Raw genomic sequence first — 72,089 nt, forward strand, 5'->3', positions numbered from 1 at the left:
ACTAATGTTGGGGTTGTGAGGGCCAGCGGATACAAGGGAAGAGGAGAAAGAAGGAAAAAAATACTCTTAGAATTCTGTTTCTTTCTTGCTTCTCTTCCAGTAGGTGGAGTTGTCAATTTTAAGCTGGAGTCTGTCCTCAGGGTGGGGTAGGTAACCAGGGTGAGAAGACTTGAGGCCCCTCTCCTGCACAGAGTTTCCCCGGATCGATTCTGGCCTCTCTGTTTTGCCCCAAGTTTTAGACTCCTCCCCTCTCTTGCTTATCAGGTCCCAACTGCAGGACCTGTCACCCTCAGGCTCCCACCAGATGTGAAGTGCCCTGGTCACACTGGGCTCCTGTTCAGCTGAGAGAGGTTTTGTGCTGAATAGTCACTGTGCTGGGGAGTGGGGAAGGGGGAGGAAGTTGGAAACCAGGTACCTGTTCAAATGGAGATCTGCGCTGATAGCCATGCCCACCAAAAAAATGGCAAGAAAGGTTTTCCAATATGGAGTCGGTCTACTTCCAGCACTAGGGTGTCTGGTGAGGTGAGGAAAGCTGGATGGCTTTGTGCTGTGGCTAGATTGCAGCCATGTGACCTGCATGGGAGTGGAGCGCAGTGATTATGCTATGCTGATTGAGAGTCCCATGTGCACTAAAACTGAGGCCTTTGGGTCCAGAGTCCGAAGTCTTACTGGAACACAGAGGCTCTGATTTCTGTGCAGGTGGTCGCAGCTCTGGTGGATTCTGTGAAAGTCCGCTGTATAGGGGTCCTGTTGCATGCTCTGAGATGTTGTATTCAGTCTAGGTGAGACCTTGTGGAGACACCACCTGACTGCTTCCTTCTTGATGTTTATTTAGCAAACAATCCCACAGAAACATCAGTTCAGAACTCCTCTGGTTCCAAGAACAGACACAAGCCTGTGGAGGAAAAATAAGGGTAACAGAGGCAGATTTGTTTATTTTATCCTCCTAAGTAATGATTTTTCTATTTAAACTGGAAAATTGGCATAAAAATATTTTATGTCAAATTAGCATCAGTTTTGTCAATATTTAGAAATCAATAATAAGTTGAAATTTTAGAAGCCCATGTGGTATATATGTAAATTGTGATAACTTTCCTCTGCTGATTCAGTAGAATTTTCCATGTGGCAGCCAAGATAGTGAGTATAAAATGACCTTATACTACGAATAGCATTTTCCAAGGTGTAAGCTGACATCTATACACAGGGTGCAATCAACATCTTGTTAGGATCCCCCCCTCCCGCCATGGAAGTGTATACTATTTAAATTCTGTACATGGGAGCTACTCTTGGATTTCATATGCTTCTGTTGGCCTGAAAGTTTTGATTCATTGACACATCCATAACCAATAAAGCAACATTTCACATTCTAAGAAGAAATACCTCATTCCATTATTTTGTTTGCAGAAAACTATTTAAGATAGTTCCACTACCCCAGCATTTCTATATCGTGAAAAATGTTCTTTGTGTTATTTATAAATCTAACCATTAGAATGCCATGAAAACCTCATTTCTTATTTTTTCCATTTCTGTTACTGTTGTGTCTGATACAATTGTATCTTACTATTTTGTAAAATATTCTTTATTTTGGAGGACTGTGGGAAAAATTTTATAAAAAGGAAGTTCTATACAAAGGATAACTTGGAATAGAATCACCATTTAACCCACTTATTCCATTCCTCAGTTTATACCCAAAGGATTCAAAATAAGCATACTATAATGACACAGGCACATCAATGTACGAGCAGCTCAATGAACAACGGCTAAACTATGGAACAGTTGCCCTTCAACAGATGAATGGATAAAGAAAACATGGTATATATACACAATGGAATATCAAATGCTGAATGTTTTCTCTGATATAAGAAGGCTGATTCATAATGGGGTAGGGAGGGGGAGCAAGGGAGGAATAGAAGAACTCTAGATAGAGCAGAGGGGTGGGAGGGAAAGGGAGAGGAGATGGGGTTAGAAATGATGGTGGAATGTGATGGACATTATTATCCAAAGTACATGCATGAAGACGTGAACTGATGTGAATATACTTTGTATACAGCCAGAGATATGAAAAATTGTGCTCTATATGTGTAATAAGAATTGTAATGCATTCTGCTGTCATATATGAATAAAAAATTAATTAAAAAATAAAAGTAAATATAAATTAAAAATAAAACCACAAAAAAGAAAGGTATATTCCAATTTTTGATTAGGGAAGTCTAGTGCTATATATTACACATTATAATCAAATCAGCTTCCTTTTTCAAAATGCAATGATTTGGTCTTTTTGGAAAGACAAAAAGAAAGTATATTAAAGCTCTAATCGAACACTTGTTTTTAAAAGATTATGGATTATTTTATATTTCCTGGGAATATAATATAAGTAGACATTGGTATGGGTTCAAGATTATGATAACACTAATTTTTAAAATTATAATGCTATGCAAAAATACTTTTTTCATATATTATGTTATTTGAACCTCACAACCATCTTCTGCAATTTATCAGACATTTATTGATAGTTTTATTTCACAGGTAAGAACCTAAGGTATAGAGAGACTCTACTTTGAGAAAGTCAGTTTAGTTAGTATAATTTAAGCCTTGACCAATATTCTATTTCTGATTGATAAAAATTTGATTCTGTAAATAATTTCTGCAGACTTAATGAACAGATAATTAATTACTTGTTACCATTTCACAGAAGAGAATATCAACTTATCATTCATAGTTTGATATGTTGTTAGAATAAAAAATTGTTGTTCCTCATTTTCCTTTAGCCCACTCCTTCATTATACAATGTGGAAAACATGAAGTTTCCAACCACAATGTGGAATGGTGAGTGAGATTTTTTTTTTTTTGGAAGATCCAATAGATGTTAAATCTTTAGAATCTAACACTCCCACTCTCATTTACTATAAGAAGATTACTTCCTATAATCACTATGATTTGGTAATAGGTTTAGATGCTTATTATCAGTCTTACATGGAAATCCTCAGAATAGTTAATGAAACTCTATGAGGTGGGGGTTCTCCTTGGTTTCTCACCTAGTTTCTTACCTTTATGTCAGTCCCTGGCTTTTCTAGGTCTCTTGCTTTTCTAGGTGCAGAACCTGTTTGGCTTGTCTTTTTTCCTTTTGATGGTCTTTGATTTTTAAGCCACAATTATTTTGCTAAATCATTTTGCATTTTTTCAAAGAAGTATGAAACTAATAAAATATTTCATGCAAATTCTTCCAAACTCATGGGAGATTTTTATATTTCTGAGAAGAAATATAAAGTTAGGCATACTTTTTATATGCAATAAAATAATCCTCAAATATTGATGCCAGAATAAGCCAGGTATATGATATGTTTTTGCAGCATGTGGTGTCTGGACAAGAGACTGTAAAAATGTTTCTCATACATTTTGGCAAGGAAGCCAAATGGGCTTTGTCAGTTAATCCTTTTTTCCTGGAAACAAGTCTTTATTCACTGGACTCAGCACAGGACTCCCCTGTGTCACTATCTATATATGCCAGAAACTATTCTAAAGAAACTACTTATATCAATATTCTCTAGCATGGAGAAAAGAAAAAAAAATGATTTTAGAATCATTTTTCTATTCTTCTTCTTAGGATTAGTAGTCCCAGGGAGTTTTCTAATACATAATTAACTTAGTATAACTTGGCAGAATTATAAGACATTATTTGTTGACTACCAGGTCCCATTTGTTTTTAATTTATGCCTTGATCTAAAAGGATCTGAGCCATTAACCTATGATGGCTAGGATTACTCCATATATATTGAAAGCCCAAGAATAATAACTTTGACCTCTTTTATCAGTCCCAATGTGCTATCTATTAAGGTAGCCACTAGCCCCATGTGATTATTTAAATTAGAACTAGAATTAATTCAATTAAGTTTAAATTTCAATTTCTCAGTCTCACCAGTCACATGTCAAGTGCTTAACAGCCTTCTGTGGCTAGTGGTTACTGTATTGGAAAGCAATAATATGCAACATTTGTCAATGCAGAAAGTTCTACTGGGTCTTACAAAAATAATCTCAAATGAATTAAGGACTTAAATGCTAGAACCCAAAGTATGAAACTTCTAGGAGATAACATAGAAAAAATGCTTCAAAACATTGGAATGAATAAGGAAACAAAATCAAACATAGACAAATGGGATTATCTTAAACCAAGTAGCTTCTATACAACAAATGAAACAATAAAGAGTAAACAGAAACCAGTAGAATGGGAGAAAATATTTGCCAACTACATACCTGACAAAGAGTTAATGTCCAGGAAATATAAGGAACTTGAAAAACTCAATAGCAGAAAAACAAATAATCCAATTAAATATTGGGCAATAAAAATTTCTTAAAAGAATATAAATGTCCAAAGGGTATATAAAAATTGTTCAACATAATTAGGGAAGTGTAAATCAAAACCACAAATGAGCTGGGTTCAGTGGCTCCCACCTGTCATCCCAAAGGCTAGGGATGCTGTGATAAGAGGATCCCGAGTTCAAAGCCAGCCTCAGCAAAAGAGAGGCACTAATGCAACTCAGTGAGATCCTATCCCTAAATAAAATACAAAATAGGGCTGGGATGTGGCTCAGTGGTTGAGTGCCCCTGAGTTCAATCTCCGGTCCATTATGGAAAAGAGTAAGGTGTTTCCTCAGAAAACTAAAACTGGAACTACCACATGATCCAGCAATCCCAGTACTGGGTATGTATCCAAAGGAAACGAAATCAGTATTTCAAAGAAACATCTGGACTCCCATGTTCATTGAAGCACTGTTCATAATAGCCAAGAAATAGAAACAACCTAGCAGCTGGCAACTGATACACAATGCAATGCAACATATATATAATGTTATACTATTCAGCCTGTAAAAGGGATGAAATCCTGTCATTTGTGAAAATATGAATGGAAGTTAAGATCATTATGTTAAATGAGATAAAGCCAGGCACAGAAAGACAAATGCCACATCATCTCACTCATGTGGAATCTAAAAAAAATTGATCTTACAGAAATGAAGTGTAGAATAGTGGTTACCAGAGGCTGGGGAAAGGAAGGGGGGGAGAGGGATGGTGAAAGGTTGATTAATACATACTACGTGTTACAGTTAGGAGAATAATATCTGGTATTGTATTGCACAGTAGGATGATCATAAGTAAAAGTAATGTACTGTATATTCCAAAAGGCTAGAAGAAACAATTTTGAACGTTTTTACTATAAATAAATAATAAATGAGGCAATAGATGTATACCCTGATTTGAACCTTACAAAATGCACACACATATTAAATCATCACATGGTACTCCATAATAAGTACAATTTCATGTGTCAGTTAAAAAATGGTGGTAGAAACACATTAGATAGATATACTTATGTTATCTGTAGCCTCTTTCTATACATGTTGTAAATTATTATCTGGTAGCACTTTTCTCCAATGCTTACAGTAAAGCCAAGTTAAAAGTTGGCACTTACACTTTGTAATCATTTTGGAAATTATAGGAAATAATTTGATCTTATCCCAGAGATAAATCAGTCCTTGGAGAGAAAACAGAGCTGGAACCAATGTGGTAGGGCCATTGATAGCCAGAGAGGATCACTGGGGAACACTTAACGACTGGTGCTTTAGATCAGCAGTCAATAAACTTTTCCTGTAAAGGGTCATAATAAAAATTTTAGATTTTACTGGCCATAGTCACTGTTGGAACTACTGAACTTCTACTGTAGCCATAATGCAGCTGTACATAAACAAATAGGAGGGGCATGCTCCATTAGAACTTTCTTTACTGAAATTTAAATTTCATATAGTTTTTTCATGATATGAGATATGATTTCTTAAAATTCTTTTTAAGCACTTAAAAATGCAAAAGCCATTCTTAACTCCAAATGCAGGCAGACTGACCTATAGGTTAGTTTTCCAAAACCTTATATAGATCAAAATTACTGATTAAAGTGAAAAATGAGCTATTATTAATTTATAAAGTATATGTATTCCTTAAGGAGTCCCCAAGTCCTTCTTTGCATAGGGTTCTCTAGGTATCACTACCTCCTGAACCTGTGCACATGTGCTCATAGAGAGGAGATAGGAGAAGGAAGAGAAGAAAGAAACAGGCCTATGGAAAATAAAGAAAGAATAAATGCAGTGAAATTGAGAATTGCTTAGAAAAAGAATCTGAGTGCAGGTTTTGCACCTCTTGGAAAACTGTATTTGTATTTTGTTTCTCCTTTGCAGAAATTCCTTCAGGATATTGAGAATTTCCAAATGTTTATTAGGAGTATCAGATAATACTATACTAAACTTTATTTAGTATTAAAAAGCACACAGGGAACAAAAGATATTAAAATCTCTGCCTATTTAACAAGTTCAAATAAGAAGTCTTTTATTTTACTCTATGTGCCTTTCTTCTTAAACCAGCAAGTAAATTCTAGTTATTTTCAAAGATAAAATTCTCCATCCAAAATTATCTTATCTTAATCCTCCAGTCAATAGCCCTCAGAGGTACATGTTGATTTTTTTTTTGTTTCATGCTTGAGTGAAAGTCCAAGGTTATATTAATGGTACCAAGTGGGCATTGTCCATATTGTACACTTTGATTACTTTTTAACCAAATGCATTCCAACCATTGTTTATTTTTTTTTCTTTCAGTAATTTTTGGATACCCTTATTTGAACCTTACAAAATGCATACACATATTAAATCATCACATGGTACTCCATAATAAGTATAATTTCATGTGTCTGTTAAAAAATGGTGGTACAAACACATTAGATAGATATGTTATCTGTGGCCTCTTTCTATACATGTTATAAATTATTATCTGGAAGCAGTATCAGGCGAGAGCTTCATAATGTTTTATTTTTGGTGATGCTCTAGTCATCTGTACCATGAGACTTTTAAAATTACTGGTGTGCACATTTTGGACAAATCATCTCATTTCTCGAAGACTTCACTTTACCCTTGAAATAAAAGGTTTGGGATACATGATTTCTAAAGGTAACTTAATTTCTTCCCTCAAGTATTTTTGATAAGTCAAAACCATCAAAATTATACCTTATTTTTAGGGTGATATTGCTAAATGAAAAAACTTACAGGGAGGTCCTATTTTTCTTGTTTTGAGAAAGTTTCATTTTAAGGGCATGTGTAGTAGGTGTTCCTTGCACATAGCAAAATAAAGCAGAAAAGAAAGTTGAGATACGGAAAACAAATTCTCTTGGTCTTAGAGATTCATTCATTATCTAGTAGTCATTATGAGTTTATTTTTTAATTTTAAATATTGTAGTAAGTAATTTTAAATATTGCAATAAGGAGTTTCAGGTAATAGAGGGTGGTATAAAGAGAAAGAGCTAAAAGAAAGAAAATTAAAATAGATATTTTACAACTTAATCTGTATGGCAAATGTTTATACACTATGATCTACTCCACTCTTCAGAATATTACTTGTATATATTGTATTTCCTATTTCCTATTCTCTTCAAATGACAAGAAGAAAGATAATTTTTTTTTTTTTTTTGGATCTTGGGACCCAAGGGACTTGGGACAGGGTGGACTATCACTCTCATTTGTACAGCTTGTTCTGCGAGACTAATTAGACTGGAATGTGGTTGTGTGAGAGAATTTATCCTCATGGAAGCCTCAAATACCTCATACTTTACACTTACAGAGCTAGGAAGTAAAAAAAGAGATTATCCTGCATGTCTGATCTAAGGCTGTAATGAAAGTGACCAAGATCATCAAAGCTATGGATTGATTTTCTGTAGCTAAGTCAGTGCCATGATGTTAAGTAGCCTAGGGTTAATCATTACATCACTCATCAAATATCCAACTCTCAATTAGGAGACAAGAAAATTTATGTCCAAAGAGATAAAAGCCTCAAGAGTTTGATTATTAGTTCAGTATTTTTAATCTTGAATTCCATCCATCATCATTCTGTGATCAAAACCTTGTCTATATAGTCATTTCATAATGATTAGTTGTTACCTTTCTATATTCATCTCTCCAGGGCACCAATCTTTGTGAAAGGCACATCAGCACCTATGCTTCATGGTTATGTTAAAATCAAATCTCTCAGTGGATGAGTTTGACATTTTATTTGGTCGGCAATATAAGGTTGATGGTAATAAATGTAATAGTCTTGACAAATAGTTCTGCATAATTTTCACAAATAATTCTACTTAAGTATTTGTGAAGGAACCCTGAGACCGACAAAAAAGATTTGTAGGCTTATTTTTATTGTTTCATGTTTTATGTTGTCATCCTTTTTCATCTTTTAAAAGTCAAGTGACTGAAGAATTAGTATAGGTTCTCTTTTCACTTTAAATTTCATTAAGTATTGCAATTATTCTACGGCTTTGGGTGCTATTTTTATGTTAATGGCTCCAAAATTTATTTCTCCTGCCCAAACCTCATTCCCTAGTGCCAGGTCTATAGCTCTATTGCCTCTTCAACGGCTTAAATTGATGACTCACGTGCATGCCAAACTACACACATCACATGCAAAATCTACCATCTTACCTTTCTATATTCATCTCTCCAGGGCACCAATCTTTGTGAAAGGCACATCAGCACCAATCTACTCAAACCAGAATCTGCATTATTCCTCATTTCCAAATCATTAGTTCTGTTGATTTGTCTGCTAATTGTCTTCCAAATCTGCCATCTTTCTTCAAGCCATTATCCTTTTCTAATACTATCATATTCTACCTGGAATTCCTGGAAAAGCCTCCTGTCTAGGTCCCCCATATGCAGTCTTGCCTCTCTGATTCATTCTCCACACCACCACCAGAGTGAGACTTGTAAAAAGCAAATACAATCCTGACAATTCCCTCTCTACTTAATATAATCCAATAGCTTCTTTTGTTCTTAGGACAAAACACTCCAAATCTTAAATTAATCCATAAGGTCCTCTGTGATCTAATTTGTCAGTCTAACGAGTCTCATCTTGGCATTCTGTCTTAAAAAAAAGTGGGACTTTATCCACATAACTCTTCTTTCAGTACTTGCAATTATCATTTTCATCCCACTACAGGGCCTTCATACTACATCATTTTCTCTGCCTAGGATTTACAGCCCCATCAAACTAACAGTGTCAAAAATTTTCTGAGATGTGTCATATATTTCTTATTCATCCTGCTCATCCAATGTGAATTTTTTCTGCTCAAAGTCAGCATGTCCTCAATTTCCAAACTATGTACCATTATAATATTATCTTATAATACCACACTTTTCTCTGTAATACCATGTCAGAGACATGCTGAATAAATATAGGTGTTTGCAGTCATAATTTTAATTTTGATACATATTTTTTATCAAACTTTTTTATTCTTGACTAGAATACCATGAGTGTAGAATTTTAGAGCGGGATTGTAAGGAGGACGAGTAGTGCCAAGGGGCTGGGGTGGTGGCTCACTGGTAGAGTGCTCGCCTAGCATGCATGAGGAACTGGGTTCAATACTCGGCACCACATAAAAACAAACTAATGTATCCACCTAAAAAACTAAAAGATACATAAATAAATAAATATTTTTTAAAAAAGAGTAGAGCCAATTACTTCTGGAGAGAAAGAAAGATAAGGAGAAATAAATAGGTAACTCCTATTGAAGGAGGTGGAATGTTTATGGGAAAAAAAGTGATATGCTTAAAAGAGGAATTTTAAGCTTGGCACAGTAGCACATGCTTATAATCATAGCTACTTAGGAGGGTGAGGCAGGAGGATTGCAAGTTTGAGGTCAGCCTTGGCAACTGAGCAAGACTCTGTCTTAAAATAAAAATTAAAAAAGGGTTGGAAATGTAGTTCAGTGGTAGAGAACTCCTGGACTCAATCTCCAGTACTGCAACACAAACAAACAAAAAATAACAATAAAATAATAATAAAAAACAGAGGAGTTTTAAAACTTTCTGATTGCTGTAATGTAAATGTCCTTCTCAGTCTCCTCAGAAGTTCAAGTAAAATTGATATTACTGCCTTCAATAAAAACAGTACTTTAGAAGGCTGTTTGTTTTATAAGAAGGTTACAGAGACTTGCAAGAATGCCTATCCATATTGATTATATTTGACTATTGATCAGCATTTTGACCCAACAGAACAAACGGCATCTCATATAAATTTTGCACACCATTACTGAGTCAAGAGTGAATGCTTACTAAGATATAAGAGACATACATAGACTGGAAACTGAATTTGTATAACCCATTAGGGGTTCTACTATACCACTTTAGAGTCAGAGAAAAATATGTAAATTTCTGTAGTATGGGAGTCATAACATTTTGAAAAAATTTACTAACTAAAAGGAAATATTTTCCTATGTAGAACCAGATATAAGCAGAATGGTATGAGGAAACTAAATTGAAATATTTCAGACCTTTTAAATATTAGGCTGGAAATTCATGTTAAATTCACTCTATAAATTTAATTCATAATTTATTATGAAATTTAATCTTTTCTGAAAATGATGGGGGTGGCTTCACTTAAGTCATGTTTTTCTCTTCTTGATTTATCCCCTCATGAAGGAGTCTAAAGAAATATTCCCATTCTGTGGCAAACCATAAAGCAACTTTGGAATCAATGGTAGAAAATGCGTGACACCAGTAACTAGGCCCATAAGAGAGGAGATGAGTTCCATAGACAGAATTTGAGGCATGGGTAAAATGGAAACATCATGGATAGAGCAAGCCTCAGATGTGAAAATTAGAAGAAAGGTTTAATCTTAGGAATCATCTGTGAAATCAAAACTGCAAAAATCCCCATGTCTGTTTTGAAATGCTTAGTTGTACTAGAAAGAGCATGTGCTGAGGTGGAGAGTTGCCAGGACTCATCTAGCAAGTTTGTAATTTCATATTACTGGTAAGTAGAGACATATTCTTGCAGATTCAGGATTTTTTTTTTCCTGGCACCATAGAATAAAATGACCATTAGGCACAAATTCTGGATCCAAAATGTGAGGAATAAATTTAGTGTGGATATGATATATAACAAAGCATTGGAGAGAGAATTGGGCCTCCAAAGAAACCAAAGTGGTCACATAAATCTTCGTTGTTAGTAGAGCCAATTTAGGAGGTGGGACATAAGGAAGAAACTGGTTGTGCTCAAAGAACAAGACCAAAATGGGCGTCAGTGGCTAAGCCAGAGTAGATTTAGGGCCCTGGAAGTAAAGCATATCTGACTCATTTTCTTCAGGTAAATCCCTCACAAGAAAAGTCCCAGGATCAGGAATGGATAAGTTTATGATCCCTATTCAAAAGCCCCCCTCATGTTCAGTCCCACATTGAAGCTGGACTTTGATTAACTTTCAATGAATAATTATCTGTTATGAACGAGATCTCTATAGTTACTTAGGCATTAATATCCAGATCCCATTAAGCATCAAATATTTTTAAATAATTCCAAGTATCCCATGAAAAGGCTCATTATAGAAATCACATACAGTGAGTTTAATGATTCTTCCTTTGTTTCTGCAATGTCAACTGACTTTTTTCTATGTCTACCTTTCTGTGAGGGGTCCAGTCAATAAAGCACCTCATAAGGTATTTCTTCTTATATCAAAGTCTACAGGAGTTTTGAGGAAAAGACATGCAAACCAATAATTTCAACACAGTATGATGTTTATGTAAACAGTGGAATGCATGTCTTCATGCAATAAGAAAACCTTAATAATGCTCAAAATATCTACTATCATTGAGTGTTTACTGTATGCCAGGTGTTTTTCATATACTGCCTCACTGAATTTGCTTGTACTATGAAATAGGTACTAACAATTCTACTTCAGATTTGAAGAAAGTCGAATTTATAGCAATTAAATAAGTTGCCAAGGTTCTTATGGATAATAGATAATGGAACCAGAAAATTAGATTCCATGCAGACATTTGGATGTGGTAATGGAGTTTAGGAGAAAAATTTGTTAGATATATGGAAGTCATTTATGCATGCATAAAATGGGCAATTCAAAGAAAGGATAAGAGCCAGAAGAGCTCCAGGATGATGACAGGATAATATAGCCCTGAACTTGAATAGACATATAATACATATTTTATATGTATATATGCCTAAAATACAGTATACTGTTTATTTGCTCTTTAAATAAGAGAGCTTTTTGCTTTTGCGAAGTATATGGAGAATATCAGAGAGGGGCTTGCTTATATTTATAGTCCTGACCTTTCTATTAACACTTGTGAGTAACATTTAGCATTCTTTGTTACAGAGCTCCTTCCTTTTCTATTGGCTTAACATCTGTAATTCTTTATTTGAAAATAGCAAAAATCTTGTTTGTTTTTTTTCTTCTTTATTAGAGCTTTATAGCTATACATGGTATTTGGACTCATCCCCCAAAACTCAAAAAAATGCATGGAATTCAATTTCAGTTCGTTTCCCCCTTTTCCCTTCCATCCTCCCTCTCCTTTCCTGTTCTCCTTTCTCTATTAGATTTCCTTTGTCTCATCTATTTATTAATTTTTGATCGATTACTTTTATTTATACATAAAGGTGACATTCAATGTGATGAATTTATATATGCACATAACATTTTTTTTTTAAATTCTTTCTACGTTGCTTCTCCTTTCCTATCTCTTCATTCTGCCTCTTGATCTCTTCTTATACACTATGGATATTCACTTTATCTTTTTAAAATTTTAGTTGTTATTTTTAGCTATACATGACAGTATGGTGTATTTGGACATATTATACATACATGGAATGCAACCCATTGCAATTTTGATCCCATTCTTGTGGTTGAACATGATGGAGTCACTAGTCATGCATGCATATATGAGCATAGGAAAGTTATATCCAATTCATCCTACCGTCTTTCCTATTTCTTTCATTCCTCTTTGTCTAATCCAAAGTACTTCTATTATTCCCCTCCGTCCCCTCCCTTGTTATGGGTTAGCATCCACATATCAGAGAGAACTCTTTATCTTTATGATATTCTATCCTTCCCTCCTCCTTTCCTTTATTTTACTCTAGATTCCACATATGAGAGAAAACATTTAACCTTTGAGTTTCTGAGTTTGGTTTATTTCATTTATCATGATGTTCTCCATTTCCATCCATTAACTGGCAAAGACCATAATTTCATTCTTCTTTATGGCTCAGTAGAAGTGTGTGTGTGTGTGTGTGTGTGTGTGTGTGTGTGTGAGAGAGAGAGAGAGAGAGAGAGAGAGAATCACAATCTCTTAATCCATTTATCTATCGATGGGCAACTGGGTTGATTCCATAATTTAGTTAGTTATTGTGAATTGTGCTGCTGTAAACACTGAAGTGGCTGTATTACTACAGTCTGCTAATTTTAGTACTTTTGGGGAAATATCAAGGAATGGGATAACTGGGTCATAAGATCATTCCATTACTAGTGTTTTTGAGAAATCTCCATACTGGTTTCCAGAGTGGTTGTACTAGTCTGCAGTCCTATCAACAAGTGTACCTTTTCTTCCACAATCTCACCAGCTTTTATTATGGTTTGTGTTCTTGATCATTGTCATTCTGACTGGAGTGAGATGAAATCTTAGTGGAGTTTTGATTTGCATTTCCTGATTGCTAAAGATGTTTAAAATTTTTTCATTCATTTGTTGGTCATTTATGTTTCTTCTTTTGAGAAGTTTCTGTTTAATTCTTTTTCCCATTTATTGATTGGAGCATTTGTGGTTTTGGTGTTAAGTTTTTTGAGTTCTTTTATATTCTGGATATTAATCCCACAATAATTGAGCTCTATATATCAGAATATTTTCTAGGATATAGAAGCCACTCTAAGTATTCCAAGCAGAAATGTCCTTATATGTAGAATTAGATGCGTACACAATTGATGCAATGTCTCAAGCAATGAAGATCACGGAAGTCATTGCTAGAAGTGAATGATTTATAGAAGCTCACCTGGGAACTGTTGCAAATAGAAACACAGTGGGGAAACTTGGAAACAGCTGCAGAACTCAGCTGTTTTGCTGTATGATGATTTCCAGGAGTTCACCTAAAAGCCACTGTAAACTTCTGCCTGTGTACCTGTTCACAACTGCCCTAGAAAATGTAAGCCCTCTTTGTGAGACAAAAGCAGAAAAGCATTCCAGAAATTCCAAGATTCTCTCCTTTCAAGTAGAGGAGAATGTAGAAAGGGTTAAACATAAATGCCAAATGGATACCAGACAATCCTATACCCAAACTGATCAGTTTTGTATTATAATCTAGGTAACTATATATGAATCAAATCTTTTTTACCCAGCAAATGTTAAAACATGGACACAGTCATGGAGGCAGAGTAGACCAGTTATACTAATTTTGTGATATACACACTGAATCTTTAATTGGTATTGGAGATTTATAATAAATAAAGTATCAATAAAATATTTTTACAATAGTGCAAAGACATTTCTATTCTGTCATCAGTGTGTAGTGGAGTTTTTCCATGTGATACTGCAATTAACTGAATATAGACAAAAATATGAAAATCCAACTGTTTTCTCTTAAGCAAGGTATTAAGGAGACTTGTAAACTATAAAGCATTGTCACTTGTCAGTGACAAGCTTTTTCAATATATTTCAAATTATTCAGAATTTTTCTATCTGGATAGACAGAACTCACAAAAGCTTTTGAAGGTCTTAGTAATTTTAAGAATGTGAAGGTTCTCAATCATTCTTTTCAATGAATGTAGACAAGAAAGAATTCTCCCGTTGTGGACAAAATAATTTCTGAATTTTGTGCTTTAATTAGTTTAATGTCATTTCATTATAATGGCAGAGAGAGAATTTAATTCTTGAATTTTAGAAGAATAATTCTTTCATCTTTTCCTTTAAAAATATTAGGTAATAATACTCTAATAATCACAAGATGCTTATAGTATAGAACTAAAGGAATAGTACACTAAATATTAAACTCTATGATCAAGAAATAAAAACAAGAATTGTTTAATAAGAAGTGAATTAAGTGTCCCTTTGAATTCTACGACAACCAAGAGTTTCCTCTCCTCAAAATTGTTTCCCATGATACTCTTCCAACAGCTCTTTATTTCTTAGAGCATCTTTAATGCCTTTCTTTGATTCTCCACTTGCCATTCTTGTGTCAGGGAATCCATCAAACTTTTCTTAGGTGTGTGGTGGTATGGGCTGGGGTGGAAGGCAGATCTCAGCAGTACTTGTTGACTGTAAATGCTGGATCGACTTTCCTTTCCCTAAACCCCAGGAGTCAATTCAGGACACTGGTTATACTGGGAGAAGAGCCAGCTACTAAGACTGGTCTTTGTCTAGAAATTCTAACGAAAACTTATCTTTCTTTCTTCAAAAAGTCAACATAGCAGATCCGGTTTAATTTTCAATAATCTATTTTACTGCTTCCTTAAAGATTAGGAATAAAAATATCATCTTTCTTCTAATCTCAAAGTGCATGAAAAAAGGCAAATACCTTTCCAAGTATGGCTGTGTTACTCTGGTATGGATCTTTTACATTGTACTAACATTCAAGTAGTCTTTCTTCTAGAAGCCATACATTTTAAAGCCAACTCACTTTCACTAAGAATAATAACATAAATAAATTACTACATTCTTTTGTAGTAACCGTAGTTTTACAAAGACTTAATGTTTCTTTGAAGTGTGATTGTAAAACTTCTTTCTTTATATTTATTTAAACTAATCCTCCACAATCTGTGGTTAGAGAAAGTTCCAGCTGTACTAGGGGTGAGAAATAGTCTTACTATCTAACCCTTATTTTAAGGGCATTTTGCCAACAATTACTCTCTCAGATCCCTGACCTCATTTGCTTCTGTCTCTGCTTTCCTACAACGAATTGGACTGGATCTAACAACATGCTGTATTTCAGAACATCTATTGGGAAATCATCGAAACAATAAAAAACACCTTATTCGATGCAAAGCTCCAGATTTTATTGATAATGGGATTTCTTTTCCTCAAAGCTTTCATCTTTCATATTCTTTCAAAATATTTCTTAAGATCCATTGTATTATTTCAGTTCTCCAAAATAATTACTGAAAAAATATTACCATATTTGTGATCTCTATTGTTTTTTATTCAGTGCTTACTTTGACTTCATCGTACATGTAAAATAACCTGTTGCATGATATTTTTGCCTGTAGGATGTTTTTCTATCATCATAAATATTTTTCCTTCAGGTTTTCATTACCAGTTTTATCCATACATTTATTGAACATGTTGTAATTGTAAAGTAAAGAATTGTACAACATGGCTTTCATCCATTTTGTGGATGAATGATAAATTTAAGAATCTGATAGAAGCCATGTACTATTCCTTCCACACAGATGTGCATACACACAGATGTACATGAGCCCGGGATATGAACATCTGCCCTTTATGATGTCACCTTCAACTATTCAGAGTGAAAAAGACCAATCCAAGTTTATAAGGGGAGTTTTAATGATAATGTAAGCACCTCCAAGTGATAAAGAAACTTTGGAATTTAACAAGGACAAATAAAATAGTTAACTAAACCCCAATATCTGTCTCATTTATTTGTGAAATTATGTATGAAATAAGCTAATTTAATATCTAAAGCACTAAGCACCTGCTGAGGTGAAAAGTCCTGCACTATGTATGTAATGATATAAACATATGTTTTAAGGAAGTTCATTTTCTTGAACTAATTGGGCATGTATTGAAGTCTTAAAAACAGTACAAAACAATAGAGATTTGAGGGTCAAAATGAGTTTTATAGTCACCAAAGTACAATAGGAGGTCATAGGAAAAAGAGAGGTCAACTGGAGTTGGGAATTTTAAAAGTACTATATTCCTCAGAAAAGATTTTCTAAAATTGCCTACTAATTGAGTGAAATACATCTTTGCTATTTGAACTCTATTCATGGACCAGGGAGCCAAGACAAGTTTTCAAGCCAAAGATAATAATAATTAGACTTTGACTTTTAGGATTTAAATTGAGCAACTGTTTGGAAATGCCAGACAGAATACCAGTGAAGAGTGACAAAAATTCCTAGGTGAAAGATATAAAGGCCTAGAATATATAATAAAATGAAAAAGAGACATATGCCTTCAAAACATATATAGTAGGACTTGAATGCAAAGACAAAATTAGGTAAATTATAAAAATGATTCTAGCGTATTGAAATTACCCATTTTTGAAAAACATTCCAACAGACTGTCAAACTGAAGAACATAAGAAGGAAAATATGACAAGATAAATAAACAGGTTGACCCCTAAGAGACAGCTGATTCAGCTAGGACAGATATTCTCAGCAAGTATGAATTTCAGGGAATCTGGTTGTGCTCAAAGAACAAGACCAAAATGGGAATTCTTATCTATAAACATTTTTTTCACAAATATTTATTGATCATGTACTTTGTTATAAACAAATTCTAGGCATGCAGAATATAATGGTGAACAAATTGCAGCCCCTGCATTTAAGGAGTGTGTGTGTGTGTGTGTGTGTGTGTGTGTGTCTAAGTGAAAAAATACAATGACTTATCCTTAACTCCTAGAATGGAGTAAATATAGGGTTTCATAAGGATGTAGGAAAAGACTCCTGAGCCAACTACAGATGGATGAAGAACAGTGTCAGAGTGATCTTTCACAAAGACATAACAGCTAAGCTGAGACCTAAAGATGAAGAGTTGGAAAGAGAAAGACAATGGAGCAGAGAAAGTATTGTATTTCTTAATGGACCTTAATATACAATGCAAACTAGAAACTAAATCCCCTCAGTACTTTATGTGACTACCCCTAGTGAATTACCCCTAGTGAATCAAAATTTGAGGTATTTACAAAGAAGCTAGAGTGTATTTGATTGCATTAACTCTTAGTATCATAGATCTCTTTCAAAGTCTATAAGGATCTTAATTTTTTCCAAAGATTCTTCCTCCAACTCTGTTTTATTTACAGAAAAAAAGATAAAAGAACATATTCTAATATTCTCTTGCTTGAATTTAGGCAAAGAATAACATAAAGAAACATGGCTGATTTTCCTCCTATATGCTAGCAAAATTCATTCAAATTGCATTAGTTCAGCAAAACACTTCCCTTCAATTGTGATCCTCATGAGAACACATAGTCATCTTTTCAGAACTTAATGGTTATCAATGACAAACAGCTAGAGCTGAGGAAATGTGTGATACCAGTATATAAAATCATGTAAACACACATGGTGTTTCATACATTCAGTTTGATACATATCAGCAATGTAACTCCAATTAGTCCTATTGTGGAGCTTGTTGGAAAGGTATTAGATTATAGCTTGCCATTTTGTTCTTTTCAATACTAGAAAAGGCACCGAAAACACACACTGGAGAAAAGGCAACCTCTTCAACAAATGGTGCTGGGAACACTGGAAATCCATATGTAATAGGATGAAACTTAACCCCTAACTCTCACTCCACACAAAAATCAACTCTAAGTAGATCAAAGACCTAGGTATAAGGCCAGAAGCCCTACACCTAATGGAAGAAAAAGTAGGCCCAGGTCCACAATATGTTGGCACAGGTACTGACTTTGTGAACAAGATTCTGAAAGCATAAGAAGTAAATTTAAAAATCAATAAATAGGATGGCATCAAACTAAAAAGCTTCTTCTCAGCAAAGGAAACAATCAAGAGACTAAAGAGAACCCATAGAATGAGAGAAAATCTTTGTCACTTGCACCTCAGAAAGGGCGTTCATTTCCAGGGTATTCAAAGAACTCAAAAAAGTTTAACACCAAAAACCCCCAAATAACCCAACCAATTAAATGATCAAAGGAACTGAACAGGCACTTCACAGAAGAAGAAATATAAATGGTCAACAAATATATGAATAAATGTTCGATATCTTTAGCAATTAGAGAAATGAAAATCAAAACTACACTAAGATTTCATCTCGATATAGTCAGAATGGCAATTATCAAGAGTACAAGTAATACAAATGTTGGTGAGAGCATGGGGAAAAGGGAATGCTCTTACATTGTTGGTGGGACTGCAAATTGGTGCAACCCTTCTGGAAAGCAGTATGGAAATTCCTCAAAAAATTCGGGATGAAACCATCATGTGACCCAGTTATTCCACTCCTCAGTGTATATCCAAAGGATTTTAAATAAGCATACTGCAGTGATGCAACCACATCAAATTTTATAGCAGCACAATTCACAATAGCAAAGCTATGGAGCCAATCTAGATGCCCATCAACAGACGAATGGATAAAGAAATTGTGGTATATATACATAATAGGCTATTATTCAGCCACCAAAAAAGAATGACTTTATGACATTTGCAGGTAAATGGATGGATCTAGAAACTATTATGCTAAGTGAAATAAGACAATCCCCCAAAACCAAAGGTTAAAAGTTTTTGCTGATTTGTGGAAGCTAAACCACAATAAAGGCAAGAAGAGAAGTTCAGTAGATTACACAAAGGGGAAAGAAAAGACAGGAAGGGGGACAGGAATAGGAAAGATAGTAGAATAAATTTAATATAATTTTCCTATACACACATATGAAAATACCTGAGTGAATCCCACGATTGTGCCCACCCACAAGAATGGGGTCCTAATTAAAATAAGATATGTCCCATGCTTGTATAATTTTATCAAAATGGATTCTACTGTCAGATTTAACAAAGAAGAACAATAAAAAATATTTGTTCACTATTTCTGCTAGGCATATACATACTAATAAGCAAATAGAGATTCCTAAAAAAATTGCAAATGATTTTAACAAATCAAAGTATGATTTTGTTTTTCTTTTACCACCAGCCACAGATGTTCATGGTAGTTGTAAAAACTTGACTACATTTTTAAATAAAAATCTTGAATTGTAAAATCTATTTATAAACACATTCATATTGTTGAAACTACATCAAGTAGATTTTGCATTTTTAAAAAAGGTACCATTCATGAGTTATGAAAAGCCAGGGACTGGGTTTTGGATATCAATATCTGGAGGGTAATAGACCCAGGCCAAAGACCATAAAAAGCATTAATCTATGTTGATCACATTCATTATCTCATCATATGGTCAGAATAGCTTGTGTTGCATTGTTCAGAAGCACAGGAGTTAGAGCCTTTTACCATCTTAATCCTCTTTATCTGAACCAAACTTAATAATTGTGTCATATCTTTGATTTAATAGTTTTATATGGTTAAGCTATCTATCAATCTTAATGTTTCCTAAATCATTTTTAATCATCAAAGTTCCTTTGCTCAATATTTGCTTTTGTTAAAAGTTAAAGGTGATAACTCATATGAACTTGAATGCAATATTTGATTTTTAGGTTTGTCCTTCCAATGTAAAATGATGTCCAGATATTAAGAATTCGTGGTAATTTAATCAGAGGATGACTAATTCTGGCCATTGTTGAAGTTTTTATATATAAAAGGCAAATGTACCATTAACTCAAATACTGACCATTCAGAAACCTAGTTCTGTTTTTGAGGAGACTGTAAGTACAACTTCTGCTGTGCAAAATGATCTGAATTCTAGATTCATTTGTTTCTTTAACCCAACGATTGCAGGTTTAAAAGACTTTAATAGCTCTTGTATTCACCTATATAAATGTGTTTATCTGAATTATGGCTTATTTCTCTAGGATTTGATTTGCTTTGAAAGTACATGAAATTCTTGACTTTTGTTATGAATAACAAATTTTTTTCACTATTGTAACAAGTGTTAATGTTAAAGTCTTTTCTCTCATTCTCCCTTTTGAGAAGCTGGTCCTCTAGTGTTATATGAATTGACTTTATAAACATGCTATATCATATAATTTAATATCATTCAAATTAACTGTGGTTGACTTAAACTTCATAGCGTACTTCATAGTCTACATACACTTCTTCAAATTTAAAACTTCTCAAAACAGAAGTTTGTTTTGTTTTGTTTTGGTACCGGAGATTGAACTCAGTGGCATTCTACCACTGAGCCACATCCCCAGCCCTTTTTTTTGTATTTTATTTACAGACAGAGCCTCACTGAGTTGCTTAGTGCCTTACTGTTTTGAGGCTGGCTTTGAACTCTAGATCCTCCTGCCTCAGCCTCCCAAGCCCCTGGGATTACAAGCATGCACCACAATGCCCAGATAAAACAGAAGTTTGGAAAAATTTGTGTAAATCTTTCTGTGGCTGTGGCAAATAGTTCCTTATAGAAGGTGGCATATAGTCATCCTAAAGAAGCATTATAGTGGAGAAAAATATAATCTTTAAAAGAGATAACCTCATTTCAAATATAGGCATACTACTTTCTGCAGATTTATTGGGCAAGTTCTTTTCTGGCCTTGCTTTGCTTATCTGCAAAATAGGGAATACAATGCTACCTACTTAATAGGGTTGTTATAAAAATTAAGTGAGATGAAAGTAATAATAACTATATTTATCAAATACCTACTAGATGCCAAACATATTGAAAACTTTACATTCTTTGTATAATGAATGCTCATAACATCAAGAAATGCACTATTGTTACCTTAGATTATAGAAGTAGGAAACATTTTAGTGAAGATAACTCACTTATACATGTTACATGTTGAGTACACACTCCAGCATATGGAGAGTCCTCTATAGAAGTTAGTTATTACTCTTATTTTAAAACTTGGTGACAGGTACTTTGAGGCATTTATTCTGTCCCTGAACATTTCTGAGCCTGTGCTGCTGACTTGGATTTTTGGAGTGTCCTATAACTCAAACCATAGGTTAAATGTCTTTACTTTACAGTAATAAATTACTTGAGGAAGGCTATCGAGGGAATAAAACAGAGGGTTTCTGAAAAGTTGGATCAAACTTTCTGGTTTGAATGTGAAAACACTGCTGGTTGTATACTAGTGTGTCCCTTGCTAAAATTTCATTGTAAAGACAAGGTCTGGTTAAAAAATAATTAAGAGTTGCCAATAAATATAATTTCTATTACTAAGTTAGCCAGGAGGGTCAGATTTAGACCTTGAGAGTTTTATTCTGGCTTTTCTGTAAGTCAGGAACTATGCTAAGTGAACTATGACAAATGGTTTTATAGCCTTTGTTGAAATATTGTCAGCAACTGAGAAGTTATCCCTTTCCAAAGAACCTCACTTGAATACAGTGATACAAATTTTACAAATTCTTCACCAAAAGCAATTAAAATTTTTCTACATGTGACAGCTAAATATTGCTTCTAACATGCATTAGTTATTCAATAAATAATTATTGTGTGATTTACCTCACACATACACTAAAGGATTTGATTTAAAGCTATCTCCATAGTATCCTTTCAATTTTTTGAGAACAAATAGCAGTTCTCCCTTGGGGATTTTTCACAGTTTAGTATCTGGAGATTCTCAAATTTATAGAAGGAAGTTTAGATCTTCTGAGTCCAATGTCAAATATTTTCTGTATTGAGAAACAAGAGACAATTATCACAAGATCAAAAGGTAGAGTCCTACTGAAATGTTCCTTTGAAAAAAGAAAATTTGTAAACTAAAATTTTAATCAAAATGCAAAAACTATAAAATACACTTGTTCAATTCTAGTAATTTTGAGTGTATATGGAATTCCTAGTCATTATCCAAGAGTAGTTGCCTCAAGGACCACATGTTGACAGCCAAGGATGATAAGTTTTAAAACTGACAAGTCACTTTGAACTGTAGCCTACTCAGTTTTTGAGGGGTTAAATCTAGTAGGATCATCCATTGGGCTATTTTCAACTAAAAACATTTCCTTCATTTTAAAATAGGTCCATTTCGTTTCTGGCCTGTATTGCTTTCCAATTACAAAAAGCCTAACAATTTTGATACACAATTAAGTGGAAAGACCAATCATTTAAATAGTAAAACTAATTCAGTCTACTTGAAATTATTTGTCATCTAAGAAGTGGATTGCTATTTTTCTACAGCAAAACATGAAAGGTTAAATTAGAAAAGCCTCCTGAATTCTTTTAATATAGTGATACTGATTTTCCTTTTTGTTGTTAAATACTTGTGAAGGTATTGGATCATCCAACACATTGCTGATTTATAATTTTCATGGTCTACATAATTTTAATGAAATAAAATCTCCAAGAAAAAATTAAAACAGTAGGACTGTTTCTCTAGTTCAGAGGTAGAACACTGACCTAGCATGCATTAGGCCATGGGTTTGATTTCCTGCATTGCAAAACAAAACAACAACAACAACAAAAATTAAAAGAGCAATAGATTTCTTAAAATCGTATTCACACATTATTCTGTTTATGGGTGGCATTTTGAGGTGACGGCAGCTTTTAAATCCATATAATAACATTAAGTCAATAAATTGTTATGTAGTCACTATTATAAAGAATACTTTTTAATAATGTCATGGTAAGTTTGCGTGAATATTATATTGAGGTTAAATATAAGGACATCAAATGCCTATACAACTCTCACTCCCACACTGAGTTCTCAAATCAGTTGGCAAAAATCTTAAACATATGGCATAATAAGAATATGAACAGTTGGAGGTTTTGTTTTTGCCATCTAACTTCCTTCAAGAAAACTTGAAATTTAAATGAGAAGTGTTCTTAAACAAATGAAATTAGGGTGAAAACATTTTAAACATTAAGACGACTGTACTGACATCCACATGTCCCAGTTTATTGTCCAAGAGAATATAATCAACCTCAAACATTTCTCTACTTTTCATATTGGTAATATTGTCACAAAATATGAGTATTATGAAAGTATAATGGGATAACCATAGCACAGGCCATTCTTTTGTTTCTGGACAGTTCAAAATGTGGTCGCTTTTAGCAGTGGCAAGTTTGGTATCTGCATTTGGAACTACGCATGGTTTCTTAGGAAAAGTAGCACCTGAGAGCCCTGAAGCCCACATGAATATTGTAAGTTAACCAGAGGCGGGGTAGGGGGATGGCTATCTATAAAAGTTAAGAGATATTAATGTGATTTAGAATCACAGTGGGTTTAAATTTTTAAGTGAGCAGTTAAAATAATTAACATTATCTAGTCATTAGATGTATTTCCAAATCCAGCTAAAACTTTGGTCTTCCTCATCAGAATCAAATGATTTCCTACTGGGGATACCCAAGTGAAGAATATGAAGTTGTGACTGAAGACGGTTATATCCTTGGGATCTTCAGAATTCCTTATGGAAAGAAAAACTCAGAGAACAAAGGTGTAACCTTCTTCCCTTCCTTCCCTTTCCCATCTTTCCCTTTTCCTCTTCCCTCCTCCCTTCTTGCCTCTCCTTTTCCCCCTCCTCCATCCTTCCCCCCACATTCCTTCCATATGTTTCTCCTTTCATTTCTTTCTAAGGATTTCATAAATCTTGCTCATTTTGGAAATACAACAAAAATTCATCCATATTTTTTGATTCTCAAGGAAATCACCATTTAGTCAATGAGATGGATAAATAAACAAATGATTATAATGAAATGTGTTAAGTCCAAAGCTACGACTGTGCACAGGCTATTAAACTGGAAGTCTTGATGAAGATGTCTAAGGAAAGTTGCTCTCAGAGATAGTAACTGACCTCCATCCTATAGGATCAAAAAAAAGTTATCCAGGGTGTGTTGTAGAGGAGAGGATGTGGAAGCCATTTGAAACCTATTTTCCAAATACAGGCCATATTTGCTGGTACTATTAAAATTTTATCTTTTTTTCACTGTAGGAAAATTATGTAGTATAAGAATAATATAAAAATTTTAAAGACTACCCCCCATAACTTTACTATTTATAGTCCACCTAAATCAACCTAGTGCTGAATTTATTGCAAATATAATTAATAGCTTTCTTGAAGTCCAGTTGGTGTACCATGGGATACACATATTTTAAGTAAATATTTGGTAAGCTTTGGCATCTGAGAAACCAACCACCTGAGAAAAGATGATTAAGATAACATATTCAAATATATTCAACTCAAACAAACGTGTTTAATTCCAGTCACACATTTATCTTAGAAAAAAGAGTAAGTTTATAATGTTTTAAAATAATTGTATTCTTTAGGCCACAGACCTGTGGTGTTTCTGCAGCATGGTTTGCTTGCATCAGCCACAAACTGGATTGCAAACCTGCCCAACAACAGCCTCGCCTTCATTCTGGCAGACGCTGGTTATGACGTGTGGTTGGGCAACAGCAGAGGAAATACCTGGTCCAGGAGAAATTTGTACTATTCACCAGACTCAGTTGAATTCTGGGCTTTCAGGTAAAGAAAATGGACAATAAAAATGAGCTGTTAAGAATAATCATTGGGGGCTTGGGCTGTGGCTCAGCAGTAGCGCACTTGCCTGGCATGTGTGAGGCACTGGGTTCGATTCTCAGCACTGCATACAAATAAATAAAGGTCTATCAACAACTAAAAAAATTTAAAAAAGAATAATATTTGGGCTTTAGAAAGGTAATCTCACTTCGTTCTCGCTCATGTGGGCTTGAATAATTTGATCTAAACTGAATCAAACATTGTGAAATTTCAGAATGCATGAAAATGTTGTACTGTTAATAAATAAAACAAATCATAAAGACATCTGTGTTAAAAAACAATCATTGGGATTTAAAAGTATAGACATCTTTCTTTCCAATTCAGTCCCATCTTAACAAATCATGCTCCAAGTAAGAAGGGAAGGAAGACAGTTTTACTCATATCCTTTCTTAAATGCTTCCATACACCTCATTTCAAAAATAGCTTTTTGTTCAAACTTTCTGTGATCTCAGTTACTCACTATGTAGGGATTCCTGAATATGCTTTTCCAAGTGTAATAAACAATATTGCTGAAGCAAGGGAATTCACTGCCCCTGGCAAATTTCAAAGGGAATATCCATATGGATTCTGGGGACATTAGAACCTGTTTGGGGATTCAACTTGCATCATTATGAAGAACAAAATTCAGTCAACATGGAGAGATTTTCAAAGGTTTCCTATCACTAACCTTCTTGTACCTTATTCCTGGAAATTACTGAGGGAGAAAGAGAACAAGATAATCGGCTGATGATGCTAGGGGAACAAAAGTGCTCTAGGAGTTTTAGGGGCTAAAGGAAAACACTTGTGTCCCAGGTGGAATGAGGAAGAGGGCAAGTGACGTAAGAGAAGACTAGAGATGCTGATAAGCGTCAGCTCAGGCAGGGCTATGTAGATGATGGTGAAGGTGCTGCAACTCATTCTAAATGCAATGAGAAGTCACTGAAAAGTTTTAAACTGGGAGTTTTTATTTTCAAAAACTGGCTGAGTTGTGAAGAATAAAATAGAGAGGGATAGGATTCATATTAAATGGCACTGGAACACAGCATACAGATGCTTATTAAATCTAACATTCTATTTCAGGGATGGAAATAATTCCCACCTACAGTTACTCTCTTGTTTGAATTAGATTTCAGCAATAGTGTTGTACTTTATAAATGGTATAAGTTGTTTATAAGAAACTACCCCAAAGGGCACCTGGCCCTTGCTAAGGGTTTTTAAGCTGCAATATTTAGAGAATCTGGTTTTTCTATTTCTCTAATAGAAATAGAACCTTATCTAAGAACATGCTTGAATTTTAAAAACTCTAACAAGAAAATATATTCAGATTTTTTTGTCTTTTTTTTCTGTCTTGCAGTTTTGATGAAATGGCTAAATATGACCTTCCAGCCACAATTGACTTCATTGTAAAGAAAACTGGGCAGGAGAAGATACACTATGTTGGTCATTCTCAGGGTACCACCATTGGTAAGTAAAGGCACTGGGACCAGATAATTTAGTTCTTATACCATAGACCCTTTCTCTGTGGTTATGGCAGCATAACCACATTGACTGCTTTCCATTCACTATAAAAATCAGTACTATGACAACTTAATGATACAGGGACAATAGACGGGTAAAAATAAATCTAAGGGGGTAAATTGTACAAGCTAACAATTAGTTGTTACCAATAGGTTCAATAGGGTGGCTCAAGTATCAGCTCAGGCAATCTCTCACGTCAGCATCTTTCAGCCTCTAGGCTGAATTTATTTTGTTCCTTCAATCATATTTATGGAGAATGAATTGGCCTAAGGCATGTCAAAGAACACAACAATAAATTACATAGATTAAATCTCTGCCTTCACATCCTCTATACTCTAGTGGGAGGAGGCAGAGAAAATAACAAAGATTAGAATGTAAAATATACAATGTACTAAGCAATAATAATGCTATGGGAAAAATTAATTGGGGAAGGATATTAGGGAGTATTAGAGGGTTTCAAAGCAATTTTGATAGGGAAGGATATTAGGGAGTGTCAGAGGGTTTCAGAGCAATTTTTGAAAGTGAACACATGCACACACAAAAAAAAATTCTCTGGGTAAACACATGCAGGAGGTCAGGAAGCAATTCATGTGCATACCTGGCTGGCTGATGTTCCAGGAAGACAGAGCAGAGGGTGTACAGAATCTGAAGCTTGAGCACACTCAGTATGTTCAAGGAATAGGAGTGACGCAGTTCCTCCTGTGGCTGAATCAGCCTGAGAGAGACAGAGAGATGGGGAGAGTGACACAAGATTACAAAGTTTGGGGAGGGCATTCTGTTCAGGATGAACAGGATATCAGTTTTCATGCTGAGTGAAAAAGGAAATCATGGACAAATTTTGAATAGAGGAGCTACATGACCTGTAATAAGATCCCTCTGGTTGCTGAAGGGGAACATAAGAAGGAACAGAGAACCACATAGAGGACTCCTAAAATAATTCATGTTGGAGGTTATGCTGACTTATAATAATTTATGCTGGTGACTGGAGGTGAGGGTAGCTGTGGAAGTAAACACATATGGCCAGGTTCTAGATATATCTTTTAGATACATTTTGGAGATGGAGCCCACAGGATTTGCTGATATCAGGCATAAGAGTAAAAAAAGAATATCAGGATATCAGGCATAAGAGTAAAAAAAGAAAAAAAAATGAGTACATTACATTCATGATTCTTTTGCATTGCAATCCTTAATACACCTTTCTACCACAATTTATCAAATCTCTGTTTGTATATAAGGTATGTTGACACCAAATTCACATTGTGATGTATGTAAGAAATAATAAATAAAAAAATAAATAAAAAGGAGTTGGCATGATGGTGGACTTTGTGCCTGAGCACATGGAATGATGGGGATGCCACTAACCTAAATGGGGAAAGCTATGAAGAGAGCTGATGTAAGGGGAGCAGAAGCTCAGTTTTGAAACACCCTTAGGTGCTCATTGGAGATTCAAGTAGAGGTGTCAAGAAGTCAATTATATAACAGATCTGGAATTTATGGGAGAAGACTGGGCTAAAAATACAAAACAGGTGTCATCGGGATGTGCCACAGAATGTAATACCATAAGTTTAGGCAGGAAAGAGGAGAGGTCCTAGGATAAGCCCTGGACTACTCCATAATTTAGAAGATGAGTAAGAAACGAATAAAGAAATTAAGATATAGTGATAAGATGACAATAGTGTCAGGGAAACAAAAGTATCAATTATTCTGGTAGCCAAGGGAAAAAAAAGTGTTTAAGGAGAATGTGGTCAACTGTGGAAAAGACTACTGATAAGTCAAGTGAAAATAAAGCCCAAGAATGAACCACTGGATATAGCAGCCTAGAAGTTACAAGAGACTTTTGGAAGAGCAGTTCTGGTGGAGTGGTTAGAGTGAAAGTATAATGAAGTGAGTTCAAGAGAGTATGAGAGAAGGTATAAAGGAACAATAGCGTGGAAGTCGGAGGGGGAAAAGGAGGTCATGTGGGAGAAATCGTGGCACATTTTTAAGCTGCCCCTCACTCTCACCTGATAACCTTCCTTCCTCCACAATTCCCATGGACACATAGGCAGAGAAGTGGATGAAATAGGTGGTAGAAGCTTGTAAAAAGTTCCCCTCCAGCAGCTTGTTCAATCTAAAGAATTGACCTCAAATTTTAGAGGAGAAAGTCAGTGATGTAGAGCTTTCCAATGTGTTTGTTCTTGTATACTAGGTCCGGTTCCCAAGAAGATGAGGGTAAGTTTCTTAGAAACTCTTAGAAACACTTTTAGGGTAGAGGGCAAAAAGCAAGCATGGTCAGAAAGAGAGGCTGGGCTGCAAAATAGTCCCTTAAGAGTCTTCCCCAATGGGGCCAGGGGACCTGGCCTTTTTAACTACTTCTTGACTTGTTGTCCGATGCAGGATGCCCCCAGGAAGGGGACCTGTTACCTTTAGTGAAGCTGATCTCCTCAACATAAGCAATAGCAAAGGGAACTCACATATGGGACTGTTGGTCACGCTTTTCTCTGTAGCTAGGATTAAGGAACTGCCTCAGTCTAGATAGCACAGCACCAGTGGTATACATTCAATTCCACTCAAAACCCTTTATTAAAAAGCAGGACATTTTCTAGGTTACTAAAATTTATACCTTTAAATTTCTAAAACTGTACATACATCCATTTCTGGATGGAAAACTACACTCCTATGACACACTCCTCTCTTTTACTGGCACATATTGAACACAGTTTAACCCTTTCTTGATGATCTGGGGTTATAAAATTATTGCATCAAGATGCAATACATCAGTTTCCTTAGAACATATTGAGGTAAATGGGCTGCTTCTCCTGATACCCCCAAAACCCCAATCTACTACTCTTTTAAGTTATTTGAATTTTGAATGTTTCCATCCTTTTATTTCCACTAGCAGACTTTAAATTGCTATTACCATGCTCGTTAATATCTGAGCAAGCAGAAGTGCCAATTTCTCAGCTTGTGTCAGATGCCACCTTTACTATGAGCAAGATAATGTCATACTTGTAAAAACAAAACATCACACACATCCTTTCTTCACATGTTCCTTGTTCTATTTCAGGTTTTATTGCCTTTTCTACCAATCCCACACTGGCTAGAAGAATCAAAACCTTTTATGCATTAGCTCCAGTTGCCACTGTGAAGTACGCAACAAGCCTTTTAACAAAACTTTCACTTATTCCATCACCCCTCTTCAAGGTAAGTGATTCTCTTTAGTTCATTGACCTTGAGGTGGCCAATTACCCATGGACTCCGAAGTGACGGAAGGAGCAGCACACCTGCAGGACAAATGTGTTCATATCCCAAAATGGAACTGTACATGTTTATATTGTTCCTTGCATAGCAGGTGTCATGGCTGGATCCCCTCTCCAGCCTGTGAGATCCCCTATTGATTTCTTTATTCTTGATTAGACTGATTAGCCCAAGCCTATAAATGTTTTGGCTTTCTCATAGATAGTTCATTTATCAAGCACTCTACATAGGTGTGTGAAGGCTGCCATTCCACTCCTGTAGCAGGGAATGGGGCATAAAATTGAAGAAAAATAGTCAAATCAGAAGCTTAACCCATCAGGGCCATGTTAACCTGGAAGAGGAAAAAAAGTAAAGAAAAGAGGAAAAGGAGAAAGAGGGGAAAGAAATCAATGATTGAGTCAAGAAAATATACTGAGACCCTTAATCAAATAGTCTTGGCTTTCTTAAGAGCTCTTTTCCTACAAGCTCCTTCAACTCCAAATGGAGATTTCATAGGGCAATAGTATGGATGTCAATAAAGCACAAAATTAAATGCCTTATTGAATAGGCACAGGCTGTACAGAATTAATAATCTTTTTACTTTTTCCAATACTTGATACCCTACTTCTCCCATCATTGAAGCCAACACACACATACACACACACACACATACACACACACACAAATATCCTTTAGGATCATTTAGTTTTAGGCTATGAAATGTAATAATGTTATGTCCTTCTATGGTTTTGTACTGTTAATTTCTTTTATAATATTTATTTATTTACTTATTCTAATTAGGTATATATGACAGCAGAATGCATTTTGATTCATTGTACACAAATGGAGCACAACTTTTCATTTCTCTGTACACAATGTAGTGTCGCACCATATGTGCAGTCATACATGTACCTAGGGTGATGATGTCCCATCTCATTCCACCATCTTTCCTGCCCCCATGCTCTCCCCTCTCCACCTCCTCTTTGCCCAAAGTTCCTCCATTCTTCCCATGCCCCCCAACCCTCATTATGGATCAACATCTACTTATCAGAGAGAACATTCGGACTTTGGTTTTTTGGGGATTGGCTTACTTCACTTAGCATGATATTCTCCAACTCCATCCATTTACTGCAAATGCCATAATTTTATTCTTTTTTAATGCTAAGTAATGTTCCATTATGTATATAAACACCACAATTTTTTTATCCATTCATCTATGTACTATTGATTTCTTTTTACTCTGTATTAATATGTGTGTCTAAAGCCAAAGAGACTTTACCTCTGGTCAAAATCCATTAATAAACCTTTCATTCAAACTCTAAAATGTAGTGATGACCCTAATTGTGTTTACTGCTGCATTGACCCAGAGTTTATTTCCTATTTCCCTCAGATTTTTTTTATAGCAGTGATTTTTTTATAGCACTTTTCAAAGTGACTTAGAAAGAAAAGGCATTAAGATCTTAAGTCAGAGAATTAGGTAAGGATTCTAAGTATAATGTAGTTCAAATTAGCCCAAGCTGCTATGTATTAACTTCATATTTCCTCATGTATAAAAGGAAGAAAACAAAAAGTTCACCTTCCTCAAAATAATTAGGACAGATCTCCAAAGGTTCTGCTAAAAAATAGGGCTTAGAGTAATCATTCCCCCTCCTGTTCTTTCCATGACTTATTATTAAAATCACACATCTTGTCACATAATTACAACAGTCTGACATTGTTGTTTCATGATTTTTTTTCCATAACTCTTAATACCCCAGCTAGATTGTAACTCACATCATCTGCTTTCTCTGAGCAGCCAGTACAGTTCTCAGTATACCAATAGACACCCAGTGTGGATATCAGCCCTGTCAATTTTATAACCTCATCATGGGAATTAAATGAGAGAAAGTATAGATATTCCAAAACAACCTACAGAAGTAAGAAAATATCATCAACCTAATCCCACTTGTATAATCCCAACTAGGTAATGAGTCATTTTGCAGCCTGCATTCTGCAATGCTCTAATGATGCTTTTGTTTTTCAGATCATATTTGGTAATAGAATATTCCTCCCACACAACTTCTTTTATGGATTTCTTGGTACTGAAGTGTGCTCCCGAGAGCTAATGGATCTCCTTTGTAGCAATGCATTGTTTATCATGTGTGGATTTGACAGTAAGAACTTGAACACGGTGTGTATGCCTATATCTTCTATTCTGAATATTTTGAAGAACGCCTTTGATTATTTTTCATCATCACATAAAAATGGAATTATATAAGAACTAGGAATAATCAGAATTGTTTCCCTGATCTCCTGATAAACCTGTGAGGAACTACAAGTCATGGCTCCATTACAGTTTTGTCATTTCCTACTCTTTTTCATCACCATGATTGCCCCTAAAGTAAATACATGCCATGCAGAAAATACGAAAACAAAAATTCATGATTCATTTTTGCTCACCTAAGTAATTGGTGTAGCATTCAAGTTATGTGGTAGAAGGAACTGAACCATCCATTTGGACAGGATCCTTTGCATAAAAAATGTCTAGGCATTGAATAAGTATTCTTGTAAATATTTTTGAAGCTGCTAGTCATCTCATACATTTTATAAAGAATACTTCAGAAAAACCATTTATGTAACATCTTGCCCATATTCTTGATTTGCAGAACAAGACCTGCATTCATACCTGTTGCATTGAGTTGCAATTTTAAGACTTACTCGAGAAAATGCAACATAATAATGTAGTTAAATAAATGGATTTATGTTATCCTGAATTCATATCCTACCCTTGAACTGGCTTTGGTTTCCTCATTTACAAAATGTATTACTATGAATCTTGAGTCAGCTAATATATGTAAAGAATATAAAACATAGTACAAAGCATATAACATAATAGTATATTACTCTTTTTACTATTACTACTGTACATAGACACCTATCTTTCTCAAAATTGTTAGTTTAATTTGTACCTTTGAACATAAACAAATGTATTGATAGAAAAGTATAATTCTACAGAGTCTTGTAGTCATTGGGAGAACAGGGGTGAAAAAGATAGATATAGCTCTTGATTTCATGGAGTTCAAAGATTCAATTCTCTTTCTTGAGGCTGGTGACCATCACTGTGGATCTGTGGATATTTAAAATATATTTTTATTTAAAAAATGTATATGTGTGTGTGTGTGTACACACATATATTATACACATATGTATATGCATGTATTTTCTCTGTTCCCGACTTAGGATGATAAACAATAACTAGAAATGAGTTCTTGATGATTTGGGGGCGTGTCATTCATCATTTAGCATGTGGAATAGAACAGAGCAGTCTCTCCATATCATACTAAGAAAGGACAGTATAAATTACTGTATTCCATCAATAAGAATTTTATGAAAAAAATAATAGTAAAATAGATATTTAGGGAACAAAGAAATTTAGATTTCATTTTCTGCATGATTAGTAGGTGGAGATTCTTGAATCTCCTGTGAATGTTGTCAATTTATTTGATGTTGTCCACAGTCAAAGTTTAAGGCCCACTCTGAACTGACCTATGCAATCCAAGAAGGGGACTTAAGTTTTCTGATGGAGGTCTGAGCAAGGTGATTTAGGGCCTTCATAAAATAGCATAAGTGAATATGAATATATATATATACATATATATATATATATATATATATATATATATATATTTCATATTGGAGATGTATATATCTCCAATTATACCTTTGCATTTGCATGGCCTTATTTTATCCAGAAGAAACTTCCTAGGGAGCAGAATGCTAAACTGCCTTATGTAACAGGAAAAGATCTTCAGAGGGACTAATTACATTCCCCCTTTCACACATGTATATTAATTTGTTTATGTTCAAAGGTACAAATTAAACTAACAATTTTGAGAAAGATAGGTGTCTATGCACAGTAGTAATAGTAACAAGAGGAATATACAATTATGTGTTATATATATGTATATATATATTATGTGTGGTATATGTATATATGAATATATATCTATATATGAATATATATGTATAAATGTATATATAATTACCATTATATATACATACATGCTTATATATGTATGTGTGTGTATGTATGTATGTGTGTGTGTGTGTATATATATATATATATATATATATATATATTTAGTTACTATTTCATATATGTTAAAGTTCAGCAAAGCAAAGTGCCTATCTGTTTAGATTTAATTTACTGCACTCTGGCCCTGGGCCGACAGCAATAAAAAGCTGAGAATTCAGATTCAGAGATATAGATTGAAGTCTTTGGCTCCACACTTTACTCACTGTGTGAGAATGTAAATTTCTCTGAACTTCTTTGAGTCTCAGTTTCCATTTTGACAAAATGGTGATAATAAACTCCTTCATTGAGTGGCTACAAACTGAGTTAAAACATATAATTACACTTGGAAACTCCAATGTCACATGCAACTATGTTGGTTATTCCCTTCCAGTAAAAGCTACCCTAAAACACTTGACCTCAATCAGAAACAGATCTTAGCTATTTTTCAGAAACTATGTGTCTAAGTATGCATGCATATATGTATGTGTGTTTGGTTTCTAGAGTCGCTTCGATGTCTATCTAGCACATAATCCAGCAGGAACTTCTGTTCAAGACGTCCTCCACTGGGCCCAGGTATCATTACTCCAATTCTGTTAAAACTTATTTTGTTGGTGTGAACCTTTGCATTTTACCTAAAGCACAACATTAAAACATTCTGCTCAATTATCATTTTGGTCATTTGGTTTTTTTACTGTTGAGGGTTTTTTTCAGTTTTTTTTTTTTTATTTTTTTGTATATTTTGGAAATTAATGCTCTGAGGTGCACATGGCAAAGATTTTCTCCCATCCTGTAGGCTCTTTCTGCATGTTCTTTTCTTTTTTCTTTGCTGAGAAGAAGCTTTTTTAGTCTGAATACATCCTATTTATTTATTCTTGATTTTATTTCTTGTTCTTTAGGAGTTTTGTTGAAGAATTTGGTTCTAAAGCCAACATGACAGAGAGTTGGGCCTATATTTTCTTCTAGTAGGCACAGGGTCTCTGGTCTAATGCCTATGTCCTTGATCTACTTTGAGTTGAGTTTTGTGCAAAGAACTAAAAAACTTAACACCAAAAAAACAAATAACCCAATCAATAAGTAAGCAAAGGAAATGAACAGGCACTTCATAGAAGAAAAATACTAATGATTGACAAATATATGAAAAAATGTTCAACATCTCTAGCAACTAGAGAAATGCAAAATAAAACTACACTGAGATTCCATCTCACTCTATTCAGAATGGCAATTATCAAGAAAACAAGTAACAATAACTTTTGGTGAGGACGTTGGGGGAAAGGTTCATGCATACATTGCTGGTGGGACTACAAATTGGTGCAACCTCTCTGGAAAGCAGTATGGATATTCCTCAGAAAACTTGAAATGGAACTTTACAAAACAGGTGTTTGAGTAGCAAAAAAAAAAAAAAAAAAAGAATGATTTTTGTGAGTGGGCTTGCAAGAACAATTATTTCAAGCAAAACTGCATTTAAACTTGCATACAGACCCTATCCTAGATGCTTAATAATCTTATTTGGAATAAAAAATATTTTAATAGTTGTTTAAACTGAAAATAAATTACTTGGAAATGTTTGAATTTAATTTTTCATGCAATGAGATTTTTTTGTGTGCGTTTTCAATTTTTGTATATTAGGCTGCTAGGTCTGGAAAATTTCAAGCTTTTGACTGGGGAAGCCCATTTCAGAACATGAAACACTATAATCAGGTAAGTAACTTAAAGTCGAGATTATTCACATATACAAAAAATTATGATATTTGAGCATCTGTTTCTTAAGGGAAGTGTTGATGCCTAGTCTCCTATTCTCCCACAGGGCTCTGCACTCCTGCTGTGCTCAAACTTCCCTCAGAGCAGCACACTGGACATGTGACACTATCTAGAATGCAGCACCACCTGTTGTCATTACAGTGGCCTGCTCTGTAACCCAGTCTCCAGCCCACTTTCTAAAGTACAACTAACCTATATGGCAAATTAATAATTCCAACTATACATGGGATAGAGCTGGAATCTTTACTTTTCTCAAACAATATCCTCCCCTTTGTGGACAGCCAGAGGAGTTATTTCACAGGAACACATTCCCATACAGAAGAAAAAAATGGCATGTTTACAGTCAAGGCAAGGAATAGTTTTCAGCAAGCCACAAACAGACATATTGAACAGTTTTCACACTTACTGTAATACAAAGGCCCAGACTTGGGAATTCATCTTAACTGTAGTCAGTACACATTTTTGTAATAACTTCTGCATCACTCTACCTAGATTTAGGAAGTTATTGACAAGATTTATTGGCATAATATCTATAGTCCCTTAGCTCATGATAGACTGTCACTGACTAATTTTGAACAAGGGAAGCACCCTTCATGATTTTGTAAAATTCTCTTCTTCCTCTGCCTCCATCCTCAAATTTTCCTCCTAGATAGTAAGTAACTGAGCAACTCTACTGTTTTTCATCTCTTTCCATGACTCAAATTTAGAAGGGACATATATGTTTCTATAACACCATCTTATGTGTAAAGAAGATCCCCCACTTAATTTTACATCTTTGATGTCTTTAAAGAGATTTTCATACCATCCTCAGATCAAACTTTTGTTGAAAACACTTTTTCCCCAACCATAACCTTCTCAAACCTCTAAAGTACAGTTTGCTTTGAGTTTATCTTTCTACTGGGCCCTAATACTGGACCTCATCTTAGGGGGCCAAGTGAGACCTGGAATATCCAATCTACAAGGTTGTCCTCCTTCCAACCAAGTCAATAACAATTCATGTTGGTCTTGAACTAACTGAAGCAGTGATGCTAATTTAAGAGCCAGAGGTAGCATTTAAGAAAATCTTTGAACAATGGGGTATAAATAAAAGAAAATAAATTTAAATTATAGATATTCTCCATATTTTTCTCTAATATACAGGGGAATAAAATAAAAAGGATTAAAATGCAAGAACAAATTACACACAATGAACATATTGCTATGACAAGTTGGCTATTTCATAAGTGAGACTAGAGTAAGTTTTGTATATTAGATTAATATTGTTGAAAGTATATTATCAAAAATCTAATAAAATTGTTTCTAGGTTTTGGGCAAATTGGAGGTGACTCTCTTGTACTTCTTCCCATTTTATGAATCTCCTGAAAATTTTTTGTGTTAATGGTGATTTTCTAAAAATAGGAAATGACACTGATGATACTTTGTTTCAGAGCTTAAAGCAATATTGAGTAAAATCAAGTAAGTGCCCAACAGATTCAGCTTCAAAACGGAATGAACTGACCTATTCACCAGCTGCACTGTGGAGTCAATACAAAGCCAAAGTAAAAGCCTCAGGACCCATTGAGACCATACTTCAGAGTATAGAAACAATCCACCAGAGTTAAAATCTAATCATATCAATTTTGTTCAGCTTGAGCTAAAATCTGGCGTTTTTAATTTGTAAGAATTATTATCAAAATCTTGCAATTCAAATCATGGTTAGGACCAGCAGCATCAGAATCATCTACAAAAGCAGAATTCTAAGCTCTTCCTCCAAATCTACTGACTTCACCTTCATTTTAACAAGATCTTCCAGGTAATTCACACACCCATTAATTTGAGAAGCACTAATCCAAACTACATTGTTTCTGCTTTGCTTTGTGGATGAAAGTGACCAAGTCAGTTATGTTACTCAATCTACTCAAAGAATGCTCATTGGGTCTATAGCATGGCCACTTAAACCCTGGTTCTTTCTCTCATCTTTTTTCAGCGCACACCTCCCTACTACAATGTGACAGCCATGAGTGTGCCGATTGCAGTGTGGAATGGTGGCAATGACATTTTGGCTGACCCCCACGACGTCAACATTTTGCTTCCCAAACTCTCCAATCTCATTTACCACAAGGAGATTCTTCCTTACAACCACTTGGACTTTATCTGGGCAATTAATGCTCCACAACAGGTTTACAATGAAATGGTTTCTATGATGTCAGAAGACAAAGAATAGCTGTGGATTTTAGAAGTTTTTCACTTCTTTTTCCAAAATGCTTTTCTTTCTCATAAACAGTTTTCTGCAATGTATAAAACCCAGTGCTTCTTTCTGTAATTTTGACTTTAGAAATAAATTGGCATCCATAAACTTCACATTTGGTATTTTGAGTTCTTTTATCAAATTTAAAGAAACTCAATTTTTTTTTCACTTGGAAGTTTATCTTGAAACACCTGAGAACACATTCTTGGGGATGTGAAATTTCTCTTCCGTTCTTCTCATTTGGTTTCTCTCCTATACTTCAGTTAGGAGTCATGAAACATGAATGCTGTCAAAAGACAGCACTGGGGTTGAATATTGACTCTTCTTACATCTGTTTGATACCAAGTAAATTACTTTCAATTGCCATTGACAATGGCTATTGTCAGTGAAGCTCAGCCTCTCTGTGTGCACAGTGGGCATACCACTTGCTCTTTTGCATGTTTAACCCAAGGAGAAAGCCCGCTGGGATGTAAACTGAACTGAGGTCAGTTCACTTTTACCTCCCATGGAGAGAAAGAGAAGGGTAGGTTGGGAAGCAAAGGCACCCCTGATTCAGGAAGTTAAGACATAAACAGTACACTCTATCATTGCTATTATTCTTCCCTCATTTCCTTGGATCTCAGCCAACAGGCACCAACTTACCAAACTATTTTTTGCAATGACCATCACTGTCCTGCCAACTAAAGAATCCAGTAACATTCCCATATTCCCATTGATATACAAACCAGAATATGCAACTGCCATTAGTTGATTCAAAAAAAAAAAAAAAAAAAAGAGAGAAGACTCCAAACTTTCAAAATTTCCAGAAAGCAAGCTTTTACCTAAGATATTTTATTAACACACCCAAAATCATGACCTCATATTTTATGTAACTAAGCTTTTTGGTTCCCATTTATCATGCTATGTTAGCATTTACTGAGTAAAATGTAACTGAGATAAAGAATAGCTTACATTCAGCTATGTCCCTCTATCTTTGCCAGCAAGCCTAAAGCTTTCTTATTTGCTTTAAATTCTATCCTTTTTAAAGTAGAAACCAGATATTCCTCAGAGAGAATTCTTTAGGGGCCTTTATTTGAATATTTCAATGAACAGTGCTGGCAGCCTCCACTAAATTGACACGAGGATCTCAGTGACTAGTTGGTGACAAGTGTTCATGGTAGTATAAACATTTAAGGACTCTGATGTTTTATGTATTCTACCTTCTTGAGAAGAGAACAAGCAAATAAGTGTGCTATGCTTTTCTAGCTAACTGCTTTTCTTTTAGTTTGTATTCAACAAATATGGTCAGTTTTGGTTTTGGTCTCTGAACACAAGTGAATGCCATCCTATTTACTTTCACAGAAGCCCTGCTAAGATCTCTCATTTGTTAATCTGAACTGTCAGCATGGCTGGTATTCAGAGGGTTGAACCCATCTACCACAGTTAGAATCTAATCAGATCCATTTCCTTCTGCTTGAGCTGAAATCTAAGCTTTTTATTTGTAAGAATTGTTATCTACAGCCTTGCAATTCAGACTTTGGTTTAGAAAGCAGCATCGGCATCTCCTACAAATGCAGAATCTCAAGTTCTTCCCCTAGATCCACTGAATTTGACTTCATTTTAACAAGATTTTTCTGAACTGGAATTTAAGAGTTTATTTCCACTTGTCCCCTTGAATTGTTCCTTGGATAATCTCTTATATAAAATGCAATAATTTCAAACTAAAATACATCCCTCTGACTTTTCTGAGCCAATAAATATCAAACAAACGGAGTTCTCCTAGTCACCAGGGAATAAGATTTGAAGTCAACTTCAATGCACTGCCTCTCCACTCCAGTGTGGAAAAAATTGAAATATATACAATGTAGAATAGTTTAATGAGCCCCTTTGTACTTGACACTCAGTTTCAACTATTATCAATACAGAGCAAATCTTGTTTCACCTGTACCTCTAGCCATACAATTAGAAACAAATCTCAGGCATCACATAGTTTACCCATGAGTATTTCAGGATGGACTTCCAAAACAGTCTCTTTCTTGACTTAACACCACCATTATAATATCCAAAACTTCCTTAATAGTAAATATCCATTCAATGCTCAAAAATCCAATTGCCTTATAAACATCAAACTATTCAAACTGGGAATCAGATAAGATCTATAACTTTCATTAATTGGTGTGTTTTTCTCTCCTTAGGTCTATAGGTCCCTCTTCCTGTTCTCATTTTCTTCCTGATACCACCTCCCAAATGTTTTATTGCTGTTAAAGAAACTGCATTGTTAATGCTGGAGTTTTAGATCATTGGGATTTTGCTCATTCCCATGGTATGACTAGTCATTGTCCCCTCCCCTTCATGCTTCTTGGAATTTGTAGCTGCTTAACCTCAACGCTATTGAAATTTGAGGTCAGGTAATGTTTTATTATTGCATGGCTGTCCTGGATATTGTAGGATGGTTGGCAGCAGCTCTTGCCTCGACCTGCTAGATGCCAGCAGTATTCACACAGGCTGAAGATGTGAATATCAAATATGTCTCCTGACACTGACAAATATCAACTTGGGGCCAAAATTGCCTCTCCTTCACAGTCTAGAGCCACTCTGCCAAATTAAGCCTTGATGAGATTAAGATTTTTAAAAATTACCTCACAAGCCAGGTTGTGTTCTTCCATAATGAGGCCCATAAGTGCTACTGTCTCCCTAACTGAAAGATTTTTCAATACCAAGATCCAATAGTTCATTAGGGGTTAGAAAAGGGTGATGTCAGGACACATGACTAAGTCATTCAGGATCACTCCAGGTGAACTGGGCTGGCACGAAATAAGCATACAGAGACAGAAAAAATACCTTTTTCTTGGGATTCTTCAGTGACAGCCCTTCTCTTCCAGCTCCCATAAGGGAGGCAGACAAAAAAGAGGAAAAGGACATTCTGAAGCCCCTTTTATTGAGGGGACGACACTGGAGAAAGTTTCACCCCAATGAGAAGGTCAGGTTTCAGGGGGTTAAGTCTAGCTTCATGACGTCTTGTGGTCAGCAAATTGACTGACATCTTGGAAGGCCATGCCCATCTCATGTGCTGTGTGGGGATCATTGGCAGAGTGAGCGAAAAAGACACATATGTCGCCAGCCCAGAGAGGCATCATCAGTCCAGTCCACTCATGTACTCATGCTCATAGGTCACACACACAGAGCCCATGGCTGGCTCACCACATTTCCACCTTTCTCAACTTATAAAGGCAATTGGGAATTATGTCTTCCAGTCACTGTATTCTTGGTCTGAGTTCATCATGACCTACTAGTGAGATACTAAAAGAATGAGTAGAAAACATATCATTTCAATAACATACCATATAGAGTGTTTCAGCTTATTTTTAGGATTAAAGTCATTGAATAAACTTGAAAAGATCCCAGTTATTATTATTACTCTGCCAAACACTCATCAGAAGATTTTTAATCTTTTCCCATTTTTTATTGGAGAACTTTGTATTTGGATATAGTAACACTGACATATTTATAGGTAGCATGGCATTCAAGCCTTTCCTAAAACCATAGAGCAGAGAGCTCATTTGCATTATTCATTACAGTAGCTTCTAGAGTGTTCAACTTAGTTCCAATCCTTCCATCAGCACTTATCTGATTATGGAGGATCTTAGAAGTAATTTAAGTCAAATATTAAGAAAATCCACATGTTGTAAGTTTTAAAACATAGCCATAAAGGCTATTGTATCAACAATGTAATTGTAGAAACAATAAATAAATTTAAAGTAGTCATTTCAAGGATCAAGAGATCAAGAGATTGCCTAGGTCTGGTTATCTGGAATACACCTGTTTCAAGTCTGAATGTTAATTTCAGCACGCCATGGTTGTGAAATGCTTGCTGACAATAGGACAAAGGAATGTTGTTGAAGGATCAATGTCCTTTTCCTCTAGTATAACTAGTGATACAAATAGGCAAGTTGCATTTTTTTTATAGGTTAGGATATTTATCACCCTTTCTCTTAATTCCCACATTTAAGGAGTTTCTTAAGTCTGTCAGTAATGCAAAAATTCTGAGGCAGAAGTTAAGCATCAAACATCCTCCTGGGTGCCATCTCACTGAGGGTGAAACTTCTAGGAGTTATGGCACCCTGATGTAATTGCTTTTGTCAATTCTAAGAGGGCAGTGTGTAAGTAACTGGCTTGTATAGGAAAGTTCTATTTCAACAATCTTTCTATTTTGACAATTGTTTAGATATGTAAATATAGTCTTAAATTCTAAGGACCATGGCTGGTTTAGGTTTGTAATATGCTGTCTTTATTTCAAAAGATACTCCTAGACAGCCTGTTTACCATAGGATCAACATATAGATAAAACTGACCATTATAGTCAGTACAGTTAATCTAGTTACATGGGTGAACTTTCCAGTCCACGCTGCGAAGCACATTAAAGGTGGATCTGAGGGGCTGGGGATGTGGCTCAAGTGGTAGCACGCTCACTTGGCATGCGCAGGGCACTGGGTTCGATCCTCAGCACCACATAAAAATAAAATAAAAGATGTTGTGTCCACCGAAAACTAAAAAATAAATATTAAAAAATTCTCTCTCTCTCTCTTAAAAAAAAAGGTGGACCTGAGAGATGGGTCCACAGAAGTCTCTTCATAATTATTACTTACCTGACAAGCTAGTGAAGCTGCATGATTATAAATTCTGCAGCTGGGAGATTTACCTTCCTGATTCAGAGTTTTCAGCCTTTCCACGATGACCAGTTTAAATTCTATCTTTTGAAATTTGATTTAACTTACCAAATCATATTCAGAAGCAATAAGATTCTCAATATCACAATTAAGAAAAATTTTTATAAATATTTGTAAGATCTGGTGTTTGCATATGGGGTCCTGTTTTCCCCTTTTTAAAATTTATTAAAATTGAATAAAAGGCTGGCATAAATCATAATATCATTAGTTTTAAGTTATAGAAAATAGTATAAGTATTTAAGAAGTAAGAAAGGATCTATCATTTTTAGCTAACATTGGTCATAAAACATTTATTGTTTAATCAAGGATATGAATTTATTCACTAATAAAGTTGAACATTAATGAATGAATTGTTAACGGACCATGGTAAATAGAAATTTAGTCTTTATTAATTGAATGACTTGATTTTGACTTTAACAGAATTACCAAAAATGAAGAATATAATAAGTTGTATACAAGAATTTGTATCTTGAAATTAGCTCTAGATTAAGTTAAATGATTATCTTAATTTTGGATGAAGTTAGAAACAGTTTTTAACTTAGGAACTGAGGTCTTTACTAGGGGCATGAGAAATATATAGAGAGACATCTTTCCAGAATAGAAAATACATGTGTTTAATAAGCATGGGGAAGATATTTTGTTTTTTACCATTAACTAAAAATGAAATAGAGAAATGAATAGCCCTTTATTTACCAATCTATGAAAAACTGTTATTATTGTTATAAAGCTTAATGTTGACGTGTGGGGAATTAGTATTTCAAATAGTAATGGATACAAATGAATCAACAGTATTAAGATAGTGATCTAATTTAGCATTTTATATGACGTTAAGCTAACAATGGCATTTTGAGTGACTTATGTCAAAACAATTTTTGTGTATAGAGAAATAGTTGTATGAACATCAGTTCAAATAATCATGTATGATTTATGGCTTTACTAATTTTAAAAATATTGATTGATGTATATAGGGCATTGTCTTATTAAAGTTGAGAAAAGGTCTATCATGTTAAATTTCTTATTGAAATAAGTTATCGGCTGTTGAACTAATTTATTCATGGCTATCTGTCTAATATTTTAGGGATAACTATTTTCCGAGTCATTTTTCTTGGTGATAAACTGTTGACAGGGGCTTGAAGTAAGGCCCTGTTTTAAAGTTTAGAGGCTTCCAAAATTTGCTTATAACTTAGAAGAGGAGTAAAATTTTTAACCAGGAAGCTTATTTTTCTTGGGGGTAAGATTAACATTTTAATCTCTTTCTGTCTGTAAGTTTTTTATTTTTTTCTATTTGATTCTCTGTAATAATTATGAGATAACAGCTAAATTTGGTTAGGATCATGTCAATTTCTATAATCTTCTGAAATCAGAGCCTCTGCGCTTGAGTAAGTCTCCGGACTCTAGACCCAAAGCCCGCAGTTCTAGCTCACACACTGCTCACAAGTGGCTTACCACAACCACCTATCACCACCTCTGCAGAACTCCAGACTGTGCCCCACTCCAGAGCAAGTCACTCAGCTGCTACCTATCCACAGCACAAGGTCATCACCCAGCTCCCCACACCTCACCAGACACTCTGGCACTGGAAGCAGACAGACTCCATTTTGGAAAACCTTCCTCACCATTTGTGGTGGGCGTGGCTATCAGATCGGATGCCATTTGAGCAGGTACCTGATTTCCAATCCCACCCCACCTCCTGCAGCAGGAATTACTTGGCACAGTGGCCATCCAACAGAAAAATAGCTCTCAGTTGGACAGGAGTGCAGTGCGAACAGGGCACTGCCCACCTGGTTTGAGCCTGGGGGTGAGAGGACCCACAGTTGGGACCTCCTAAGTAAGAGAGGGGAGGGGACTAAAGTCTGGAGCATAACAGAGAGATCAGGATCTGGGAAATCTCCAGGTAAAAGAGGGAAACAATACCGGGGGCTCAACTCAAGACAAGTGGTCACAAAAAAAGACCTGTAAGGTGCTATTTCCCTGGTGGGTGGCACTCCCCACTTCCAGATGCTCCACAACAGGTCCAGTCTTCTAGCTCTGGTTACCTAAACCATCCTGAGGGCAGAGTCACCAACTTAAAACAGACAACCCCACCTACTGGATGAAAAGAGAGGCAGGAAAGAAATGGATCTCTAAGAGTATTTTTTTCCTTCTTCCTCTTATTTTTCTTCTACCTTTCTATCCTATGGCCCTTACATCCCCAACATAGTAAAACCAAGGACTTTGCATGAAATAGGACTTTGAGGACTGAGTCACCTGAATAATATAATATAGAAGAATTGCATAAGCCCTTCTTTCTTTTTTTTTTTTCTGTTTCTTCTCTCTTTCTTTCTTTCCCTTTTTTCTCTTTCTTTTTATTTAACCCTCCAAATTTTACTATTTTTACTTTCTGTATTTTTCTAAATACATATGTGTGTTTTTTTATGTACTCTACAGTCTTCCCAGGTAATTGTCTACCCCAAATTACTTACTAACTATTCTCCTGCTACTAATCCTCTTCATTAGATTTCTCCTTCACATTTACTAAGATATATTAACGCTATATCCTCTCATCTTTTTCCCCCAGCATATTGTCCTACACTTGATCCCCTTTTCATTGTCCACTGCCAGAAACTGTAAAACTTTCTATGCAACTACTTATTATATTTTAAATAATAATTGAGTCCAAAATTTCTGGACAATGAGACTAAACTGTAAATGTCTTAATAACAACAATTTGTTCATAGGTGATGTATTGTTGATATTGGGATCTGTTAACATTGTTCTTCCCCACAAAGGAGAGATCTTGGAACCCTACAAGAGCACTGCAAATATATAGGGTAAAAACAATAACATACCAGATCCACAGAGCTGGAAAGGAAGACACATGAGCAACATGAAAAGACAAGGGAAGACAGTACCTCAATGAATCAAGACAGCACATCTTTAGAAGCATTGGCAGTTACAGCAGAAAAAATTACAGACAAAGATTTCAAGATATACATGGTTAAAATGTTTTGGGATCAAAAAGAAGACATAATAGAGCAAATGCATGCAGTGAAAGATCACTTCGACAATGAGATACATACAAATCCAAGAAGAAAAAGATCATCTCAACAGGGAGATAGAGGTTTAAAAACAAAAACAAACAGAAATCCTTGAAATGAAAGAAATAATAAACCAAATTAAAAACTCAAATGAAAGCATCACCAACAGTGTAGATCACTTAAAAGATACAACATCAGACAATGAAGATAAAATAAATTATCTTGAAAAGAACATAGACCACACAGTGAAAATGATAAGAAACCACAAGCAGAACATTCAAGAAATATGGGATAGCCTAAAAAGACCAAATTTAAGAGTTATTGGGATAGAGGTCCAAACCAAAAAAATGAACAATTCACTCAATGAAATAATATCAGAGAACTTTCTGAACATGAAGAATGAATTGGAAATCCAAATTCAACAATCCTACAGGATGCCAAATGTACAAAATCACAACATATCCACACCAAGTCACATTATAATGAAAATGCCCAACATACAGAATAAGGAGAGAATTTTAAAAGCCACAAGGGAAAGGAATCAGGTTACATATAGGGGAAAACCAATTATGATAATGGCAGATTTTTCAACACAGACCCTGAAAGCTAGAAGATTCTGGAACAACATATTTCAAGCTCTGAAAGATGATGTGTGCCAACAAAGAATCTTCTTTTAAATATTTATTTTCTAGTTGTAGTTGGACACAATACATCTATTTTATTTATTTATTTTTATGTGGTGCTGTGGATTAAACCCAGGGCCTCGCATGTACTAGGCAAGCACTCTACCATTAAGGCACAACCTCAGCCCCAGAATCTTGTATCCAGAAAAATTAAGCTTTAGACATAAAGATGAAATAAAAACCTTCCACAATAAACAAAAGTTAAAAGAATATATAAGTAGAAAACTGGCACTACAAAACAAAATATTTCATGAAGAGGAAATGAAAAGCATCAATGAAAATCAGCAGAGAGAGGTAGTACACTAAAGGAAAAACTAATAAAAGAGGAAAACCAAGTCAAGTAAAATAACAAAAATAAACAAATATGGCTGGAAATACAAACTATGTCTCAATAGTAACCCTAAATGTTAATGGCTTAAATTCATCAATCAAAAGACATAGGCTAGCAGATTGGATTTTAAAAAAAGATGCAACAGAAACTCATCTGATAGGAAAAGACATACACAGACTGAAGGTGAAATGTTGGGAAAAATCATACCACTCACATGGAGTGCAGAAGCAAGCAGGGGTTTCCTTAAAGCAGACTTCAAGCCAAGATTAATCAAAAAGGATATAGATGGACATTACATACTTCTCAAGGAAACCATATAACAACAAGACATAACAATCATAAATATATATGCCAAAACAATGGTGCAGCTATGTTCATCAAACAAGCTCTTCTCAAGTTCAAGAGTCAAATTGACAACAACACGATAATCTTGGGTGACTTTAACACACCTCTCTCACCACTGGATAGTTCTTCCAAACAAAAGTTGAATAAAGAAACTATAGAATTCGCTGACACAATCAATAACTTAGACTTAGTTGACATATATAGAATACTTCAACCTGCATCAAGCAGAGACACTTTCTTCTCAGCAGTGCATGGATCTTTCTCTAAAATAGACCATATAATATGCCACAAAGCAACTTTTAGCAAATACAAAAATGTAGAGATACTACCATGCATTTTATCAGATCATAATGGAATGAAATTGGAAATCATTGACAAAATAAAAAATAAAAATATCTCCGTCACCTGGAGACTAAAAAATATGCTACTGAATGAACAATGGGACACAGAAAACATCAAAGAGGAGATTTAAAAAATCTTAGGTAAATGAGAACATAGAAACAACATATCAAAATCTCTGGGACATGATGAAAGCTGTAGTAAGAGGAAAATTCATTGCATGGAGTTCATGCCTTAAAAGAAGAAAAAGTCAATAAATAAATGACTTGACACTGAATCTCAAAGCCCTAGAAAAAGAAGAACAAATCAGCAGCAAAAGCAGTAGAAGGCAAGAAATAATTAAAATTAGAAATCAAAACAAAAGAAATAATTGAAAAAATTGACAAAAACAAAAAGTTGGTTCTTTGAAAAAATAAATAAAATTTACAGTTCTTTCGCCATGCCAATGAAGAGGAAAGAGAGAGATCTCAAATTACCAGCATACGTGATTATAAAGGTAATATTACAACAGACACTACAGAAATACAGCAAATAATTAGAAATTAGTTTTGAAATTTTATACTCCAATAAAATAGAAGACATTGAAGGCATTAACAAATTTCTTAAGTCATATGATTTGCCCAAAATCAGTCATGAAGACACATAATTTAAACAGACCAATATTAAGTGAGATATAGAAGAAGCCATCAAAAGCTAACCAACCAAGAAAAGCCCAGGACCAGATGGATATTCAGCTGAGTTCTACAAGACCTTTAAAGAAGAACTAATGCCAATACTCTTCAATTTATTTCAGGAAAAAGAAAAAGAGGCAGTAATTCCAAACTTACTCTATGAGGCCAATATTATCCTGATCTCAAACCAGGCAAAGACACATCAAAGAAAGAAAACTTCAGACCAATATCTCTAATGAACATAGATGCAAAAATCCTCAATAGAATCCTGGCAAATTAAATACAAAAACATATCAAAAAGATTGTGCACCATGATCAAGTGGGATTCATCTCAGGGATGCAAGGTTAGTTCAACATATGGAAATCAATAAATGTAATACATCACATCAATAGACTTAAAGATAAGAATCATGTGATCATCTCAATAGACACAGAAAAAGCATTTGACAAAATGCAGCACCTCTGTACGTTCAAAACACTAGAAAAACTAGGGATAACAGGAACATATCTCAACATTGTAAAGGCTATCTATGCTAAGCCTCAGGCCAACATCATTCTACATGAAGAAAAATTGAAGGCATTTCTTCTAAAATCTGGAATAAGACAGGGATGCCGTCTTTCATCACTTCTATTCAACATAGTTCTTGAAACACTGGCCAGAGCAATTATACAGATGAAAGAAATTAAAGGGACATGTATAGGAAAAGAAGAACTTAAATTTGCCCTATTTGCTGGTGATATGATTCTATACCTAGAAGACCCAAAAAACTCCACCAGAAAACTTCTAGAACTAGTAAATGAAATTCAGCAAAGTAGCAGGATATAAAATCAACACCCATAAATCAATGACAAATCCTCCTAGAAGGAAATGAGGAAAAATTCCCCATTCACAATATCCTCAAAAAAAAAAAGATACTTGGGAATCAACTTAACAAAAGAGGTGAAAGATCTACACAATGAAAACTACAGAACCCTAAAGAAAGAAATCAAAGAAGACCTTAGAAGATGGAAAGATCTACCTTGCTCTTGGATAGGCAGAATTAATATTATCAAAATGACCATACTACCAAAAGCACTATACAGATTTGATGCAATTCCAATCAAAATCACAATGGCATTCCTCATAGAAATAGAAAAGGTAATCATGAAATTCATCTGGAAAAATAAGAGACCCAGAATAGCTAAAGCAATCCTTAATAGGAAGAGTGAAGCAGGTGGCATCACTATACCAGAACTTAAACTATACTAAAGAGCAATAGTAACAAAACCAGCATGGTATTGGCACCAAAACAGGACCAATGGTACAGAATAGAGGACACAGAGACTAACCCACAAAATTACAATTATCTTATAGTAGACAAAGGTGCCAAAAACATTCATTGGAGCAAAGATAGTCTCTTCAACAAATGGAACTGAGGAAACTGGAAATCCATATGCAACAAATTAAAATTAAACCCCTATCTCTCACCATGCACAAAACGTAACTCAAAATAGATTAACAACCTATGAATTAGACCAGAGATTCTGTATCTAATAGAAGAAAACATAGGCCCTAATCTTTATCATGTGGAATGAGGCCCCAACTTCCTTAATAAGACTCCTATATCACAAGAATTAAAACCAAAAATAAATAAAGGGATGGACTCAAACTAAAAAGTTTCTTCTCAGCAAAAGAAACAATCTGTGAGGCGAATAGAAAGCCTACATCCTGGGAGCAAATTATTACCCCTCACACATTAGATAGAGCACAAATCTCTAGGGTATATAAAGAACTCAAAAAGCTAAGCACCAAAAAAATAAATAACCCAATTAACAAATGGGCCTTGGACCTGAACAGACACTTCTCAGAAGAGGATATACAGCCAATCAACAAATATATGAAAAAATGCTCATCATCTCTAGCAATCAGAGAAATGCAAATCAAAACTACTCTAAGAAATCATCTCACTCCAGTCAGAAAGGCAGCTATTATGAAGACAAACAACAATAAGTGTTGGCAAGGATATTGGGGAAAAGGCCCACTCATACATTGCTGGTGGGAGTGCAAATTTGTACAGCCAATATGGAAAGCAGTATGGAGAGTCCTTGGAAATTTGGGAATGGAACCACCATTTGACCCAGCTATCCCTCTCCTTGGTCTATACCCAAAGGACTTAAAATCAGCATACTACAGAGACACAGCCACATCAATGTTTATAGCAGCACAATTCTCAATAGCTAAACTGTGGAGCCAACTTAGATGCCCTTCAGTGGACAAAAGGATAAAATAAATGTGGCATATATACATAAATACATAATGAAATTTTACTCAGCATTAAAAGAGAAAAAAGTCATGGCATTTGCAGGTATATGGATGGCGTTGGAGAAGACAATGCTAAGTGAAGTCAGCCAATCTCAAAAAAACAAATGCTGAATGTTTTCTCTGATGTAAGGAGGGTGACTCATAGTGGGGTAGGGAAGGAGAGCATGGGAGGATTAGATGAATTCTAGATAGGGAAGAGGGATGGGAGGGAAAGGGGGGCACGGGATTAGCAAGGATGTTGGAATGTGATGGACATCATTATCCAAAGTATATGCACAAAGACTTGAATCCGGGTGTTAACATACCTTGTATATAAACAGAGATTGAAAAATTGTGGTATATATGTGTAATAAGAATTGTAATGCAAAACAAAAGTACACGTATAAAGGCATGAATTGGCATGGACATACTTTAAATACAAAGATATGAAAAATTGTACTCTATATGGTTAATAAGAATTGTAATGCATTCCACTGTTGTGTATTTTAAAAAATCAATAAAACTAAAAAAGAAGAAAAACAAACAAAAAGAATAAAGGTCTAATTATCTTATGAAACCATGTGGTTCTTAAAACTACTTGGATCCATTTAATTTACTTTTAACTAGAGGTGCACCCTTATCTCTATGTGACGTCAAAAACATTTCTGGGCACATATTTGTTTATAAATAGTTAGAAACCAAAAAGAATAAGGATATTTGATTGTCATGAGAGGTTGTGAGTAAATTGTCTCAGATTGCCAGCTTTTGTTCCTCTGACAACAAAATGCATCCTCATGTTCTCCAAAAATAAAACATTAGCAAGCATATGTATCTCTTTTAAATGTTACATTATCTCTGCTATTTTCTTTAATAATATAGCCATAAAAAATTTTTAAGGGCACCTGTCAAGGGATAAAAAGATTATTTAGGTTTGAGAAAATGTCAGGATTAGAGTGGCAATATAGAAGCCTGTGAAACCTGATTTTGCCTGAAAAGGAGATATCGTTTTTTAGTGAGAATGTATTAAAAATCATGAGGGAATTTTCTAACACCTGGGTGCAGGTCTTACAATTTCCTCTCAGCCTGTATGAGAAAGAAGAATATGTTAGTATCTGGGAGGCAGAGCCAGAGCCCTGCCTGAGTGACAGTGAGAAGGACCAATGGAAAGCCCATGAAAAAACGCGGGCAGTGGGATTCATCCGTCATGTTGCCCCAGCCATGTGGCTGGAGAATTCTTCTGGGTTCTCTATAGCCCAAGGTTTTGCCTGAAATTTTGGGATTTTTATCTCATGCATTGTTTGTTCTTTTTTTTTTAAATTTATTTTTTTATTGGTTGTTCAAAACATTATAAAGCTATTGACATATCATATTTCATACAATAGATTCAAGTTGGTTATGAACTCCCAATTTTACCCCAAATACAGATTGCAGAATCACATCGGTTACACATCCACATTTTTACATAATGCCCTATTAGTAACTGTTGTATTCTGCTACCTTTACTATCCTCTACTATCCCCCCTCCCTCCCCTCCCATCTTCTCTCACTACCCCATCCACTGTAATTCATTTGTCTCCTTGTTTATTTTCCCATTCCCCTCACAACCTCTTATATGTAATTTTGTATAACAATGAGGGTCTCCCTCCATTACCATGCAATTTCCCTTTCTCTCCCTTTCCATCCCACCTCATGTATCTGTTTAATGTTAATCTTTTCTTCCTGCTCTTCCTCCCTGCTCTGTTCTTAGTTGCTCTCATTATATCAAAGAAGACATTTGGTATTTGTTTTTTAGGGATTGGCTAGCTTCACTAAGCATGATCTGCTCTAGTGCCATCCATTTCCCTGCAAATTCCATGATTTTGTCATTTTTTAGTGCTGCGTAGTACTCCATGGTGTATAAATGCCACATTTTTTTTATCCATTCATCTATTGAAGGGCATCTGGGTTGGTTCCACAGTCTAGCAATTGTGAATTGTGCTACTATGAACATCGATGTGGCAGTATCCCTGTAGTATGCTCTTTTAAGGTCTTCAGGGAATAGTCCAAGAAGGGCAATAGCTGGGTCAAATGGTGGTTCCATTCCCAGCTTTCCCAGGAATCTCCATACTGCTTTCCAGATTGGCCACACCAGTTTGCAGTCCCACCAGCAATGTACAAGAGTATCCTTTTCCCCACATCCTCGCCAGCACTTGTTGTTGTTTGACTTCATAATGGCTGCCAATCTTACTGGAGTGAGATGGTATCTTAGGGTGGTTTTGATTTGCATTTCTCTGACTGCTAGAGATGGTGAGCATTTTTTCATGTACTTGTTGATTGATTGTATGTCCTCCTCTGAGAAGTGTCTGTTCAGGTCTTTGGCCCATTTGTTGATTGGGTTATTTGTTTTCTTATTGTTTAATTTTTTGAGTTCTTTGTATACTCTGGATATTAGGGCTCTATCTGAAGTGTGAGGAGTAAAAATTTGTTCCCATGATGTAGGCTCCCTATTTACCTCTTTTATTGTTTCTCTTGCTGAGAGAAAACTTTTCAGTTTAAGTAAGTCCCATTTGTTGATTCTTGTTATCAACTTTTGTGCTATGGGTGTCCTATTAAGGAATTTGGAGCCCAACCCTACAATATGTAGATCGGCGCCAACTTTTTCTTCTATCAGACGCAGAGTCTCTGATTTGATATCTAGGTCCTTGATCCATTTTGAGTTAACTTTTGTGCATGGCGAGAAGAGGGGATTCAGTTTCATTTTGTTGCATATGGATTTCCAGTTTTCCCAGCACCATTTGTTGAAGATGCTATCCTCCCTCCATTGCATGCTTTTAGCTCCTTTATCAAATATAAGATAGTTGTATCTTTGTGGATTAGTCTCTGTGTCCTCTATTCTGTACCATTGGTCCACCCGCCTGTTTTGGTACCAGTACCATGCTGTTTTTGTTACTATTGCTCTGTAATATAGTTTTAAGTCTGGTATCGCTATACCGCCTGATTCGCACTTCCTGCTTAGAATTGCTTTTGCTATTCTGGGTCTTTTATTTTTCCATATGAATTTCATGATTGCTTTATCCATTTCTACAAGAAATGCCGTTGGGATTTTGATTGGCATTGCATTAAACCTATAGAGAACTTTTGGTAATATCGCCATTTTGATGATGTTAGTTCTGCCTATCCATGAACAGGGTACATTTTTCCACCTTCTAAGATCTTCTTCTATCTCTCTCTTTAGGGCTTTGTAGTTTTCATTGTATAAATCTTTCACCTCTTTTGTTAGGTTGATTCCCAAGTATTTTATTTTTTTTGAGGATATTGTGAATGGAGTGTTTTTCCTCATTTCCGTTTCAGAGGTTTTGTCGCTGATATACAGAAATGCCTTTGATTTATGCGTGTTGATTTTATATCCTGCCACTTTGCTGAATTCATTTATTAGTTCTAGTAGTTTTTTTGTAGACCCTTTTGGGTCTTCTAGGTATAGAATCATGTCATCTGCAAATAGTGATAATTTAAGTTCTTCCTTTCCTATTTTTATGCCTTTAATTTCTTTCGTCTGTCTAATTGCTCTGGCCAGTGTTTCGAGAACTATATTGAATAGAAGTGGTGATAGAGGGCATCCCTGTCTTGTTCCAGATTTTAGGGGGAATGCCTTCAATTTTTCTCCATTGAGAATGATGCTAGCCTGAGGCTTAGCATAGATAGCTTTTACAATGTCGAGGTAAGTTCCTGTTATCCCTAGTTTTTCTAATGTTTTGAACATAAAGGGATGCTGTACTTTGTCGAATGCTTTTTCTGCGTCTATTGAGATGATCATATGGTTCTTATTTTTAAGTCTATTGATGTGGTGAATAACATTTATTGATTTCCGTATATTGAACCATCCTTGCATCCCAGGGATGAATCCTACTTGATCATGGTGCACAATTTTTTTGATGTGCCTTTGTATCCGATTCGCCAGAATTTTATTGAGGATTTTTGCATCTAGGTTCATCAGAGATATTGGTCTGTAGTTTTCTTTCTTTGAGGTGTCTTTGTCTGGTTTCGGAATCAGGGTGATGTTGGCCTCATAGAATGAATTTGGCAGAGCTCCTTCTTTTTCTATTTCCTGAAATAACTTGAAAAGTATTGGTATTAATTCTTCCTTAAAGGTTTTGTAAAACTCCGCTGTATACCCATCCGGTCCTGGGCTTTTCTTGGTTGGAAGTCTTTTGATTGCTTCTTCTATTTCATCTATTGATATTGGTCTGTTTAAGTTGTGAGTATCCTCCTGACTCAGTATGGGCAAATCATATGACTTAAGGAATTTATCGATGTCTTCACTATCTTCTATTTTATTGGAATATAGGTTTTCAAAATAATTTCTAATTGTCTTCTGTATTTCTGTAGCGTCTGTTGTGATATTGCCTTTTTCATCCCGTATGTTAGTAATTTGAGTTCTCTCTCTTCTTCTCTTCGTTAGCATGGCTAAGGGTCTGTCGATCTTATTTATTTTTTCAAAGAACCAACTTTTAGTTTTGTTAATTTTTTCAATAGTTTCTTTTGTTTCAATTTCGTTGATTTCCGCTCTGATTTTAATTATTTCTTGCCTTCTGCTGCATTTGCTGTTGTTTTGCTCTTCCTTTTCTAGGGCTTTGAGATGAAGTGTGAGCTCATTTATTTGTTGGTTTTTCCTTTTTTTGAGGAATGACCTCCAAGCGATGAATTTCCCTCTTAAAACTGCTTTCATTGTGTCCCATAGATTCCGATATGTTGTGTCTGTATTTTCATTTATCTCTAAGAATTTTTTGATTTCCTCCTTTAGGTCTTCTGTAACCCATTGATCATTCAGTAACATATTGTTCATTTTCCATGTGATGTAGGATTTTTCCTTCCTTCTTTTATCATTGATTTCCAGTTTCATTCCATTATGATCAGATAAAATGCATGGTATTATCTCCACCCCTGTATATTTACTGAGGGTTGCCCTATGGAATAATATATGGTCTATTTTTGAGAAGGATCCATGTGCTGCTGAGAAAAAAGTATATCCACTTGATGATGGTTGATATATTCTATATATGTCAGTTAAGTCTAGGTTGTTGATTGTGATATTGAGTTCTATAGTTTCTTTACTCAGCTTTTGTTTGGAGGATCTGTCCAATTGTGAGAGAGGTGTGTTGAAGTCACCCATAATTATTGTGTTGTGGTCTATTTGATTCTTGAACTTGAGGAGAATTTGTTTTATGAACGTCGCAGCACCATTATTTGGTGCATAAATATTGATAATTGTTATGTCTTGTTGGTGAATGGTTCCTTTTAACAGTATATAATGTCCTTCCTTATCCCTTTTGATTAATTTAGTCTTGAAGTCAATTTTATTCGATATGAGGATGGCCACCCCTGCTTGCTTATGAGGACCGTGTGCGTGGTATATTTTTTCCCAACCTTTCACCTTCAGCCTGTGTATGTCTTTTCCAATCAGATGTGTCTCCTGGAGGCAGCATATTGTTGGATTTGTTTTTTTAATCCATGTTACCAGCCTATGTCGCTTTATTGGAGAGTTTAAGCCATTAACGTTTAGAGTTACTATTGATATATGGCTTGTACTTCCAGCCATGTTTGATTATTTATCTTCTTCTTTTTTTTTTTTTAATTTAGTTTGTTTCTCCATGGTTAGCTTTCCCCCCGCCCTCTGTCTTTATAGAGGCACTTCCCACTGATGGTTTTGGTTATTGTTTTTCATTTCTTCCTCGTGTAGTGTTTTGCTCAAGATGATTTGCAATGCTGGTTTTCTGGCTGCAAATTCTTTTAGCTTTTGTTTATCATGAAAGATTTTTATTTCGTTGTCGTACCTGAAGCTTAATTTTGCTGGATACAGAATTCTTGGTTGGCATCCATTGTCTTTCAGTGTTTGAAATACGTTGTTCCAGGATCTTCTCGCTTTTAGCGTCTGTGATGAAAAATCCGTTGTTAACCTTATTGGTTTACCCCTGAATGTAATCTGCCTCCTTTCTCTTGTAGCTTTTAATATTTTCTCTTTGTTCTGTATATTGGATATCTTCATAACAATGTGTCTTGGCGTTGGTCTACTGTGATTTTGTGTGCTCGGTGTCCTGTATGCATCTACAATTTGTATATCCGTTTCCTTTTTTATTTCTGGAAAGTTTTCTGTAATTATTTCATTCAGCAGGCTACTCATTCCCTTGGTTTGAATCTCTGTACCTTCTTCTATCCCGATGACTCGTAGGTTTGGTTTCTTTATGTTATCCCATATCTCTTGGATGTTTTTCTCGTGGTTTTTAACCAGCCTTTCTGAGTTGGCTAGGCTCTTGTCAAGATGATATATTTTGTCTTCATTATCTGATGTTCTGGCTTCTACTTGCTCCACTCTGTTGGTGATACTCTCAATTGAGTTTTTAATTTGGTTTATCGTTTCCTTCATTTCTAGAATTATTGTTTGTTTTTTTTTTATAATCTCTATCTCCTGATAAAGATGCTTAACTTCTTCTTTTATCTGTTTATGTAATTCATTTTCAAAGTGTTCTTTCACTGTTTGGATTTGCTGTCTCGTATCTTCTTTAAGGTTCCATTCCATTTGTCTAAGGTATTCCTTGAGTTCTTTATATGACCATTTTTCTGCTGACTCTAGATCCTCCTGAATATTTAGGCTGTCCTTCATTGTTTGTACTCCTTTTCTTCCTTGCTTTTTTATGCTGCTCATGTTACTTCTTGTTCTGTTTGACTGCTGAGTTTCTGTTTACTCTTATAGATTTATTTGATGCTTGGGAGGAAAGATATTCGAAGGGAAGGGAAGAAGTCACTAAAGAGAGTGAGAGTAGGCAGGTAGAATTCAAGGAAGGGGGAATAAGAAAATTGAAAAGAAATGAAAAGACAAAAGGAACAAAAATAACAAAGATTAGATAATAAAGAAAGAAAGAAAAGATGAGAAAAAAATTTAACAAAAATAATAATGATAATAAAAAAATGAAAATTAAAATTTAAAAAAAAATAATAATAATAAAATAAAAAAATTAAAAAAAATAGAAACATTGAAAAAAGTAAAAGAACATCAACAAATAAAAATTGAAAATGAAAGAAAAAGAAGGAAAAAAAAAGAAAAGAAGAAGGAAAAAAAATGATAATAATAATAATAATAATAAATGCAGTCCTAGAGTTCTATTAACTTCTCTTCCAGTAGGTGGAGCTGTGCCCACTGGGCCAAGCTTCTCCTCTCAGTAGGTGGGAACCATTCACTGTGCAGCAGCTCTTTCTCCTAGACTGGGCTGGTCTCCAATCCTGAGTGTCTAGGGCCTTGTCTTGTGTTTCCTCAAGCCAGGCCGTGCTCACCTGTGGCGCTCACCACAATACTGTCTACACGCCAGGTCTGCTGCTCCTGGGAGCCCTGTTTTCATGAACACCTGGGCTCACTCTCCCTGTTTGCCTCCCTCAGACCCTAAGTTTGTAGAGCTTGGGGCTGAGATCCCCCAGCGAATTTGCTTGCCCTCCTGTAGCCACGCCCCCGGTAGCTGGTGCAAGAGCCCTCAGTTGTCAGCACTGGTGGGAGCGGTAGCCGGGAGTTCCGCGCCGCGAGTCCCGCGCCACTCCTGATTCCCTCGGTCTGGTTATTGCGTTCACAGGAGAGCTGGGAGTGGCCCTTAAGTTTTCCCTGCTGTGTGGAGAGAGATGACTAGGGGATTACACACCTGTCGCGCTGGTTTCAATGCAGTTATCTCCTCCGCCCGTGACGCCATTTCTCTGCCATGGTGGTTTCCCATGCAAATGGTGACCGTTCGTTCCCTTTGCCGGGTGACCAATGCAACGGGTGGGTCCTGACTGTCTCTCCCAATCCCCGTTTCAGTCCTGTGGCCACTGCCTATGAAGGCTCGGTTGGCTTTTACCTCTGTAAGTTCCTAAGGGCCGACCAATTATTTCAGTGGGATCGTTAGTGCTGAGTCACACGAAGCAGGCGAACCGGAGCTTAATTGCCTCCGATTCGGGCTCTGTGTGTGTGTTCTGAGGGGCCCAGCCTGTACACCCCAGATCCACGTCAGCTCAGCATTGCCTAGTGATCCTGAGCAAACAGCATTTAGACAGTTTACGGCTCCCTATGCCCGCGCAGTTGAAGATGTCAGAGACTTGATCTCTCTGCGCCTGCCACCATGTTAGATCTCCTCAGTAATATTCATGTTGCCCTTACAGCTTCCTGGCATAAGCAAGTTCTTGGGATTATACAAACTGCTGCTTCTGTTTCCAGTCCAGATTTCTAGGAATGAAACCCTGCCGCCGTCGCCTCCGTCTCTGGGCCGCGCTCACGGGCGCTGCGCTCGTCTGCGACCGTAGCAGAGCCGCCCTGGCCTCCGCAGCTCTTCAGCCCAGTGCCCGGCCCCTGGGGCCCAAGCGGCTGCCGCCGCGGCTCTCCGTCCCCCTCCTCCGGAGCACGGGTCCCCTGGCAGGGGGGTGCAGAACGACCCCAGAGCAGGCTCTGCCCGAAGGTGCAGCAGCGAACAGGCCACCGAGGCGCTCGAGGCTGCAGTCCAGCCTTCGGAGGACAGGGCTCGGCACACAGCCCAGCTCCAACCTCTAGGTGCGGCTGCCGGACAATGTATACGGAGCCATCAAGACGGCAAGCAGAAAGCAAATGGCGGCTCCCGCGGAGTGGATTTTCGGCACAGAAACCACAGCCCCGCCAACAATCCCAATCCACAAACTCTCCCTGTATAAAAAATATTCAAAAAAAAAAAAAAAAAAGAAAAAGAAAGGCGGGGCGCACTGAGCTTTCTTTGCCTCGGGTACTTACAATCCACTGCTGATTACACACTCAGCTTCTCTGCCCGGAGCGAAGCGAAAGAGGAAGCAGCGCATTGTTTGTTCTGACCATAGCAGTCCTGGCTGTACTTTGCTGCCCTGGGCAGCATGTGCCCACAGACTTGCATCATTCATGTTGCTTTAGGTGAGCTGCCCAGAGTTTGTTGCATTTGCTATGAAGGTAAGAAAGGCCCCCTTTGGTTGTCCGTGTCTTGCCTGTCCCATAGATAGACACATTTGGTTCCTATGGTGGAAGTCCCTGGCACCAGGCTGGTCCAGCGTTATGTTGATGCCTTGTCTGTGTCTTGCGCTTGTGTCTAGGTAGAAGACACAGGAGCGGCTGCAGGCCAGGGGTGAGCTGTAGGAAGCTAAGTGATCCCAGAGCTTCCCAGTTGGTTGCACTCCATCTAATCTGTCCGCCTTTCCCTGCCTGGGTTCCTTCTGTGACCGCATTGCATGTGGGTGTCCCACCAGTTTCCTGGGGCTGTGATGTTGTCTGCTGTTGTGCAGCTGACAGGGAGAGGGGTCACAATCAGTAAATTGTCCTCCTTTTCCCGGGGAAAGCATCTGTCTTCACAAGCTGCCACCATGGCCATGCCAGCATTGAGTCCCTCCCTGCTCTGCTAGCCACAGTTGAGATGTGTCTGGTCCACAAGCAGGAATCCCCAGACCAATCTGTCTGTACTTTCATTTCATCCAGCAAGTCACGGCCAGTGACCAGAATTTACAATATGGTGGCTCAGTGCCCCAAGGCCAAATGAGTCTCCCCTGGCACTGCTTCACTGTGCAGCTGTTGTTCCTTTTGCAGAGTAGTTGTGTTTTCGTCCCTTGCATTCTCCTTTTGTAGCAAGCAAGCACTAAAAAAAAGAAAAATCCTCAAACCCTAAAACTGCTTCTGCTGCAGATGCTGTTGCCAGTGGGCCTTAGGGCAGCCTGCATTTTGTCAATTAGATTTTTGAAAGGGTAGAATATTGCTGCTGGTGGGTCTAGTTACAGACCCCATAGGGAACAGCAACTAAAGCTTTGAATCCATCCCCAAACAGCAGCTGAATTACAGCTATTCTTGATTTTGGCAGGACAAGAATGTAGTGGAGGGGCTCAATATAAATTGTTTGATCACCTAAAAAAAAAAAGAAAGAAAGAAAGAAAGAAGAAAAAATATTAAAAAACAAAATTTGCCTCTCTAGAGGTAGAAAATCCCCTGCATCAAGTTCCACCACACACACAAAAAAAACTTTCCTACTTCCCTCTCACTCTCCAAGCACAGATTACTAGCATATAAATCCAAAAAATCTTTACCTAATTTTTGAAAATACAAAAATTCACAAAAAGAATCCAAAAAAGACCCATCAAAGTGCTTTTCCCATGGGAGAGGATTCTCTATGCCTAATGAGGATCTCTACAATTGCAAAAAAATAAAAATTTTTCTTCTTCTAACTTCTAAAGATGAAAAATTCCCAGATGTCCCAAGTTTAACTTCTAATTCACTTACTTTGTATAATTCAACCCATAATACTCTGAAATCTTAAGTGTGCTTAACTTCTGGAGAGAAATTCCAAACCCACTATATTTCTAAAATTCAGGCTGGGGTACCTGTTCTAAAGAACCAATTGTCACCACACAGGACTAACTCATTCAGGGTCACTCCAGGTGAACTGGGCTGGCACAAAATAATCACACAGAGACAGAGAAAATACCTTTTTCCTGGGATTCTTCAGCAATGGCCCCTCTCCTCCAGCTCTCTCAAGGCAGGCAGACAAAAAAAAAAAAAAGGAAGAGGATGTTCTGAAGCCCTTTTTTATGGAAGGGAAGACACTGGAGAAATTTCCACCCCAATGAGGGGTTCAGGTTTCAGGGGGTTGAGTCCAGCTTCATGATGTCTTATGGTCAGCAGATTGACTAACATCTTGGAAGGCCACACCCATCTCATGTGCTGTGTGGGGATTGTTGGCAGAATGATCAAAAAGGACGCATATGTCACCAGCCCAAACAGAGAGACATTGTCAGTCCAGTCCACTCATGTACTCATGCTCATAGGTCACACACACAGCCCATGGCTGGCTACAGGGTGACACCGTGGAGTGAAAATAGTTAATAATAGACCATTGTACATTTCAAAATTACTAAGAGAGTAAATTTTTTCACCACAAAAATGTTAAGTATTTGCGGTGATACACGTTAGCTAGGTTGATTTAATTAGTCAATATTGTATTTCTCCACCTGATCTAACACATTTGAATTAAGGGCCCACCTTCCTGGATGGTAATCTCACCTGCAACCTGTGCTGATGAGATGAGCTGGGTTCAAAAGAGTTGACTGCAACATTAAGCTAAGAAAATGACAAGAAATCATGCAACACAAAAGTACTTTTCATGCTGAGGGTAGGACGGCTTTGCAACTTTAAGGGTTAGCTTCCATGCTGGAAGGCATTAGACAGAGAGTATGCACTCAGAATCTATTTATTTTTATAGGAGGGGGAATGCACAAAAGGAGGTTCAATGGCATGTTCTTCACCAAATAAGGCAGAGGTTTCAAAGGTGGGTTGTCCAATCCCATTGGGTAACGCCCAAGTCCAGGGCTAGAACAAACTTCTTTGCTGAGCTAAGGTGAGGCCACTTGCTTTGCACAGCATGAGATGTGAGATGCCACACCAAACACCTGCCTTACTCAAGGCTGAGAGAGGATGCTGGGCTCATGGGCAGGGTGGCCTCCCTCATCATAATTCTCCACATAGATTCCCACATGTCCTAGTTCAAGTACTGTTTGCTGCACAAAGCTGATGCGAATAACTCTGTTACACTATCAAATTAAACATTTCTAGAATTATGTGAGGAAGGAAATGGGGGGTACTAAAAATTATATGAGGTGTCACTTGGGTGTAATTCTGGTCATCAATTCCATCCCTAGGCTTCACAAAGACAAACCTTCACTATTATCAACCTCAGTACATCCAAATGTGAAACAAAAGAGAGACAATTGAAATAACAGAAAAAAACATCTATGCCTGACATTATCTTTACAATCATTAACTATGGCCTCATGCCTAATGTTGATATCAATGACATTTCAGTCTCTGACTACAAGATGGACAGCTTGAAGCATGCATGTCAGACGTGTTTTAAACAGTGTTGATGATTTTTTTTCTCTCCCTCTTTCTTTTATTTTCATCTTTCCATCTACTATAACATGCTCTCAGTTTCTTCAGCTGTAAAAATCTTTTGAAGTCAAAAATTAGTTATAGATTATCTAACAGTATTTAGGCATTACAGATTACACACAGGACAAGAACATTATGCCATTAATAAGAAATATGTTTCTGGTTATATAAGAATTACTGAAAATATATCAGTGTTTTGTTTGTCCAGCTCCAAAATTTAACTGCCTTGTAAAATTAATTCCATGAGTGCTCAAACAGGGACAAGAGGTAATAACTCTATGATAAATACATTTACTGTTATTCAAAATAACAATTTCCTTTTCATAATCTGTTTTAACAAGGACAATTTCATAGGAAATATGCAGTTACCCAGATTTGCCACTAAAGGGTATTGCAGATTTGGAGACTGTGTTTTTTTCTTAGTCCAGAGGCATTTACTCCATTTAATAAATAGATACTTCTTGTGCTGATTTATATAGCATATTAGCCTCTGTGAATATTTATCACTTTTACTAAATAAAGATACTGAGGATAAATTATGTGTGCAATATCTAATGAAAAGTAATGGAATCAGAATTTTAATTCAAGTCTTTCTGATTCAAACCTAAGTTTAACTAGAATTCTATATCAATAGATCAAATCAAACCTTCATACAAACAAACCTTTCAAGATGATCTCACTACCTAAGCCATTTGTTGCCTTGACTACACCTTACCTGTTTATTTTGTACAGAGGTTTTGTGGATGCTTTTAAATATGTCAACTGTGTAAATTCAGAGAGCCTATTTTGTTTCATGTTATATTTCCTCTGCTGTATCGTACAAGCTTACGTATGGAAGCTCTTGTGCAATTATCAAGTCACATTATTAGCTACCTATATACTTAGTGCCTTTTTTTTTTCTATTGGGTACCTGGGATTAAACTCAGGGGCACTCAACCACTGAGCCACATCTCCAGCCCTATTTTGTATTTTATTTAGAGACAGAGTCTCACTGAGTTGCTTAGTGCCTTGCTTTTGCCAAGCGTGGCTTTGAACTCTATCCTCCTGTCTCAGCCTCTCTAGATGCTGGGATTACAGGCATGTGCCACTGCACTGGGTTATTTAGTGTTTTTTTTTTAACACATAATTGAACAACTAATTGTTTTCCTCATTGTAGATAATTTGCCCATTTCTTTAATATCCCAGATTCTTTTTTAAAAAAATAAACATTTTTTAAGTCTTTTGGGTATAAGCCAAGGAGTGGGATAGCTAGGTGAAAGGGTTGTTTTTTTCCCATTTTTTTGAGGAATCTCCATACTGCTTTCCATAGTGGTTGCACCAATTTGCAGTCCCATCAGCAATGTATGAGCATACCTTTTTCACCACATCCTTGCCAACATTTATTGTTGCCTGTATTCTTGATGATTGTCATTCTGACAGGAGTGAGATTAAATCTTAGAGTAGTTTTGATTTGCAGTTCTCTAATTGCTAGAGATGTCAAACACTTATTCATATTGATTGATTAATTGTATTTCTTCTTCTGTAAAATGTCTGTTCAATTCCTTAGTCCATTTATTTGAGTTATTTGTTTTTTAGTGTTAAGTTTTTTTTAATTCTTTATATATTCTAGAGATTAATGCTTTATTGGGGGTGCATGTGCTAAAGATTTTCTCCCAATCTGCAGGCTCTCTCCTCACGTTATTGATTGTTTCCTTTGCTGAGAAGAAGCTTTTTAATTTGAATCCATCCCAATTATTGATTCTTGATTTTACTTCTTGCACTCTAGGAGTCTTGTTAAGGAAGTCAGATCCTAAGCCAACATGGTGAAGATTTGGGCCTATTTTTCTTCCATTAGGCGCAAAGTCTCATCAATATATAGCAGCTCAATTCACAATAGCTAGACTATGGAACTAGGTGTTCCTCAATAGATGAATATATAAAGAAAATATATATTCAATAGAATATTACTCAGCTTTAAAGAAGAGTAACATTGTGGCATTTGCCAGTAAATGATTGGAGTTGGAGAATATCATGCTAAGTGAAAAAAGCCAATCCCACAAAACCAAAGGGTGAATGTTTTCTCTAGTATGCAGATGCTAATTTACAATAAGGGGGGGAGGAGGGGGGCACTAGGGAAGAATAGCATTACCTGAGATTAGGTAGAGGGAATTGATGGGAGGGGAATGGAGGGGGTGTGGGGATAGGAAAGATTAGTAGATTGAAAAAGACATTACTGTATGTATATATGTGGCTTCATGACCAATATGAATCTGCTACTTGTACACTCAGAAAAAAGAGAAATTATATCCCATCTATGTATGATACATCAAAGTGCATAAATGCATTCTACTGTCATGTATAACTAATTAAAACAAATTTAAAAATTTTTTTTAAATAAACCTTTTTAAAAAAATGTTTTAAATTCTTTTAAAAAAACATAGTTGTCATTGGTTTAACCATATGAAACATAGTTTTGAACTTAATATGAAACTTTCATACTTAATCATCTTAGTAATTATTTCTGTTATAAATTTCTATTATGGAGATTTTTGAATGTATGTAATTGAGAAAACAGTCTAACTCCAAAATATCCATCTTCCAGCCTAAGTAATTATTAGCATATAATCATTTTCACTTCATCTATACATCACCACCACCAGCAATAAGTTATTTTAAAGCAAAATTTCAGACATATTATTTCATCTAGAATGATTTATTATACAGCTGGAAAACACAAGTGATTTAAAGAATAATCACAATATCATGTCTAAAACCCAAGAAAATAAAAAATTCTTTAATATTACCAAGAATCTAAGCAATGCTCAAATTTCTATAATTATATTATAAATTTGTTTTTCATATTAGTTGATTCATATCAGGATATAACAACTGCCATCCATTGTATCGGTTTATAGGTCTCTTAAGACTCCGTCCACACTGGTTCTTATTTCTGTTTTGGTTTTCCCCTTTTATTCATTGATTACATTCTCCAATCCTGATAATGTATTCTGTTTTTGAGAATGCTTCCTACTGATTCTTTTTAGACAAAAACAATTATTTTGCTATATTACCATCAGGTCTATCTAATTTATAGTCCCATCTTAGCTTTTAACATTTAACTTTTTTCCCCCAAAGGGCCACATTCAACTGTCTATGCAAGTCTATTCCCAAGAAAATTCCACTCCCCACTCTCTCTTTCCATAATCTTCTCCATATAACATCAACATTGCCATGCTTCCATCCTCAACTTCATATGTGTGTGTGTGTATTGATTATATATATATATATATATATATATATATATATATATATATATATCCAAAGAGCCTCTTACACTTCTTGCTTTGAATTTATTCAAATGGAGGGCTAAACTTCTAAATTAGAGTCAATTATACTACTTTTTTTTTTTGCTGATCAATGTGATTTTCATTTATTTTTTAAATTAATTTTTAAAAATTTTATATGACAGCGGAATGTATTACAATTCATATTACACATATAGAGCACATTTTTTCATATCTCTGGTTGTATACAAAGTATGAAGACACAAATTAGTGATAATTAAATTTACTTCTGAATTTCTTTTGAAAAAATTTTTCCATCATAATATGAAACAGCTTTAATATTTTTAATATCCTTATGTTTTAAAGAAGGCATTACCATCCCCTGAATTTCCACCCTACTATCAAAGTTATCAAGGTATGCCCTGAAGAATAATTAGTATGGGGTGGGAAGGTTTCTCCTCCTAGACTTGTTTGTTTGCTCTGTTGCCATGTCAGGATTTCATCTCATTTACAGCATATCCAAATGAGCTAACTATACTCAGAAACAATTAAAAGCTCTTACTGGAAACTCTATAATATCATATGAATAAACAATATGGCAGAATCAGAAAGACATTTCTATCCAGAGGAGCTCTGATCAACAAAGATACAGTGAGGTGCTTTCTAGAGGAGTACAGTGCCCAATACCAGTTCTGCAAGAAGACAATCTTTATTATATTTTATGTAATATGGCTCTTATTTGTTCACACACTGTTTAGGTAAACTTCCTCATTCAAATTATCTCTTGGATTCTAGTTGCCAATGGTCCAAGATGTATAGTTCTTTCTGTATTTGAAAGCCAAATTTAATGCACATGACAAATAAGAGCATTCATTTAGGCCAGTAACTGAGCTGTTGGTTTAGGTAACTATTATACTGTCAGTCTCAGGTATAAGAGATGATTAAAATATGTCTAAAAGTCCTATAAGGATAAAGATTTGAGCTCCTAACAAAAGAATCCTGGCATTAAACTATTTTAAAATATTACTCATATTAATATCTCAGTTAGCCTATATAGAAGATATAAACATAGACTGATTAAAAGATCTTGTCCCCCACTGTTTATTCCTTATGTATTTTTTTATCCTTTTTTAATTTCAAGGTAGTATAATTGAACACAGATTTATTTTTTTAAAAAGCTAGATCTGAATTTAGATTCAAAATCATGGCTAATAATGTCAGTTTTGGATAGATTTTTGTTATTACCTCAAAAATTGAGAATGGTTTATACACATTCCTTTTTGTTAATTTTAGCATTTTATTCTAACACCATAAAGCCTGTCCAATATGTTTTCTCACTGTAGCCTTTAACATCTACCATTTCTCTGCTGATGTATTATACAATCTTTACTATATTTTATGTCATATGGCTCATACTTTGCTATTTTATAATTGGTTTTTCCTATTCTTTTCCTTTGTAGAGCTGTGGCCGATTCTTATTTCATGGTACACATTTTGAAAGTTTTAGTTTTAAATACATTTTAAATATAGGCAAGTTCTATCTTGGTACTCTGCTTTAAATCAATATCCTTAAATATCTTTGTTCTTTTATTCTTCTTGATAAAATTTACATTTTCAGCAACTTAGCAAAAAATATCACCAGGATTTTGACTCAAATTGAATTAAGCCTTTTCAATAATTCTCCAAGAACTAAACAGTTTTTCAGGGCTGGGATGTAGCTCAGTGACAAAGCTTCTGTCTTGCATTTGCAAAGCCCTGGCTTTGACCCCCAGTTCCAAATAAGACCAAAAAAAAAAAAAGAAAAGAAAAGAACCCCACCAGGAATTAAACAATGTTTCAAATTTGATTTTCATTCAAATCATTAAATGTCTTACCTTTTTTTTAGGTTGTCATCTATGTTCCTCAGTAAAATCATGTTCTTTCCTTATCTTTCATTGTTTCTTAATTCAAGGTATTCCTAACAATTTTGTACTATCATTGCTAATATGAAGTAGATGTTTTTTTCCCTACTATATACCTAAGTAGTTATTGCTTGTTTATAGCAATAACTGACTATTAACAGATGGATTTCAAAATCATCTGTGGGATTTTTTCAAACTATATCATGTCACCCCCTGGGATTCTGACATACACATACACATAAATCACATAAATACACATAATTCTGAAACATTTTCCAAGACAGTCTTTCCTATCCCTGACTGATGAATACATATGTCACCACTCAGGACTCAGAGACAATGTTAAATTGAACCAAAGCAAAACAAAGCTGGGTCCATTTTTTTTTTCATAGTATCTCTTACTTTTTTTCTTATTACCTCTAAGGGTTTCTTATTTATGGGGCTATTTCTTTTCTAAAATAAAACTTAAGTATTTCCTTAAAGAGGGAAAAAAATTACCTCTACTAATCAATCAGCACTGAGTCACATTGTGTGAGGAATCGTAGTGAGAGCTTCAGGAATTTAATCTTGCCTTTGGTTGGTCAGGTTGACTAGGAAGGGACTCTTGGCAGTCAGGATGACTGAAAATAGAGAGCAACATACTTCAGAATGTACATATTCATCAACCTTATTAACAAAGTGCCCTTCTGTAGTGAAAATATAATTAATGAGATAGTACTTTGGAGTACGAATAGACCTCAATTCTCTTAAATAAAAAAGTCAAGTATCAGCTTTTCTGAGCACTGTAACTTCTTCTGTAATCACAAATCACGTGTGTGTGGAAACCTTATATTGGCTAAGGATATACACATAAATCATTGTCTCAAGGTAAACAGAGACTTTTCGGAGTGGGTGTTGAACTCAGGGGCACTTGACACTGAGCCACATCCCAGCCCTATTTTTGTATTTTATTTAGAGTCAGAGTCTCACTGAGTTGCTTAGTGCCTCACTTTTGCTAAGGCTGGCTTTGAACTGCCAATCCTCCTGCTTCAGCCTTCTAAGCTGCTGTCAGAGACTTTTGATCTGTTTTGCTGCTTGGAGACAGTATTGGTGAACTTCTCCAGAAATAAAGGAGATCGACTCTTTTCTTATTTTCTTTTTTTAAATATTTATTTTTTAACTGTAGTTGGACGCAATATCTTTATTTTATTTATTTATTTTTATGTCATGCTGAGGATTGAACCCAGGGCCTTGCAAATACTAGGTGAGCACTCTACCACTGAGCCACAACCCCAGCCCCCACTAACTTTGTTAATTTTAAATGCCTAGAAAAAAATATAGAAGAACACATTTGATTCCGCCAATATGCAGGACAGTGTTAAATGCTCTTGTGAAGTTAGAATGTATTGCAGGCTAGTTGTTTCAGTTTTTTTACTCTTGCTTCCCACCTCAATTTGGATTCCTGGCCATGGGGACTCTATTTTGGTTTCTCTGTGTCCCCCACAGTGGTCAGCATTGTGCTCAGCACATGGCAGATCCTAAAAAGGTATGCTTTAAAAGAATAATGACTTATTGTTGTCTAAATATATATATATATATATATATATATATATATATATATATATATATATAGGATTTTGACTTGAATTTTTCTATTAAGTTATTCATTCATTAATGTGACAATAAATTATTCATTATTCAACAAACAATTATTGAGTATCCATCACAGACCAAGCATAATAGGTGTGGGTATACAGCAATGAGGAAAATCATATCTAATTAGACAGAGCCCTCTCTGCCTGTTAGTCTAAACTGGTACAAAGTTTGGTACTCAGTCTTCAATAGACTTTATGCTGCAATCCTTCTGTTTTTTTTTTTTTGTGTGTGTGTGTGTGGTGGGGGGAGAGGGTTCTGGATTTTTTTAAATTTTAATTTGTTATATGTGACAGCATAATGCATTACAATTCATATAACACATATAGAGCACAATTTTTCATATATCTGGTTGTACACAATGTAGAGTCACACCATTCATGTCTTCATACATGTATTTAGGTTAATGATGTGCATCTCATTCCATGTCTTTCCTACCCTCCATGCCCCCTTCCTTCTCCTCCCTCCCTCAACTTTGCCCTATCATCTAGAGTTCATCTAATCCTCCCATGCATGCCTCCCCAACCACATTATGAATTGGCATCCTTATATCAGAGAAAACATTCAGCATTTGGTTTTTTGGAATTGGCTAACTTCACTTAGCATTATATTCTCCAACTCCAGTCATTTACCTGCAAATGTCAAGATTTTATTCTCTTTTTTAATGCTGAGTAATATTCCATTGTGTATATATACCACATTTTCTTTATCCATTCATCTATTGAAGGGCATCTAGGTTAGTTCCATAGTTTAGCTATTGTGACTGTGTCCCTGTAGTATTCTGTTTTTAAGTCCTTTGGGTATAGACTGAGGAGTGGGGTAGCTGGGTCAAATGGTGGTTCCATTCCCAGTTTTCCAAGGTTCTCCATACTGCTTTCTCTATTGGCTACACCAATTTGCAGACCCACCAGCAATGTATGAGTGTGACTTTTTCCCCACATCCTCGTCAACACTTATTGTTGTTTGTATTCTTAATAGCTGCCATTCTGACTGGAGTTTTGATTTGCATTTCTCTAATTGCTAGAGATGTTGAATTTTTTTTTATATATTTGTTGATTGATTGTATATCCTCTTCTGAGAACTGTCTAGTCAGTTCCCTGGCCCATTTATTGATGGGTTATTTTTTTCTTGGTGTTAAGATTTTTGAGTTCTTTATATATCCTAGAGATTAGTGCTCTATCTGATGTTTGAGGAGTAAAAATTTGCTCCCAGGATATGGGCTCTCTGTTCACCTCACTGATCATTTCTTTTGCTGAGAAAAAGCTTTTTAGTTTGAATCCATCCCATTTATGGATTCTTAATTTTAATTCTTATGCTATAGGAGTCTTATTAAGGAAGTTGGGGCCTAATCTGACATGATGGAGATTTGGGCCTACTTTTTCTTCTATTAGACGCAGGGTCTCTGTTTTAATTCCTAGGTCCTTGATGCACTTTGAGTCTTTTCTTATTTTCATAAAGCTAGTAATGACTGCACTTAATAATGGGTTGTCTCTGAACGTTTATTTCTAAATTGTTTATTTGGAACTTGTAACACATTTTCATATAAAAATGATGCTTTAGCTTAGAGTCTCTTGGACCTACTTCAGCATGCATGACAATGTCCTGGGAGTTTGGTAAAACAAAGATTCAGGTCCAGAGATACTGATTCAGTATGTCTGGAGGGGTACCCAAGAAAATTGCATTTTAACATGCTCCCAGGGATGTTCACTGGTCCATAGGCTATCATTTGAGCAGTCCTGCTCTGTGTGATGGCTGAATTCCTACATCAGGTCTCCTAAGTGTATTTAAGTCAACATGTATCACCATGTGTTATTAAGGGAATCCAAATCTGTGCTACAACTCTAACAGAAAAATTCAGGAACACATCCCTTCCAAACTGCAGTCCTAGCTATGATAATCCCCAATGAAAACAAAATCATGTGCTCACCCACTGTCACGTGAAGTGTCCTCCCCTCCATACCACTTGAGGCAAGAGCCAAGGCAGGGAAACAAAAATCCTGATAATCCAGGCAGTCAGGGTAGTGAAAAAAATCCATCAATAGGAGAGGATTGAGAAATGTAGCTTGTGTGGAGAAGTGTTAACAGTTGCCCTGCTAAAGGACTAGAGAGAGTCATCTGTAGGATTAGGGCTTTTTGATGATTATTCTCATCAGGATCCTTGGGAACATAGTAGTGAGGGACCAGTCACTATGGTCCCCAAGCAAATGGAAAATATCTAGAGGAAAGGTGAAAAATGGAATTTAAGGATACTGTCTTCCCAGAATGCCCCTTTTCCCAATTCTTGTCAACTAATCATGATATCATTTTTTTTTCTGAAAATAGTTATATATGTAATATAGCTCCCGCCTAAACAGGAAAGGTGACTGACATTTATTTAATATCTACTAAACATCAAGCATGCTTCTAGGCACACAGCCTGCATTATCACTTCTACTTTCTGTCATTCCTTTACAAATAAGAGCTGTTGTAGAAAGAGCAAGCAAGCCTGGAGGTGTGGCTTTAAAATAATTACTTTACCTCTCCAATCACGGTTTCTTCATTTATAAGTGAGAGCAATCATTCCCAAAACAGCTTAGTCCCTGGGCCATAGCTGGTGTTTAATAAATGGTAGCTACATTTTTATAATTACTTCTATCATCCTTACTATCAAAAAATACCAGAGAAACTTGCAAAAGTTCAAATATTTAGCAAACAGCAAAATCCGAATTCTAATGTGGACATTGTTTTAAAACCTTGCAGCCTGAACCCTGGCTTTGCCACTGCTACTCAAAGTCTGATCCATGTTCCAGTAGTACTTTCATATCACCTAGTAGTTTGTTAGAAAAAGAGAGTCTAAGACTCCACCCAGATTAACTGAATTAGAATCTGCATTTTAAACAAAATTAGCCAAATAAGAATGTGCATTTTAACAAAATCTCCAGGCGGATTTTTTTTTTTTTGTAGAGTTTAAAAAGCTCAACTCTACAGTTGTGCTTCCATTTATGTGTTGGTAGAGTGTTAGGCTTTGTTAAATTATGTTGAAATCTTTCTACATGCTCACTAGCCACTTCTAGAATACAACAAGTTCAACAAAGGTAAGGACTTTTATCAGCTTATATATAGCTGGATCTCCACTGCCTAGAATAAAGACCTAGTTGAGTAG

General features: G+C 35.7%; 1 protein-coding gene across 1 annotated transcript; it reads left to right on the plus strand.

Moving 5' to 3' along the window:
• Window positions 1-423: 423 nt before the first annotated feature.
• Lipf (lipase F, gastric type) lies at window positions 424-37,971 on the plus strand. Its single transcript, XM_046456802.1, has 9 exons — window positions 424-522; window positions 2,769-2,826; window positions 24,854-25,052; window positions 26,440-26,549; window positions 29,650-29,786; window positions 31,843-31,989; window positions 34,375-34,446; window positions 35,500-35,571; window positions 37,598-37,971. The coding sequence occupies exons 1-9, from the start codon at window positions 424-426 to the stop codon at window positions 37,832-37,834; spliced, it is 1,131 nt and encodes a 376-aa protein (XP_046312758.1). The 3' UTR covers window positions 37,835-37,971.
• The last annotated feature ends 34,118 nt before the right edge of the window (window positions 37,972-72,089 follow it).

Source organism: Marmota monax, unplaced genomic scaffold (genome assembly GCF_021218885.2).
Source record: "Marmota monax isolate L192 unplaced genomic scaffold, Marmota_monax_Labrador192_F-V1.1 WCK01_AAM20220418_F8-fsc00166, whole genome shotgun sequence".
Taxonomy (NCBI): domain Eukaryota; kingdom Metazoa; phylum Chordata; class Mammalia; order Rodentia; family Sciuridae; genus Marmota; species Marmota monax.

What these genes read in the sequence shown, in the direction of transcription:
- Lipf (XM_046456802.1), top strand. Translation starts at nt 424, where the DNA reads ATGGAGATCTGCGCTGATAGCCATGCCCACCAAAAAAATGGCAAGAAA. An exon ending in TTCTCAGGGTACCACCATTG is followed by an intron (nt 26,550 to 29,649) that starts GTAAGTAAAGGC and finishes GTTCTATTTCAG; the next exon opens with GTTTTATTGCCTTTTCTACC. An exon ending in ACGTCCTCCACTGGGCCCAG is followed by an intron (nt 34,447 to 35,499) that starts GTATCATTACTC and finishes TTTGTATATTAG; the next exon opens with GCTGCTAGGTCTGGAAAATT.